The sequence below is a fragment of the Plecotus auritus genome (assembly GCF_963455305.1).
Source record: "Plecotus auritus genome assembly, chromosome: 9".
NCBI lineage: Eukaryota > Metazoa > Chordata > Mammalia > Chiroptera > Vespertilionidae > Plecotus > Plecotus auritus.
Window position 1 is genome coordinate 96,356,648 of NC_137783.1, and position 71,391 is coordinate 96,428,038.

Sequence of the window (71,391 nt, forward strand, 5' to 3'; positions counted from 1 at the left end):
TAGTAAGATGGCTGATTAGGTTTACAACATACAGAAAACAACACTTGGCCTCTTTCATCCTAACAGAATGTAAATGTATTTTTCAGTAAGATGCATCAAACTTTCAAATATAGTATTATTAACTATAGTCACCATCTTATAGATGCTGTAGAAAATTATGTTTAGCCCTGACCGGTTTGGCTCAGTGGATAGAGCGTCGGCCTGCGGACTGAAGGGTCCCAGGTTCGATTCCGGTCAAGGGCATGTACCTGGGTTGCGGGCACATCCCCAGTAGGAGGTGTGCAGGAGGCAGCTGATCGATGTCTCTCTCTCATCGATGTTTCTAACTTTCTATCCCTCTCTCTTCCTCTCTGTAAAAAATCAATAAAAATATATTTAAAAAAAAAAAAAAAAAAAAAAAAAAAAAAAAAAAAAAGAAAATTATGTTTAACAGAGGTGCCATGTTACCTGTATTTTGTTGGCACCTATCACAATTTAACAAATCACTGATTCCCCCGCCATGTAAGTTGTTTTTCTAAATTATAAAATGTTTGGTAATTTAGGTCTGATTTTTGTAAATATATAAAATGAAAATAATTTAACTTTCCTGGAAAGTTGAAACATGAAAATCTAAATAAAACTCACCTTTTAAAATTTATTGAAAAATGAATGCTAAATCCATCAAAGCCCACATTTCCTAGAAAGAGGTGAGTACCTGCCCTCTTACTCAACGAATAGGATTGTGAATTAAGGTAAGGGTCATTGACCAGCAATGATCCCAAAATTCATTCTGGAAAAATTATCTCAGACATTCCTTAACATGTTGCAAGTCATCTATACAAGCATATAGAGGAAGAAGTTTCATTTTTCAGCAAAAATCAAATAATTCTGTGGGCAGGCTGTCCATGGTCACAGTTGGAATCCTGGTCAGGCCACAGACCTGACATGCTGGCTCGGTCCTCAGTAAGGGGCTTGTAGGACACAGCCCATCCATGATTCTCTCTCATTATTGATGTTTCTATCTCTTTCACCCTTTTCCTTCCTATCTCTGAAATCAATAAAAAAATAAATTTATAAAAATTAATAATAAATTAATAAATATAATAACTGAACCATCATAACTAAGTTTTGTTAGATACCAGAGTAACTTCTCAATTCTTCTTCCCCAAACGCAGTTTTCAATGGTAAGACAAATCTCCTAGAATATGGAGATTATAGGTCAGTAGAAAAGATGAATGCATGCAGAGAAATAAAAAAATCTTAACCGCTTAAATAAGGAAGAGGAATCTGCTGTGTACAACTGAAGAAGAAAACAAAGAGCAGATGACTGAACCTGAGATTCCTTTTTTATTTGATATCCTATGATGGCTTACTTACTATATTTATTTTTGTAAATATGTTTTCTTATTGATTTCAGAGAAAGAAAGACAGAGAGAGACACACACATCAATGATGAAAGAGAATCATTGATCAGCTGCTTCTTACAAGCCCTCTACCAGGGATCAAACCTTAATATCAGGCATGTGCCCTGACTAATCAAACCTTGACCTCTTGGTTCATGGGTCAAAGCTCAACCACTGAGTCACCCCAGCCAGGCTAGTTTCTATACTTATTATTTAGGTAGTAATGAGATTGCAGGATTATAGAATTTTAAAATTCTGTGTGACATAATCACAAATCCAGGAAACAGTAGTGCAAGTGATTGTTGGACAAGTCCCTGTAAGAGACAGCACCATGTAACAGCACTACAGCAGTGCAGCCTCTCACAGAATTATTTGATTTTTGCTGAAAAATGAAACTTCTTCCTCTATATGCTTCCATAGATGACATGCAACATATTGAGGAATGTCTGAGATAATTTCCCCAGAATTGATTTTGGGATCATTTGCTGGTCAGTGACCCTTACATTCCTTTACAATCCTATACATTGAGTAAGAGGGCAGGTACTTCACCTCTTAATAGTGTATGTGGCTTTGATGGATTTATCATTTATTTTCAATAATTTTTTAAAAGTGAGATTTATTTTGCCTGGTCAGTGTGGCTCAATGGTTGAACATTGACCTATGAAGCAAGAGGTCAGGGTTCAATTACTGGTCAGCCCCATGATGAGGTTGTAAGCTGGATCCCCATTGTAGGCCTTGCAGGAGGCAGCCTATCAATGACTCTCACATAATTGATGTTTCTCTCTCCCTCTCCTTCTCCCTCTCCATTCCTCTCTGAAGTAAATAAAAGTATATTTTAAAAATAATTTTCTATAGCATCTATAATAGGGTGACTATAGTTAATAATATTGTATTGCATATTTGAAAGTTTCAAGCATATTACTGCAAAACACATTTATATTCTGTTAGAGTGTATGCCCCCAAGTGTTGCCTTCCTTCCTTCCTTCCTTCCTTCCTTCCTTCCTTCCTTCCTTCCTTCCTTCCTTCCTTCCTTCCTTCCTCCTTCCTACATCAATATCAATGATGGGAGAGCATTATTGATCGCCTGTCTCCTGTCTCCTGCATGCCCCCTGCTGGAGACCAAGCTTGAAACCTTGACATGTGCCCTTGGCCAGAATACAAGGGGGACCCTTCAATGCCCAGGTCAACACTCTGTCCACTCAGCCAAACCAGTCAGGGGCCCATATGTTGCTTTCTATACATTGTAAACCTACCCAGCCATCTGTGCAACCTGATTAGCCATGTCACTTCCTTATTTAATTTATTTATTACTTTATTATAGATATCATTTTAAAAATAATTCTTTATTGTTGAAAGTATTACATATGTCTCCTTTTTTCACCATTGACACCTTCTAGCATGTCTCCACTACCCTCCTCAGACTCTCAACATCCTATTGTCCATGTCCATGGGTTATGCAAATATGCAAACAAGTTATTTAATCACTTACCACCCACCCACCCTCCTCTGACATCTTAAAACATAAGCCAATCTCAGTAAGTGGGTGTGTCCTTACCTGGATGGGATCATATAAAAGCCACATCTCTCCAGGGCCCACTTCTCCAGGGTAGACTGACCACATTTGGAGCTGCCAGAACTTACAGAGGTGAGATCACTCCTAGTAGACTCTGTGGCATATGGATTTAGAGTAAATATCTTCATGCCCACAAATGCTTTCAATTTACCTATTGAAGTGCTTCAATCTTTTCTCTGTAGACAAGTTGATTTCCTAGTAAACTGAAATGACATCAATATTTAAATTATCTGTGATTAGAGCAATTGTAATATTTTAGTTATAATAAGATACTTGATAATTTTTTTTTTTATTTTAGTACCACACTGCTACTAGACTTTTTAGGCCTAAAAAGAGATTCCTCTATTTTTTCTTCAGTTAGAGGGGCGGCCTCTCACAGAATTGTTTGATTTTTGCTGAAAAATGAAACTTTTTTTCTATTTGCTTACATTGATATCCTCTAAACCCTGCCCCATTGACTCTTCCTAGCCCACTCCCTCTGCCCTCCTCAGGCATTCAGCACCCTACATTTTGTGTCCATGGGTTATGCATATATGCATACAAGTTCTTTAATATCTTCCCACCCCCACCCACCCACCTTCTGAAGACATGATACCTATCACATGATTTGTTAAGTTGTGATAGGTTTCAACGAAATAGAGGTAGCATGACACCTCTGTTAAAAATGATTTTTGGAGAGGGATCCAAGATGGCGGCATAGGTAAACATCTAAACTGCTGCCTCCCACAACAATTTCAAAACTACAACTAAAAGACAAAACGTCTATCACCCAGAACCATGGGAATGCTGGCTGAGTGGAAGTTCTACAACTAGAAGGAAAGAGCAAACAGCATTGAGGGGTGCACAAGCGCTGAAAAGCTGAGGTACGGAGATGCTCGAATCAGGCTGGCGATGGGCATGTGGGAGCGCTGCTGTTTTCAACCGGAAGGGAGATAAGCTCCCGATTACTCCAAACTCCAGTTTCTGGGGAGACGCGGGGGACCCAAACTCCTACGGGGAGAAGCTGGACTGTCTGCCATAGGGTCGGAAAGTGAGGGAGGCTTGCTTGCAGGGTTGCGCGCAGGAATAATTGTTTATTGTGCTGGGGCGCCAGATGCGGGGACACGGTCGGAGACGCAGAGCCAGCTTACTGGCAGCCATCGCTGTTTGCCACACCCTAGCCTGGTCACGCCCTGAGACCCCGCCCTGCACAATCTACGAACCCACCCAAGCTCCAAGCAGTGGCTTTAGCATATGAATGGCCTGCCCTATCGCAGCTTAACCTAGCAAACTTGCAGCCCCGGTCAGACAGCTCCAAAACCTCCAAACCCCAAGCAAAGAGGAGAAAACTGTAGTTCTCGCTGTAGCTCCTGCTGGGTGGCCTCAGACAGTAGCTAACCTGCACCCCATTGGAGATCCAGAAGCCAGTGTACCTAGTGGTCAGTGTGAGACACCAGATTTCAACTCCTCACATCCATAAGTGACACATTCAAGAGGCAGACTCAGTGAGCACCAAAGCCCCACTGAAACAAGTCCTACACCATAAGCGTGTCTCCAGCGCAGCAGCTCTTCCATTATAGACACAGCGGGTCCTTACAGCCAATTGGCCTGGAGGTCAATTCCTCCCAGTGTACCAACAGCAATCAAGGCTTAACTACACCAAGACTTTGCACTCAGCCCACAAAGGGGTGTACCAAAGGCGTCCACCTCAGGTGATTGGGGAGGCTGAGCTACTGGCCCCTATAGGTCACCTACCACACAAAGCCACTCCATCAACACAAGGAAGCAGCAAAATGCGGAGACAAAGAAACATGTCACGAATGAGAGAAATGGAGGAAAGCAAACTACTGGACGATATAGAGTTCAGAACCACATTTATAAGGTTACTCAAGAATCTTCTAAAAACCGCTGAGGAACTTAGTGAGACCTTCAAGGACCTTAATGAGAATGCCAAAAAAATGGAAAAGGACCAGTCAGAAATTAAGCATACACTGTCTGAAATAAAGAATATATAGAAACTCAACTGTAGATCAAAGGACCCCAAGAATCAAACCAAAGATTTGAAACATGAGGAAACAAAAAACACCCAACCAGAAAAACAAAAAGAAAAAAGAATCCAAAAATATGAAGATAGTGTAAGGAGCCTCTGGGACAACTTTAAGCGTACCAACATCCGAATTTTTGGGGTGCCAGAAGAAGAGAGAGAGCGAAATATTGAAAACCTATTAGAAGAAATAATGACAGAAACCTTTCCCTACCTGGTGAAAGAAATAGACTTACAAGTTCAGGAAGCACACAGAACCCCATACAAGAGGAATCCAAAGAGGACCACACCAAGACACATCATAATTAAAATGCCAAGGGCAAAAGACAAAGAGAGAATCTTGAAAGCAGCAAGAAAAAAACGGTTAGTTACCTACAAGGGAGCACCCATACGACTGTCAGCTGATTTCTCGGCAGAAACTATGCAGGCCAGAAGGGAGTGGCAAGAAATATTCAAAGTGATGAACAGCAAGAACCTACAACCAAGATTACTCTACCCAGCAAAGCTATCATTCAGAGTTGAAGGTCAGATAAAGAGCTTCACAGACAAGAAAAAGCTAAAGGAGTTCACCACCACCAAACCAGGATTACATGAAATGCTGAAGGGTGTTCTTTAAGAAGAGGAAGAAGAAGAAAAAGGTAAAGATAAAAATTATGAACAACAAAATGACATCAAATACATACCTACCAACAAGTGAATCTAAAAATCAAGTGAATAAAAAAATCTGAAAAACAGAATGGACTGGTGAATATAATAGAATCAGGGACATAGAAAGGGAGTGGACTGACAATTCTCTGAGGGGTGCGGGAAGAGATTGGACAAAAAGCTTACACCTATGGATGAAGACAGTGGCGGGGGCTAAGGGCATGGGGTGGAGTGGGGAATCAGGTGGAGGGGAGCTATGGGGGGAAAAAAGAGGAACACCTGTAATAATCTGAACAATAAAGATTTATTAAAACAATGATTTTCTGCAGCATCTATAAGGTGGCAACTGTAATTAATGAAAAGGTATTGCATATTGGAAAGTTTCATGCATCTTACCACAAAACACATTTACATTCTGTTAGGGTGTCAGCCACCGAGTGTTGTTTTCTAGCCTTTGTAAACCTAATTAGCCATCTTAGTCTGATCTGTGTAATCTATTCAGGCTGGTCACTTTCTTTTGAAAACTTAAGCTTATCCCCCCATGTGGGTGTGGCTTTAGGTGAGTGGAATCATATAAAAGGCCCATCTGTTCAGGGGCCATTTCACTTCTCCAGAGTAGACTGACTTAGGTTGGAGCTGCCAGTTGAGCCAGAGAGTTCCTATTGACCCTGATATCTACAGAACCTCCAGAGGTGGAACCACTCTTAGGAGACTCTGATGAGTATGGAATTCAGAGTAAATACCTTCATGCCTACATTCCATTATACAAATACCTACAATTTACCTATTGGAGTGCTTGGATCTTCTCCAAGCAAACAAGTAGATTTCCTAATTAATTGAAATGACATCAATATTTAAAATATCTGTGATTAGAGCACTTGTAATATATTGATATTTGTTATAATAAATTACTTGATTATTTTTTTATTTTACTACCATATTGTTACTGTATTTGTTTTAGGTCTTAAAAGATATTTCTCTATTTTTTGTGCAACTATGAAAATCATAAACTACCTAAAATGTTCAACGTAATGTATGCATGTAAGTATCTTCATACACATTAACCTGAAATACAAATGTGTCAATTAATTAAGAAAATCCTTGTAAAGGTCTTATTTGCTATAAAAATTTCCATTTCCAGGCTACATTTGAAAACTTTGAAATAGATCTGAACAACTCTAAGGCTACCAAGAACTAGCATTGGACACAATGGAGACTATCAGAAATAAAGATGAACCAGAAATACTTCCATTAACTGCATCCCTGGAGAGAGAGAGAGAGAGAGAGAGAGAGAGAGAGAGAGAGAGAGAGAGAGAGATTGGTTTGTTAATTAATAGTCTGTATGTTAATACTCTGTATGGGTACCTCTGGACCAATCAGTTTGTCTAAGTAAGTTAGTTATGATTGAGATCACTGTTCATTTTATTTTTCAAAATTTATTAATTTTAGAGAAAGAGAGGAAGGTAAAGAGAGAAAAAGAGCCAGAGAGAGAGAGAAAAATAGAAATATGTTTCACTTGTGTATGTATTTGTTGGTTAATTCTTGTATGTGCCCTGACTGGGATCAAACCTGCTACCTTGGCAAGTCCCATTAACTCTCTAACCAACTAAGCTACCCAGGCAAGGCCTAGATCATTGTTTGTTTAATTAAATATTTTAATTGACTTTAGAGAAGAAAAAGTGAGGGAGAGAAGGAGGGGAAGAGAAAGAGAGAGAGGGAGAAACATCCATTGGCTGTCACTGGTGCACATCTTGACAAGATATGGAACCCCCAACCTGGGTTTGTCCCCACAGTGTGTATGGAACCCACAAACTTTCAGTGCCCTGGACAAAGCTCAAATTAACTCAGTCACACTTGCAGGCTCATTGTTTACTTTAAACAAAAAGGTTGCTGAGGACCCTCCTGTCTGATTTTCTCATTTGTATCTTACCATATACCCCACCTGTCTAGTTTTGCTATGTCTAGGCTTGTATTGGAGGGAAAATAATGGGTAGGTTAGATAACTATTTAATAGGTAGATCAAACTCAGGCAGACATGCCTTTATCCAAAGGCCTTTCTTTCCTATCTGGAAAGAAGAAGGACTTTCTGTCTCTCCTTCCCTAATTCATTCTTTTATTGTGATTGAAAAAACATGGAGTCACACACCTTGCAAACCTTGTGGAATGAACTGACCTGCTCCATCTGGATGAACTAGATCCTAGACCCGGTCACCTCAGACTGTGGGCACAGCTTTTGCCATCCCTGCCTGTGCCTCAGCTGGGATGCGGCCCAGAATCCAATACACTGCCCTCATTGCAGACAAGTGTCAGAGAAGCCTGTTTTCAAACCCAACATCCCACTCAGGAACCTGGCTTCCCTAGCCAGACAGGCCAGAGCTGACTACATCAACAGCTCTGAGGAGCAGATCTGTGTGGCGCTCAAAGCAGCAAAGGGGCTCTTCTGTGAACTTGAAAAGAACCTGTTCTGTGGGCTCTACTTTGATCCCCTTGACCATGTGGCTCACAGCCACAGCACAACACAATGGGCTGCTGAGAAATAGAGGGTAGGTGATGTCTTCTGAGCAATTTGGTAGCTGTAGGCTCCTACATGAGAGAGAAAGACTAGGATGATGATAAGGGGATTGATGAGAATGGAAATAGTGAGAGTGGTGATGTTCCAATGTAAATTCCCAATTATAAGTGTATCTGGGCAATGCTGTTGACCAGCTTGGACACTATAATCATAGTGGTGTTTCCCCTTTGTTAAGGTAGATTTCCTTACATATTTTGTCCAAATATGTAGAAGTGGTGCTATTGTGGGGCAGGTGGCTAGCACCAGGAACACTGGCTTCTGATGCAAGTTTTTCTTCAGAGTCAGGATAGATGAAAACCTGGTTACCCATTTCTCAAGAAACGGATATTATTAGTAGAGTATCCCCAAACTTGTTATTATATGTTCCTCTGAGATTCCAAATGTTAGAATCAAAGCAGATGAATGTGAAAATATCACACCCCCTCCTTTCTAACTAAAGGTTTTTTTCAACAACTGCCTTTAACCAGAAATAAGGGGTTAAAACATACAATATCATCTTAGGTGGCACTAAAGTTCATGGTTATTTTGCAGGTGAAAATTCAAAAGACCATGGGCTTTTTATGGAGTATGACTGAAGACATGCAAAACAATTTGAAGCAGGAAGCTAGCAAAACCCAGACATTCAAGATAAAAATGAACATGTTCTGTTGATATTTATTTTTAAATACATATTGATAAAAATGTATTTTTGGCTAATGTTTTTAGATAATTTCAAGTAACCAGGCAAATGATAATGGTTTCTGCCCAGGAAAATAAAAAATGGTTTTAAGTAACATATTAGCAATAATATATATATATATATATATATATATATATATATATATATATATACACACACACACACACACACACACAGATTATATATATATATATATATATATATATATATATATATATATGCCAGCCAACAGAAACTAGTGCTCATAATTCTAATAAATTTGATTTTTGGACAGGGATAGAAGTAAGCTAAAGTCCCATTGGCTTGCTGTCAAATATCCACATATAACTGTTGATTCTCCCCAAACTTCCTCATTCTTTCTGTGAGGCAATGTTTCTAGGACCCCATGGATACCAAATTCTAGGTATTTTATAGAAAATGATATAAAAGAATGCATACAGTTAGCCCTCTGAGTTCATGCATTTCCAAACAATTATTAAAATTGTTGTCTTTGATCCACCATAGGTGGATAGGAAACCCATAGATACAGATGGTCAACTGTGTATTTATTGAAAAAAATCAGAGTACTAGTTCCATCACAGTTTAAACCTATGTTGAGCAAGGTCCCACTGTGTGAAGTAATAAGTGCATGATAGGTATTCCCATTTCAATTGTAAAGGCTTCATTTATTTTTCAGAATCAGACAATACCACACTAAGTCGGACTATGAAAGAGAGAAGAGAAATACAGTAATACCTAGAAGAAAATCATAGAGAATGTTTTTTAAAAACCTGTATAATATAGTATATACTTATGTATTTTTAAATATGTAATAAAATTAGCCAAGGAATAAGAGAAAAAGAAGGTAAGAGAAAAGAAATGGATGCAGTAATAACCCTAATAAAACATCATACTGGGACCCTGAAGAGGGCTTGATTTAACAAGAAAAGAGACGATCAACATAGGGTCAGGATGGGCAGAAGGACTAGCAAGTACTCAAGACACTTTGGGGTCTGAGGCAGAGAGTTTGTCAAGTTGACGTTTGAAATTCTGCTTATAGTGAGGATATGTCATCTCTTTGACACTCTATCTGAGCAGGAGTGTGTGGCCCTTAGGAAGTTGATGATCAGAGCTGAATGCCAGAAGATGCATCTATTTCTCCATGAGGAGTAGCACCTCCACCTGCACATGATGGAGAGAGAAGCCAAGGAGATCTTCCAACAACTGCAGGGAAGCAAAGTCTGAATGACCCAACAGACAGAAAGCCTGAGAGAAATGTTCAGAGAGCAGATGGACATGTGTCACAAGCTGGACATGGGACTGCTCCAGATGAGAAGGGAGGGTCCATCAATAGAGACAGAAAGCTTTTTCTGGGCAATGTTGCCATGAGACTGAAATGTTAGCTGCATACACCACTACCCTCAGCTCATCAATAAGTCTCCTTGACTCCCATCATGTCTGTCCAGTCAGTCACTTATTTTATTGTGTCCTCTTAGTCCTAAGAAGTGATATTGGACAAAATGAGTAAAGGGTAATCTGGAGGACTATCTACGGAGACAGATTGTTCAAATTCAGTCAGTATCTGAGCAGGGGAATGTTAACTTTGCTGCAGTAACTCTGGATTTACATTCCCTAAATCCATGGTCACTCTCTGTTATGACCACAAAAGCAACTTGCTAAAGAGTTGGAGATTTTACCCATTACCTAGGCAAGGTTTCTAGAATTTGGTGATCAATGTTAATGCTCTGTATGTCAAATATGGTGCCCTGTTTTGCTTTCATTGTCATAAATGGTCACATCTCTCCTTGGAATAACATGGGCAATGAGTGACATTGGAAACATAGATCTTGTTGCATTGCTTCAGGTCTCTGCCTGATCTTTTTTTTAGTTAAAATGTTATGATTAAGATGACCTCTGATTGTCCCTTAAAGGAGAGTAGGAAAAAGTACACTATTAAAACACACTCTAGCCCTAGCCAGGTTGGCTAAGTGGATAGAGGGTCAGCCTAAGGACTGAAGGGTCCTGGGTTTGATTCCAATCTAGGGCACATGCTAGGATTGCAGTCTCAATCCCCAGTAGGGGGCGTGCAGGAGGCAGTCAATCAATAATTCTCTCTCATCATTGATGTTTCTATCTCTCTCTCCCCCTCCCTTCCTCTGTGAAATCAGTAATAAAAAATTCCCCAAAACCCTTCTCTTGTTTAAAAAAAAAACCAAAACAAAAATAGACCATGTGTAAAAGGATACAAGTTGCATGTTTACCATCTTTTTCTCTTTGCTTTGCAGGATTTTGGAACTGTATTGGAAAAGTGAGTTTACACTAATTCTTTCTGAGAAAGGTGTTGTCTTCTTGATGAGGTTGTTGTTTATGTTTTGAGCTAGGAACCTTGTCCTCTGTAGCTATTTTCCATTTTCTTTCAAAAATGGCCCTAAGGCCTTCTGGTCTCAAAAGTTTTCTTCTCATGTGGCTGAATTCAAACATACCTAAATACATGTGACCTGGGTTTTCTTCCAGCTCCTCTCCCCCATCCTCTCCAGGCTTAGCACAATAAACATTACAGGATGGATTTTTGTAAGGCCATACCCATTTCTTCTAAGGATTACATTTCAGAGGTGTTTACCTAGGATTAATTTCACACCTTAGCTAATCTCCCTAAATATACCTCTATAAGCATAATCTCATCAATAAATTACTGATTTTACAGCAAACCAGCCCTCACAGGCTGTTTTCTATCTAACTTTCTATACATCAGCGCTTTTATTTTATTACTAGAGGCCCAGTGCATGAAATTTGTGCATGGGTAGGGCCCATAGTGGCTGCTGGCTGCCAGCTGCTGACTGGGGCCTCCCTTCCCAGGCTGTCAGCAACTGGCCAGTGGCCTCCGTTCATTCCATGATGCCCCCTGGTGATCAGCACACATCATAGCGAGTGATTGAACTCCTGGTCAGTGAAACTCCAGAGGGAACAGTTTGCATATTAGGCTTTTATATATATAATTTTTTAAATTTAAATATATTTTTATTGATTTCAGAGAGAGGAAGGGAGAGGGAGAGATAGAAACATTGGTGAGAGAGAAACATCAAATGTCTGCCTCCTGAACGCCCCCAGTTAGGTAGTGAGTCTGCAACCTGGACATGTGCCCTGAGCAGCAATGGAACCAGCGACCTCCTTGTTCATGGGAAGAATCTCAACTACTGAGCCACACCAGTTGGGCTCGACTTTTATTTTTAACTTACAAAAATAAAGAAAGGATTATTTTATCCATTATTGATTTTAGCAAATGTCTTTAAAAACTTGATAATATAATCCATGATGTTTGTTTAAATCTAATGTCATGGAGGAGTGCTTTCTTTGACAGATTTGCCTACTTTGGTTGTGAATCCTCACCTGAGGATAATTTTTCCATTGAATTTTAGAGAGATTGGAAGTTGGGGGAGAGGGAGGGAGGAAAGAAGGGAATGAATGAGAGTGAGAGACAGAGAGAGAGAGAGAGAGAGAGAGAGAGAGAGAGAGCGCGCCATGGATTGGTTGTCTCCTGCACCTCCCAGACTGAATGGGCTGGGATTGACACTGCAACCCAGGTTTATGCCCTTGACCAGGAATTGAACCTGAGACCTTTCGAGGGCCTATGTTCTAACAACTGAGACACACAGGCAAGGGCAGCTTTTGTTAATTTGAAGGCAATACTTTAAGACTTATTTGTCCCATCACTCTTGTCACCTGATACAGATTGGTCTTTGAGACTTCTAAACCTTTCAAACTTTGGGGGGCTGTGAAATCTGACCAACAATGCTTGTGCATTCTCTTGTTCTAAAGCAGTATCTTAAATTCATAATTTTTATAGTCAAGAAAATTAGGAAATACCTTTAAGACAAGATATGCAGAAAGTCTAGAGAAAGCTGGAGAAGAAAGACATGTAATTATGATAAGGAACAGAAATCAGTAACAACTGTTTCCTTCAATCCAGTCTTCAGAAAAAATTATTCATTCACTCTGTGTTTCTTTTTTTCCCCTTCTTAATCCTCACCTGAGGATAGTTTTCTATTGATTTTTAGAGAGAGTAGAAGGGAAAGGGAGAGACAGAGAGAGAGACATCTGTGTGAGAGAGACACATTGATTGGTTGTTACCTGCACGCACCCCAACCTTGGCTGGGATCCTTTAGTCTGAGACTGATGCTCTATCCACTGCGCCAAACCAGCTAGGGCCACTCTCTTTATCCCCTACCACTTGGAATTCTGTTTCACCTCACCTCATCTCCAAAGAGGTCTGGGAAACACACACCACTAACACTGAGTGCCTTAGCCTAATCCTCTGAAGAAGATAAATCACATTTAGGAAAAGGAAGCAGCCTTCAAGAATCAAAAAAGGGCGATCATGAAAGTTTTGTAGCCGTGTGGTTGGAATATTAACACAGTTCCTAGAGAGCTACAGTGGAGAAGGAAACATCGCCTCAGCAAAGCACCTGAAGAATCTGACCACCCTTTCTCAACAAATCTGTAAATAACATCATTCTTTAAACACCAGGTGAGAACAAACTGTAGAAGCTATTATTTTTCCTTAATATCCTCTTTAAAAAAAAAAATATATATATATATATATATATATATATATATATATATGCATATATTTTACCTAATAATAGACAAACATGAAAATTGACCATACCTCCTCTATGCCACCAGCCAATCAGGAGTGAAATGCAAATTAACCCAACAAAATGGCGGTTAATTTGTATACACTGGCGCCAAGTGTCCAGGGCAGGATGCTTGCATCGTCACCATGGCGATAAAGCAGGCATTCTGCTCCACCCCAGTTTCTCAGGGCCTCTGGGCAGCGTGGGAAGGTGGGGCCTGAGTGGAAAGGGGCTGGGCCAGAGTGGAAAGGCGGTCCAGCAGCCAGGGAAAGGAAGCCCATTCTATCATGAATCTTCATGCATCAGACTTCTAGTATATATAAACACACACACACACACACACACACACACACACACACACACACACATTTATTTATTTATTTATTTATTCATTTATTTCAGAGAGGAAGGGAGAGGGAGTGGGAGAGAGATAGAAGGATCAATGATGAGAGGGAATCACTGATGGGCTGCCTCCTGCACGCCCTCTCCTGGGGATCCAGCCTACAACCCAGGCTTGTGCCCTGACTGGGAATCAAATCCTGACTTCCTGGTTCATAGGTCAAGGCTCAACCACTGAGCCACACAGGCCATGCTCTAACATTCTCTTTAAACACCTCTCGGAAACTCTGTATATATCAAAATGTGTATTTTTTTCCTAGAAAATGAGTGGCAGGACTAATTTGCCTGTATTTTTAGTTTATATTATTACTTATTCAATATTAGTCTTACATTTTGTTTTTATTTTTTAACTGAATTTATTGGGGTGACGTTGATTAATAAAATTATGTAGGTTTCAGGTACACAATTGTATAATACATTGTATGTACTAATATATTGTACTGTGTGTTCACCACTCAAAGTCAAGTCTCCTTCCATCACTATGTATCCCCCCTTTACCTTCTTCTACCTCCCCCACCACTTTACTCTGGCAATCACCATACTTTTGTCTGTTTCCATTAATCTTTCTTTTTTTTCTTTGCTTAATCCCTTCACCCTTCTCATTCACCCCCCTTCCCTCTGACGGCTGTCAATCTGTTCCCTGTATCCATGAGTCTGTCTCTACTTTGTTTATTTTGTTCATTAGAGTTCATATATAAGTGAAATAACATTGTACTTGTTTTTCTCTGACTGGCTTTATTTCCTGCAGAATAATCTTCAGTTAACATCCATGCTGTCCCAAAAGGTAGGGTTTACTTGTTTTACAAGCTTAGTGGTATTCCATTGTATAAATGTAACACAGCTTTTTTTAAAAAAAAAAAATGGTTTTTAAAGAGAGAGGAAGGGAGAGGGAGAGAGAGAAATATCAAAGTGAGAGTGACCAGAGAATCCTACATTCCCCCTACTGGGGATCCAGCTTGAAACCTATGCATGTGCCCTGACTGGAAATTGAACCTGTAACCCCTTGGTGCCCAGGACAATGCTTAACCAACTGAGTTACACCCACCAGGGCTGTACCACCCCTTTCTTATCCACTCATCTACTGATGGGCATTTGGGCTGGGCTTCTTCCAAATCTTCGCTATTGTAAATAAAGGTACAATGAACATAGGGGTGCATATATTCTTTCCAATTAGTGTTTTAGGCCTCTTCAGATATATTCCCAGTAGTGTAATCGCTGGGTCATAAGGCATTTTCATTTTTAAATTTTGAAGTAACTGCATATTCAAGTTTTCTACTATCTTATTTATTACCTTATATATTCTAGATTATAAGATTTTTAACAACCAGTTAGATATCTAAATTATTTTAAGGATCTTATCCATCTCTCATTTTAACTTTTTTTCATGTAACTAGTGCAGTAGTTTCAACTGGCTGATTATTTCCCCCTTCCCAATGGTATTTATTGAGGTCTGGAAACATTTTAATTGTCACAACTTTAAGTCAGTACTGTACATATTAAGGGGGTGAATTTTATAGTGTGTACATTTTATCTCAGTTAAACTGGAAAAATGATTATGGGACTTCAAAACATTTTTGTTTATGGGGTTATGTCATGCTATGCCACGTTAGAAAATAAACCGACAAATTTTAATACATATATATATATATATATATATATATATATATATTGAAAATAATTTAAAATAACATTTATAAAACCACCTTGAAATCCAAAGTGGGTAAATGTAAAAAGCAATTTTGACTTCACAGACCCACAGTGTTCTCAGAACCACACTGTGAGAGCCCTTGCAGTGAGGATACATTTTCTGATCATCTACTGGCTGTGGGGATGGCACAGGGAAGGGAAGGGTAAAAGGCGGAGCTGCCTGGACCCCCAGACATCAGGCTTGTACCCTGTTGCTTGATGTCCTGAGCTCTGAAATCCAAGGGCGCTGCATAGCAGCCATCCTGCTGCCCTCCCAAGGACATAGCTGGATGGGCCTAAGGGCTGCAAAGCTATACTCCCTTCTCCCCACTACAGACTGCAAGAAGCTACAGCAGCAAGTCCACGGCCTGGACTTCCACCCTTGTGCTATCGAATGTTGTTTTTTCAATTGTCCATTCCCATAGAATCTAAAGTATCATCTTTAATGAACATTGAGTTAAATCTGAGATTTTCAAACTATGGTCCCAGAACCAGCACCAGCAGCAGCAGCTTATAATTTGCTAGCTATGTCAGCTCTCCAGCCCCAGATGCACTGAGTCAAGAATCTCTGTGGTTGAGGCTCAGCCACCTGTGTTCTAACAAGACCTGCAGGTGATTCTGATGTCAGTGTGGATGTTAATCTCTGAAAAGATCCTTTCTCAGAAGGGAAACTCAGCACAGATGGGAAGGGCAGCCTCTTTCTTTCTCCGTCTCCACCCCTTCCTGAATCTGGACCCTCTGGGTAGAGAAACAGAGAATCACTTTTGAGTGCTGAGGGCCAACAGGATTAGGCAATGGAGGTTTCTTGAGAAGAAGCAGCAACTGGATAGATTAACCCTCCAGGTTTAGGTTTACCATGGAGCCTTATGTATGGCCTCATCCACCACCAAATTACTTTATTGTTATTATTCATAAATTCTTTGCTTCTGCATTGAGCTTTTTTCACATTTATGATTATTTCTGATAAAATCCATTGAAACACACATTGTAAATCCAATTACTAAAATTTTTAAAGCAAATATTTTAAAAATCAATTCACTGCAGTTATTAAAAATTGGAAAATCTTGAACTGATATCCACTTTTCTCTGACTCAGTGAACAACTGAAATTTATGTAATGATATTTCTAGGACTCATGAAGCTTTTTTTGTATATATATATATATATATATATATATATATATATATTCTTATTATATAAGTCACTTCCCAAATGTACAAGTATTTGATAAGGCCTGAGTCACATCTATCATTTTTCTACATTATAGTGACCCCATGACTAAGTAGGACCATATATACCATTTATAGGCTATTCTCCTTTGCAAGATCAAACTTAAGAAAGAGGAAAAGGTCACACACAACATATCCTAACTGAAGGACCCTGCCAGGTGGTCCCCCATTGAGGTGACACTCACCTTGGAAGTGGTTGAGCCTGCCCATCAGCCCAGTGATGGGGCGTACAGCGAGTTGTGGCTGCAGAGGCTGAGGCATGTGCAGCTGCACCTGCTCACTCCTGTCAGGAGGAAGAGGCAATTAATCCTGCTGGTGGCATCATCATTCAACTGACCATTCTTCCTCAAAATCCTTTTGTTCTCAATTGTGGCATAGAATTGGGGCCATCTTAAGGAATCTGTCTTTTCTTCTTTGCCTGCTACCAGCCCCATTTCTCAGAGGCACTTGTCTCTATTACCCAATTCTGGGAAAATCTAGTCTTTGCAATTTCAGTTCTTATTGATTGTGAAATATTAAACCAAAAATGACCATCTTCCAGAAAAGTTTGCATTGAGCCTGACAACACATACCCCCTCAGCCACAGAAGGGAAAATACTAACTTCTGGTCAAAAGGAACAGAAAGTCCTATTCTGCCTGGGGGAGGCAACCCATCAATGTTTCTCTCTCACATTGAAGTTATTTCTCTCTCTCTCTTTTCTCTCCCTTCCTCTCTTTCTATAATCAATAAACATATTCTTTGGTGAGGATTAAATTAAAAGTGTACAAGGTGTTCTTATATTAAATTCTTACATTAAAATATACTAACATCCCTAGCTGGTTTAGCTCAGAGTTTCCAGGGGTCCTCAAACTTTTTAAACAGGGGGCCAGTTCACTGTCCCTCAGACAATTGGAGGGCCGGACTATAGTTTAAAAAAAAAAAAACTATGAACAAATTCTTATGCGCACTGCGGGCCCAGGACGAGTCGGCTGCTAAGCAGGACAGGCAGCGGCACCCGGCGGGCCGGATAAATGTCCTCAGCGGGCCGCATGTGGCCCACGGGCCGTAGTTTGAAGATGCCTGGTAGATCATCAACCCTTGGTTCTATTCCCAGTTAAGGTCACACATCCAGCTTGCAGGATTTATCCCTGGCCCTGGTCGCATATGTAAGGGAGGCTACCAATCTATGTGTCTCCCTAAGGTTGATGTTTGTCTCTCTCTCTATGTGTCTCCCTAAGGTTGATGTTTCTCTCTCTCTCTCTCTCTCTCTCTCTCTCTCTCTCTCTCCCCCCCCCCCTTTCTTGGTCTCTCTCCCCCTCCACCCTACTCACCACTCTATCTAAAAATCTATTGAAATAATAATAAAATAATAAATAATAGAATTAAAATAATAATAATAATAAAATTAAACCAACAAATAAAGCACTATCTACATAACAGAACATAGTTAAAATATTTCCAAGTAAACACAGTAAAATATTTCCAAGTGTTTGGACATTTGCTGAAGTCACTAATTAGTAAAATAATCTCTTCTATCTGTTTGTAAGTTAAAAATAAAAGTTCTTGATGTCCATAAATGTAGCTATAAAGACAGTGTGCGAGGGTTGGTTTGTTGGGAAATTGATTAATGGATGAGATTGTGTTAGTAGAGGTATATTTAGGGAGATTAGCAAAGGTGTTGCTAATCTTCCATTTACAAGAGAACAGCTCTACTGAGAGCTCTCAAATCCCATCACCTGGAAAAAATGGGTGTGGTCTTCAGGGACACCATATAAGGAGCCAAACTCACTCTTCCCAGAACACAGGGAGTGTGCTTGGAGCTTACCTGGTCAGGGAGACTTCTGAGAGCTACTGCCACCATGCTTGGAAGGCTCGATCCCTAAGCTGACCTCTTTGTATTAATACTTCTCCAGCAAGCATTGGTGAGTTTATTTATCAGCAAACTGAGGTTGTTTCTATAAAATCACATTGTTTGCTAACTTAGTAAAAATGATCCCATTACTGTTTTGTTTGGTGTTTTGAAATTAATATGATGACTAATTTTAGTTCTCTTATTTTATTAATCTTTAGTAGTTCCTAGGACTCAGAAAATAGTGGCCAGATATCTTGTAGTTTTGTACATGGTTGTAGATTCTAAAAACATTTAGGAGAATTAGATTCTATATGTAGTACACTTTACAACCTACTCGAAACATGATGAATGCCTTTGTACACAAGAGAGATGCTATTCCATAATGTTTAATGAGATAAGCATTCAATGATTTGAAAAAATAGTTACATGTTTCAATATTTCACTTTGAAGTGAAATAAATGTTTCTTAAGAAGCAGAGTTTTCTGACTTAAATTTAAAATTCAGGACAGTCCAGTGGTCTTCCCACATACCCCTTAACCCAGCTATATCATCTTTAGCAATCTTTCCAATAGAATTTCCCACAATCAAGAATATGCACTAAGGATGCATTTTGTAGTATTTTCAGTAGCTCAATAAATAAATAAATAGGAAATGAATGTCCTGAAATATGGGTTGTCATTTAATGATATATACTACATGTTATTAGTCTTATTCAACTATAGTTATTCAACTATTCTATAGTTATTTGTTTAGTCTGTTATCTTGTATGATTTTAACTACTGGGTTTTACTAATCATCTAAAGCAAATGTTTGCTTCCACATGCATTGAAAATCCACAGTACTGTATGATATGAAAGTAAAAAACAAAAACAAACAAAAAAAAAACACCTCATAGTTATCGATCAAGGTCACAGTGAGTGACCTTAGAGGCTAAAATTTCAATTTATTTCTAATGTAATCAGAAATATTTATTCACATTATCAATGAGTTGTTTTAGAAAAGATATATACATCCAAGGCATTTATTCTGTGGATGGTCTAACATGGTAAACCTAGAATCGAACAAGAAGACCTGTTCATATATTTCTTAAATTTAAGGTCATATCAACTTATGATAGTTTTTTGATGTGCCAACTTGGTTAGGCAGAACTACAAGGACAAAAATGAGAGCAGCAACCTTTATTTTTTTTAACACACATACCTCTTGCCTAGTTATTCAATCAAAGGCTAAACTACTTGATGCTGTGAGGAGATAGCAGGTGTAACTAAAGTTCCTTTTTTCCATTGTGAGCTACAAAATTCTCAAGTCCTGACTTCATCAGTGAAAGTCCTTTAAGGAAAGGCATAGACAATCCTTGAATAACACTCCAAACATCAAATGGGCCTGTATTGCTCCAGAAACACCTCACTGACAGTGACAAATGCTTTGTTACATGACCATTGGGTTCCAGCCTGCTGGTGATTTCTCTTCCCGACTTACTCTACCACAGATCTCACACTTGCTTACCTAGCCCCTATGATCCTGTAAGCCATTTCTTTGTAATAGATCTGTACATGGATATCTTCATATGTGTGTACATATTACTGGTTCTGCTTCTGTGGTTGAGTCTTGATTAACAGCACTGATAGATCCTTCTTCACTGCTATGACAGTCTTGAACATAAATCTTGTGGTCCATTGGCAAAGAACTCTTGTCTGGGAAATATTAGGCCCTGCCCAGTGTGGTTCAGTTGATTGGGCATCATTTCATGCACCAAAAGGTTTCTGATTTGATTCATAGATGTGCCTGGGTTTCTCGCTCAATACCAAGTAAGGGGTGTGCAGGAGCCAGCTAAGAAATGTTTCTCTCTCACCCTCTCAGCCTTTCTCTCTTTCTGAAAATCAATAAAAAACGTACTTTTAAAAAAGAAAATATTAGATAGCCCCTCCCCAAATTTCCTTCCTTTATTTCATTTTCATATGAAAACACATAGATATATCATACCAAGCAAAATACAGTCAGTCCTTCCTCTTTATTTGCATGTTCTGTAGTTGCAAATTTGCTTATTCACTCAATTTATTTGTAATCCTATAACTAGTACTCATGGTATTTTCCTAGCCATTCTTGGACTTGCACTGAAAAGGAGAAATTTGAGTCCTGCCAGCTGAATATTCGAAGCAGAGTCTGAATAAGGAGAAGCTCATACAGTAAGTGTCTTTTCCATGGAATATTATGCCAGTTTTTTGGCATTTTGGTGCTGTTTGTTGGTGACATCACTTTTTAAAATGGCCCCCAGCCTTAGTACCAAAGCACTGGGATATGCCTTATGGAGATAATGTATCTGTTAGATAAGTGTTCTTAAGGAATGAGCTCTAGTGCTATTGGCCATGAATTCAATGTTAATATATATTAACTAAGGTGTCTTTAAATAGAAACACAGATAAACTGAGGTTATGTATTAACTGATGGATGGGTGTGCTATGACCAGAGGCCAGAAGGAGACTAACTCTGCATTTCCACAGGGAATAATGCTTCAGTACTTGCTAGTAAAGTGTTTGTGCCACTTTGTAGAACATGAATGGGATTTACTATGTGTGTAATATCTGTCACTTTAAAAAGGAAGTAGTTTGTTTTTAGAATGCAATGAAGAATCTATACTTATCTACACTAATAAAAGAGAAACATGCAAATTGACCATCACTCCGCTACACCCACCAGCCAATCAGGAGCAAGTATGCAAATTAGCCCAACAAAGATGGCAGTGGCCACAGAGCTGGAGTGAGCAGGAGGTTTGGGTTGCCCCAGGCGATGGAGGAAGCCAAGCTTCCCACCTGCCCTGGTCAGCCCTGTCCTCTGCTAATGGTTACAAAGTTTCAATTATATAAGATAAATGAATCCCAGATACCTCCTTCCAGCCCTCCCTGGCCTCAGTTCAAGGAGGTGCTGAAAAAAAAAAAAAAGAAAAAAAAAGGAGGGGCTGGGAACCTGGATCGCAGGGGTGGGGGACAGCCTGAAAACAACCCTCAGCTCCTCAACCAGACTGGCCACACTCACATGGGGTGAGGGTCCCCGCTGGGGGCTTTGGCCAGCCTGAAAACAGCCCTCAGCCCCTCACCCAGCCTGGCCATGCCCCCCCAGCAGGGACCCTCACCCCATGGGGGCGTGGCCAGCCTGCAAATCACCACAGGCCCCTCACCCAGGCTACCCCATGCCCCAAGGGAACCCCCACCCTGATCTGGGACACCCTTCAGGGCAAACCAGCCGGCCCCCACCCATGCACCAGGCCTCTATCTATACTAATAAAACGGTAATATGCTAATTAGACTGGGATACCTTCCAGGAGACTTTCTGGATGTTCTTCTGGACAAAGCCATGGTGGTGGGGCCGAGGCAGAGGTGGTTACAGGCCAAGAGGGGAGGGCAGTTGTGGGTGATCAGGCCAGGATGGGATGGCAGTTGTGGGTGATCAGTCTGGTGGGGGAGGGGGGGCGGAGCCGATGGGGGTAAGCAGACCAGCAGGGGAACCAGTTGGGGGTGAGCAGGCCGTCAGTGGGGGTCAGTTGGAGGTGATCAGGACAGTGGGGGGGCAGTTTGGAGTGAGCAGGCCAGCAGGGGGTCAGTTGGGGGTGAGCAGGCCAGTGGGGAGGGAAGATGGGGGCGAGCAGGCCAGCAGGGGGGGCAGTTGGGGGTGAGCAGGCTGGCAGGGGAGGCAGTTGGGGGCGAGCACACTGGCACGGGGGGCAGTTGGAGGTGATCAGGCCCGCAAAAGAGTGGTTAGGGGCAATCAGGCAGGCACGCAGGCAGGTGAGCAGTTAGGAGCCCGCAGTCCTGGATTGCAAGAGGGATGTCCAAGTGCTGGTTTAGGCCTGATCCCTGTAAACTGGCAGTAGGACAATCCTTCAAGGGCTCTCAGAATGGAGAGGGTGCAGGCCAGGCTGAGGGAAACCCCCCCCTCCCATGCACAAATTTTTTGCACCAGACCTATAGATAATAAAAGTAATAGATTATCCAATAGAAAAATGAACAATTTTATAAAGAGGTTATTTATAGAGAAGAAAAAGAACAAATAAACAAGAAAAGGTGCTAACTCTAATTACCAATGGGAAGAAAGAAATTTAAATCAAAAGAATTATTTTTTATGCATGAGATTGACAAAACTTTTGTAAATTTGATAATAGTTCCCAAGTATTGGATAATTTGTGATTTCTTTTAGGTGTTGGAAAGGGAAAGTATTGGGATTTTTTAGGGAGTGTTCCCTGGTGGTCTACTCCAGGGCGTATCCTATGATGCAGATAGATTAGACTGCAGGGGGAAGGGGACCTTTTTTCTGCCAAGGGCCATACAAAATTATCAACTTAAAAATTATCCTGCTGTACTTGGCCAAATATTTAAATTACTCACCCCTAGTACCTTGGCAGGATCAGACAATGCTTTGGGGGCCTTATATGGACCTCCGGCAGGATGTTCCCCACCTGTGGATTAGAGGATTGCTTTAAGAAATGCCTGCCACTCACACAACAAATCAATAAATATTATTTGAATCTTAGGTAATTGTTGAGCATCTGTCTACTATGATAGCATTTATGTTTTAGATGCATCATTCAGAGAGTTGTTTTTAGAAACAAAGCTGGATATTAATTTAATAAATGGGCCAAAATTGAGTTGTTAAGAGATCATAAACTCCTATTGTCATCTTGCTAAATACCTGAGAGTTACAATCTAAAGAGGTGGGTGTGGACCTAGCAGGCTTTCTCAGTGGTTAGAGCAATGGCCCTGGGACTGAAGGGTCTTGTGTTCTATTATGGTTGAGGAGCTTACCTCAGTTGCAGTCTGGCCCTAGTTCAGGTGCATGCAGGAGGCAACCAATTAGTGTGTCTCTTCTCACATCAGTGTATCTCTCTCTGTGTCTCTCCCATCTCTTCTACTCTCTCTAAAAGTCAATGGAAAAAAATATCCTTGAGAGAGGATTAACAAAATAAAAGATGCTTCCAGAGGAAAAAAACAAAGAAATGAAAAGTTAACTCCTAGTACTGTGAAAGTAAAGTTTGTAACCGCGAATGATTAAGTATATTTTAGTTTAAAATTAATCTACTTTTTCATATTAAAAAAACACAAGAAAAATATTTACTTAAACTTTTAGCCTATATTTTTATACCAGAAATATGGATTATAGAACATTATAGAGAATAATACTTATAGAACATTCACTTTACTGTTGTAGTGATAATTTATGTATATTTTAAAAATGTCAGTTCAGAGTTTGTATAAACAGAAGTTAATGTAATCCTCAAGAATTCAAAATGGCCCAATTTCTTTCATAATTTATTTTCTAATGAATCTCCATTGGTTCAATTTATGTTTGTTTGTTTCCTTATTTGTTTGTTTTAAAGGAGAGAGCTAGGTTTTCTTGACCTTCTCTCTGAAGTCATTTCATAGAACCATTGTGGCCATCTTCTTCTCAGATTCATTGGCCAAATCAATTTGTGGGGTAAATCTTACACTTCTGTCTGTACTCACTAACAAGTTATTGAAAAGAAGAATGGGGACAATTCTGATTGATTTTGAACAATTAAGACCAGTAATAAAATGCTATATCCACATCCTAGAAATGGATACTTGCACACATTTGTATTTGGATAAGCACTAGGAACTGAATGTGTAGGATTATGTGAGCCATCTAGTGAGAATCATGTCTGTGGTAAAGCCTAAGGACACTTACTGGGCTCCAGATTTTCATCTGTGTGATCGCATAAATAGTTTGTCTTGCTTTAGTGAGTATTGCAAAGAGAAAAACATATGGACATCACTACCCTCATATAACTGTTCAGAAGCCTCTCACCAACCCAGGCCCAGAAATGACCTGTTGCGAATTCTTCCCAGAAACATGGATCCCTGCACCTTGCAAATCTTCCAGAATGAACTCATCTGCTCCATCTGCAGGAACTGCTTCATAGACCCCATCACCATAGACTGTGGGCACAGCTTTTGCAGGCCCTGTTTCTACCTCAGCTGGCAGAACAGATCAGTTCTTCCTCACTGCTCTGAATGCCAGAAAGCAATCCAGCAGAGAGACTTTCACACAAATGTCTGTCTCAAGCAAATGGTTCTCATTGTCAGACAAGCCCGTCTGGGGCATTTCCTGCGCTCTAAGGACAATAGGTGTAGGATACACATGGAGGCAAAGCAGATCTTCTGTGAGGACCAGAGGAGCCTGCTCTGTTTGCACTGCTCTACCTCCCAGGAGCATGAGACTCACAGTCACTGTTCAGTAGAAGAAGCAGCTGAGCAACACAGGGTAAGTGATGCCCCTGAGGACCCACTTATGTAAAGTGGTTATGAAATTCCTGTTTCCTTGGGGATGGAATTATTCCATCCGTATGTTCTTCTCAGAATCTCTGCCCTGGAATTCCTTAGTGTGAGGTCTCCCAGATTTGACAAATATGTGATATAAACAAGTGAACTCTATGATTCCCTTGTTTTCAGTGACTATGATTTATCACTCATTCTGGGGACCCTCCCTCTATGAGGTCTAAATGTTACATTCTTCTCTTCATCGGATCTAATTGACCTTTGTGGTTCTTTTGCAGGAGAAACTCCTCAAGACAATGTGCTCTTTATGGGAGAAATACTGTGAAAATGACAGAAACTTAAATGTGGAAACTGTCACAACCAGATCTTGGGAGGTTGGTATTTGCATTTCTCCAACCTGCAGCATGAACTTGGGGTGGTTGGATGAGTGATTTTAAAATAGGAACTTCCTTTGACACTATAATGTTCTTTGGGATTCAATATGGGAAGGGTGATCAACAGGAAAAGGGCGTTTTCTCTCCACAGATAGATAGTTGGGCTCTTAGTCAGGGTTTCTAACAAAATGACAGCTGTCACACAAAGCATGCTGGTTTGTTCCCAGGTTTAACATTACTTACCACTTCTGTACCAACAACCACAACAGACTGGGCCATTTCACAGAGTGCCATAAGTGGAGGAAGGGGGTAAATACTGGGCATAGGAGACATTTGCCAGTCATTGAAAATTCAGGTGAAGCATCTGAGGCAGTATAAACATTCATGTGGATGTTGTTGGAATAGTAGTATTTGAAAATAGATGGAATATTTCAGGTAGAAAGAACAGTGTCTCTAATCCATAGAAACCCTGAATTTATACCAAGTAATTAATTTTGAATCTATATATATAAAAGCCTAAGAAACCAAATGACCAAATGACTGAACGACCAGTGAACCCGTCACTATGATGTGCACTGACCACCAGGGAGCAGGCGCTCAACACAGGAGCTGCTGCTAGTGTTCAGTGCACTCCCACAGGCAACTTCCCCCAGCTGGCCAACCTCCTGCGGTCTCTCCTCCCTGGCTGGGCAGCCAACCTCCCGAGGTCCCTACCCCACCTGGCCAACCCTTTGCGACTCCTCGCCCCAGGTGGGCAGCCCCCATAATCTAACCTGATGGGCAGGTGGTTGCCAACCTCCAGCAGTTCCTCCCACCTGCCGACCAGCTCCCCCATTGGCCCTGATCTCCAGCCACTCCTAGGGACCTGACCTATGCACAAATTCGTGCACCAGACCTCTAGTAATATATAATGTCTGAGGAGAAATGTGATGAGAAATGAGGGATACATATAAAAATACCAAATATGGACCCTGGTATCTAAATTGAAGGGGAGAATTTTGAACACTTTAGGGGAATTTAAGAATAACTGATTTCTTAATTCTGGATGGTTATTTTGAAGGTGAGATATCTAACATGAATTTACTCAACACATATTTCATGGGCACCTTGTCTGTATCAAATAATGATCTAGAAAATGGAGCAGTAAGCAAAGTATAAATTATCCTTGCCCTGATAAAGCTTACACTCTAAATCAAAGGGCGAATGGTCAACATGTATAAAGGTATAATACATGATGAGTAATAAGTTCTTTGTAGAATAATAAAGCAGTAAGGAGAAAGAGGAGTACAGGAGGGTAGGGACTGCAGATGAGGGTTTGGGTTCTAAATAGGATCGATCATCAGAGAAGACCTCACTTAAAAATTCACCTTATAAAAAAAGATATCTGAAGAGGAAGGCAACCACAAGGGTATGTGGAGAGAGCATTCTAGATGGAGAAAATGGCACATGCAAAGGTATTGCAGGCAGGCATATTGAAGGCAGTTGAAAAGCCACAAAGATCTGAGGGGGCATCAGAGTGAATTAGGAAGAGAATGAAAGGAAATAAAATCAAAGCGATAATGGGAGTCAGATTGTAAATGAAACCTCCTCAGGATAGGGTTTAGCTGGATTAAATGAAAGGGGATGAGCATATCAGTCTGAGGTCACAGCATGTAAAATGGGTTGAAGTAATCTGTTCCAAATTTTAGAAACCAAGCTAAATAATGGATCCTAATCCAATTAATATAAATTGAAACTGAATGTTTTATGGAGGAACTGTGTTGCCTTCTCACATTTCACATTCATACTAGTGGCCCGGTGCATGAAATTTGTGAACGAAAAGGGGGATCCCTCAGCCCAGCCTGTACCCTCTCCAATCAGGGATCCCTTGGGGGATGTCCGACTGCCGGTTTAGGCACGATCCCAGGGTTTGGGCCTAATCCAACAGTCAGACATCCCTCTCTCAATCTGGGACCACTGGCTCCTAACCGCACACCTGCCTGCCTACCTGATTGCTCCTAACCCCTCTGCCTGCCTGCCTGCCTGATTACCCCTAACCTCTCTGCCTGACTGCCTGCCTGATTGCCCCTAACTGCCTCTGCCTACCTTCCTGATTGCCCCTAACTGCCCTCCCCTGCCAGCCTGATATCATCCCCAACTGCCCTTTCCTGCCAGCCTGATCGCCCCTTAGTACCCTCCTCTGCAGTCCTGATCTCGCCCCCAATTGCACTCCTCTCCTGGCCAATTTGGTTGTGATTGGTTAGTTTCTATGCCAGTCAGAGTCCCTGTGCCTATCAATGGGGCCTGATCAGCAGCCTGGGTGGAGGCCTGGAGAGAAATGGAGGTCCAAATGCTGGCCTGGCCTGGAGAAAAGAGAGGCAAGTGCTCACCAACAGCTGACAACACAGGCTATGGATCAGACCCTGCTTCTTGCTTCAGGCCTCTATCTGGGCCTGATTTACAGCCTTCTCAGCAGTCAGTGCTGGGTCACCATGCAACCCAGCGCTGACTGCAGGACTGACATCCAGTTGATCAAGCCTCCAGTCATGATGGACCCAGGGTTTTTATATATTAGGATTGGCTGGGAAATAAAAATCACACTTTTTTTGTGGTTATCTTATCTAAGGCTTCAATATGAATGAAGTAGATATAATTGGCTGTTTAAAAATATATGGAAAAGAAGAATGAGAAAATGTGGATTTTGAGACTAGGCAAGACTGAGGGTTAAAGGTTAAATATAATTGATCTTTATAAGGCAAAGAAGTATGAATGAGATTCAGTAGGAGATGAATGAAAGGGTTCATGTTTTGACTAACTCCATGTCATTGCAGATTTATGTGAGCTCAAAGAGCGAAGCGATCAGGGCTGAATACGTTAATTTGTCTCCATTGCTCTTTCGGGAAGAGGATAATCATTTAGAGAGACTGAAAAGGGAAGGCACAGAGATTTTTGAACAACTCAAGGCCAGTGAAGCCAAGATGACACACAAGAGGGACCTTTTAAGAGGAATGTATGTGGAGCTGAAGGAAATGTGCCATAAACCAGATGTAGAGCTGCTCCTGGTAAGAACTCAGAAGTGAGGTGTTGAACATTCACGTGCACTGGCATTCCTTCAGCGGAAATCCATCTCCTCTTTATGGCATTTGTTTCCAAAAACCTATTTTCATAATCTCAGTTACTTTGTTGGGAGGGTATTGCTCCTCCACAGAACTCCACAAACCAAAGATCCCTCCTACATTATCCATACAAAACAAAACTCGGTGGGATGGGAAAAGAATCCTTAGATTCCCCCTCTAAAAGTCAATAATATATTTTGGCTTCATCAAAGGGCACAAAATGGTATGTATTGGTATTGAGGCTAATTATAGACATGGCAATATGGGGAGATTTGGGAATCTACACTTGCATTGCTGTTATTTTGGGGTGTACCCACATTGGAAATAGAAAAGACGCTGAATACTTAATCATGTTTATAGCAGCGCACAGGGACTCCCCAGCCCTCTTCCCTTCACTGGCCCTTGGAAAATTTCCAGGAATCAGTCTCCAGCAGAACATGAGTTTATGACAATACTAGAGGCCCGGTGCACGAAATTCGTGCACAGGGTGTGTGTCCCTCAGCCCAGCCTGCACCCTCTCCAATCTGGGAACGCTTGAGGAATGTCTGACTGCCCGTTTGGGATCGGGCCTAAACGGGCAGTCGGACATCCCTCTCACAATCCAGGACTGCTGGCTCCCAACTGCTTGCTTGCTTGCCTTCCTGATTGCCCCTAACTGCTTCTGCCTGCCAGCCTGATCACCCCCTAACCACTCCCCTGCCAGCCTGATTGCCCCTAGCTGCCTTCCCCTGCAGGCCTGGTCACCCCAACTGCCCTCTCCTGCAGGCTTGGTCACCCCTAACTGCCCTCCCCTGCAGGCCTGGTACCCCCCAACTGCTCTCCCATGCAGGCCTGGGTCCCTCCCAACTGCCTTTCCCTGCAGGCCTGATCGCCCCCAACTTCCCTCCTCTGCCGGCTTGGTCACCCCTAACTTCCCTCCCCTGCAGGCTTGATCGACCCCAACTGCCCTCCCTTGCAGGCCTGGTCCCTCCCAACTGCCCTCCCCTGCTGGCCATCTTGTGGTGGCCATCTTGTGTCCACATGTGGGCAGCCATATTGTGTGTTGGAGTGATGGTCAATCTGCATATTATTCTTTTATTAGATAGGATAGAAGCCTGGTGCACAGGTGGGGGCCGGCTGGTTTGCCCTGAAGGGTGTCCTGGGTCAGGGTGGGGGTTCCCTTGGGGTGTTGGGCGGCCTGGGCGAGGGGCCTGTGGTGGTTTGCAGGCTGGCCACACCCCCTGGTGACTCAAGCAGAGGCCCTGGTATCTGGGGTTTATTTATCTTCTACAATTGAAACTTTGTAGCCTGGAACGGAGCCAAGCCTTCTGCTTGCTCCATGGTGGCAGTCATTTCTCATGGGATTTATGTATCTTCTATAATTGAAACTTTGTAGCCTTAAGCGAGGCCTGGGCCAGCCAGGGTGTGTGGAAAGCTTGGCTTCCTCCATCTCCAGGGGCAACCCTAGCCTCCTGCTCTTTCCAGCTCCGTGGCTGCCACCATTTCTGTTTGGATTTATGTATCTTTTATCATTAAAACTTTGTAGCCTTGAGTGGAGGCCTAGGCCTTGAGTGGAGGCCTAGGCCAGCAAGGGCAGGCGGAAAGCTTGGCTTCCTCCATTGCCGGGGAAACCCAAGCCTCCCTCCTGCTCTCTGTGGCTGTAGCCATCTTGGTTGGGTTTATTTGCATATTCGCTCATGATTGGCTTGTGGGCGCGGCTTGTGGGCGCAGCTTGTGGGTGTGGCTTGTGGGCGTAGCGGAGTGATGGTTAATTTGTGTATTACTCTTTTATTAGATAGGATGGTAAATAGGAGGGAGGAAATAGATACGTTTCCCAGGAAGAAACAGAGTAGGGAAATAATTTCTTTTTTTTTTTTAATATATTTTATTGATATTTTACAGAGAGGAAGGGAGAGGGAATAGAGAGCTAGAAACATCGATGAGAGAGAAACATCGATCAGCTGCCTCCTGCACACCTCCCACTGGGGATGTGCCCACAACCAAGGTACATGCCCTTGACCGGAATCGAACCCGGGACCCTTCAGTCCGCAGGCCGACGCTCTATCCACTGAGCCAAACCGGTTTCAGCATAATGACTTTTGGAACTATCTCAAAATTGCCCACCAGGGAGCTGGAGGGATTGAGCAGAAAATAAATAAGGCAAAGAGCAAAAAATAAGAGAAAATACTAAATGAAAAAAAAAAAAAAAATCTCCCATGGACCTAGTAGAAGAGTCATTGGTAAAAAGCACTAAACCTTTCTATTTTTCTCCACAGGATTTTGGAGACATATTGCACAGGTGAGTCTGTACCTTGATACCAGCTGATGCTCTTACAGAGTTTTCACAGACATCAGACAGTATATGCTACAGTGAAGGCAGAACTTACTGGGATCTTGATTGAATTTTTTTTCCTGTATCTATTTTCCCCACCCCAACTCCATGTAGATGTCTCTTTTCATGGCCATGTTGAGTGATTTCATTAATCAGTTTCAATGGATAAATTGCAAACAAAAACACCCAAAACACTAAATAAAGAAAACCCTTTAATTCCCAATTTCCTTTTTAATTTTCAAAATTCTACATATATGATGGAGAAGGTGCTAAGTATTGTAGCATCCATCTTACATAAAAACTGCTGTTTGAAATTTTAACCCTGCTATTTTGGCTTCTGTAAATGCTTTCTTGCTTAAATAATTAGGAAAATAAGACTACTCCCATTCCAGAGAGACCATAACTATGCCCCAGACAGAGTTTTCAGTGCTGGCACCAGGCCAGGCCTTGAGATATGGTCTCATGGCCCCTTCCCAGCACACAGGCCTTCTTTCTCAGGAGGCCCAGAAGTCTCATTCCAAATTTGGGAGACAAAGGACTGGAAAAAGTACAAATAGAAAAGGTTTCCTCCATGTGTGGGGGGGCCCAGAATTTGAAAGACACATTTTTCTCTGGGCCTGCCCCTAATTATAATAAAATGTGACTCCCATTTCTCTAAGCATTGCTTGGTTTTTCTCCAGTCTTCTGTAACACTAAGAGAACAATGTAAGACCCCTAGAACCACTTGCCTCTAGGAAACAGATTGCCCTGCCTTGGAAGTTTTACAGCCTCTACGCTGAGAGTGTGCAATAGGCCTACTACTCTTCAGAGAACCCCATCATTTCCAGATGGGGAGCATTTCAGTGGAATCCAGAATTTCCCTCTTGAATATCCTCAAGGACATAAGAGACTGAGGATCTTTACAAATTCCTGGACAAGATGAGAAAGGGTTAGACAGAATTAAGGTCCAAGTGGACTTTCCATTAGACTTGAAAATTAAGGAAATATGAAGAAGAAATATTTGGCAAAGTGATACTTTTGGATTTTCAAATTAATGGATTTAAATAATTCAATTGAAGTATTTTATACATAAAAAACAGTGGTTTTGTTCATTGCCTATAAACATGGTAACTACCTCTTCCTTCTTGCAGGAGTGAGGCAGTGTGTGTGCACATGCCCCAGCCTCTGAAACCAGAGCTCACTGTAGGGACCATGACAGGGCTGATTAAAAGGTTCAATCGCTTCAAAGGTAAGTGCCGGCCCATGGGCCATATTTCCTTTATCTATCATGTGTTGTTAGGACAATGCAGGTAATCTGCCCTCTTTTATTAAGTGTGTTACTATTTTCAGACATAAGTGGATCATTTGACTATATAATCCTTTGTAAGGAACATGTCTTTACAGTCACATTTATAATACTAAGAGTGAAAGATAGTGAAAAACAGAAATATGATTTAGACTCATAAATAGTGAGTTTCCTATAGGTAAAGGAATTATGTAAGAAATGAGCAGTTTAATAACTGTAAAAATGTTCAGATTTAATGTTAATTATCTAATTTATCTACAAAACTGTACATTTATTCAGTATATATAATTTTCAAATGTTAACAGCAATTTTTTGTGTAATATATAATATACTGGATCTTATTAATTTCCTTGTATTTTTTACAATGATCATATAATGTAAAAATTTGAATTAATATGTAAGGGTTAATAGAAGAAATATTTTAATAAACAACAACATAAAAGCACACCAAAATTCAGTTTACTCATAATCTAAAGAGGTACATGTTAAATGTCAAAATGCTGACAGCCCAGAGCCAGGACAGAGGACAGAGGGACTGGTGAAGGGTTTTGCAAACACCATTTTAAGAAACTACTAAAATGGACATAAATTGGATTTTCATTAATTTATCTAGAGAAATGCTTGAATCATGGCAAATCTTCATATCCCTTCCAAAATGATGATGTGATTATTTAGAAGAAATGTTCTTCTGATTCTAATTTTTTACAATGGAAGACAATTCAGAGAATATTATTCATTGGCTATTTTGCTATGAAAAGTGAACTTGGAGACATGAGTCTTTTTGTTCTTAATCCTCACCCAAGGAGACATACACAAATTTTTATTTATTTATTATTGAATGAAGAGAGGCAGGGCGAGGAAGAGTGAAATAGAAACATCAATGATGAGAGAGAATCATTGATCAGCTGCCTTCTATATGCCCCCTACTGGAGATCAAACTCACAATCCATGTGGCCTGACCAGCAATGGAACCTTGACTTCCTGGTTCATATGTCTACACTCAAACACTGAGCCACAAGGGCTGAGCTAAGGATATTTTTTTTACATTGATTTTTAGAGATAGTGGAAGGGAGGGAGGGGAGTGAGAGAGAATGAGAGAGAGGGACACCATGTACCCAGACAGATGTAGGTGCAGGGAATGGAACCTGCAACCCAGGCTGTGCCCTGGACTGGAATCAAACCCATTACCCTAAGTTAGTGAGCCAACACTCTGACCACTGAGTCACAGTGGCCAGGGTGAGATGAGTCTTATATTTGACCCTAAACATTTGAATTTCAAGAAATGTCCAAATGTCTGTCGTTAGGGATTTGTTTGTTCTGCACATGTATTGGTCATCTCTGTGCTTCATTAGATGTGACAACCAACATTGCTCTTGCTGTTGTGACCTCACAATAAAGTAACATCTTGAAAGAGCAATATTTCCATCAGGACTTCTATTTGCAATGTGTCCACATGATTTACTTTTTTTTTTTTGCAGAGGCTACCACTCTGTATTATGGAAGATCTCGCGGTCATGTCTTCCTACAGGGAGATTTGATAAGCCTGCGTGTTGGATGTGGTATTAAAGGAGCACCATTTTCCTCTCCACAATCTGAATGTTTTCTTTACTGGGATGCTCAGACTTTTACCTCTGGGAAACATTACTGGGAGATAGAAGTGGGAGACACTTGGAATTGGGCTTTAGGAGTCGCTTGTGAAGATTGGATAGAGAGGAATATAAATCTCCATAAGGGACTCTATCTTCTTGGCTGTGCTAAAACAGACATGCACCACAATGTCTTCACCACCTCCCCACCTTTACTGCAATATGTGCCCAAACCTATTGGCCGAGTAGGGGTATTCCTGGATTATGAAGGTGGAAGTGTGACCTTCGTAAATGTAGCACAAAGTTCCCTTATATGTAAAATTGCCTTTTGCTCTTTCTCTCCCCGTCTCAGGCTTATCTTTTGCTGTAGTCACTTCTGACTGAAAATAGACTGGGAATCTTTCTATATGCAGGGAACTCCAATATCTAATGTAGCTCCTGGTTCACTATTAAGAAAGACAAATATGTTACACGTTTTTGTTTTAAATTCCCTTTTATGTCCTGAATATCTATTTACTGTATTATTAAATAACAGAGGCACAGTGCATGAAATTCGTGCACTTGGGGGCGGGGGGAGTGGGCGTCCACTCAGCCCAGCTTGTACCCTCTCCAATCTGGGACATCCCTCTCACAATCTGGGGCTGCTGGCTCCCAACTGCTCACCTGCCTGCCAGCCTGATCACCCCCTAAACACTCCCCTGCCAGCATGATCAATGCCTAACTGCTCCCCTGCCAGCCCAATTGCCTCCAACTGCCCTCCCCTGCTGGCCCAATTGCCCCCAACTGCCCTCCCCTGCTGGCCTGATCGCCCCAAACTACCCTCCCATGCTGGCCCAGTAACCCCCAACTGCCCTCCTCTGCCAGCCCGTTCCCCTCAAATCACCTCCCCTGCAGGTCTGTTTGCCTCTAACTGCCCTCCCATGCTGGCCTGATCATCCACAACTACCTTTCCCTGCCAGCCATCTTGTGGTGGCCATCTTTGATCACATGGTGGTGGCCAACTTGTGTGAGGGCATGAGGGTCAATTTACATATTACCTCTTTATTATATAAAAACGTATGTATTGGCTTGTGCTTTACTCAGTTTAGCAAAATCATCACCCATGGTGCATGGCATAGAATAAGTTTTCTCTTTTTTGCTTTATTTGTGAACTGTCATGAGGAAGTATAATTAGAGATGACAGGGTTGTGTGCAAACTTAAAATCCAATGCAAGAGAGCAGGCATCATTCATTCTCTTCCCAAAGAGACATGGTTGTAGAGACACAATGGCAAAAATTTAACACACACACACACACACACCAATGGCAATTTAGAAATTATTTTCTAATTTATCTTCTGCTAACTATATTCTACATGTTCTTAATTTAATAATCCATAGTTTGAAGTAACATTACTTAATACCCTGTGCTGTGCATTCCTTTGTAATTCTCACCACAGTGATACACGCTTCAGTGTTATTCGTATTCTCTACTAGATGGAAATTCACAGGATGATCAGACCAGTACTCTCCTCATCTTTCTTGGTATATCCATCTAGAGCTACATTTATTCATACACTATACTGTCTATATGTTATGTACCTAATGCTATATCATCATCTTCATATCTCAATATCATTCCCTGGCTTTTGCTCTATTAATCTAGCTGTGAATCCCTGTGTCATTTCCTCACACCTATCATACAATTCACCCTGTCTACAGCTGTGATTAACCTATTGATTAAACACTTCAACAAATATTTAGTCTTAATTATTTTTAAAATTTATATAAATTCTATTTTTTCTTCAATATGATGGGAACCATCTGCTGAATTTTCAGTTGTATGAGGACTCAAATCCAAAATAAGATTGCATTTATATAATTAGAACATCGAGACGTCTGTCATAATGTTAGAGAGCCCACTTTAATTAATTATATGTAATGTATTTTTAATTATGTGCTAATGTAACTAGGATTTTTTACATTCTTACCTAAACATCATTATTCATCACATATTTTATTGATTGTATGCTGTGGCTCTTCCCTTATGTTTGAAATAATAGCAGGTGAAAGAATAGGTATTTATAAATAAAAAGCTTTTACCATATTTTAATTTTAATAGCTAATTGTGGTTTTTATAGGGTTCTATTATTACTGGAAATTTTGTTTTTCTTTAAGATTTTATTTTGCTTAATTTGTAATGTACAAACTGTGCTTCTATAAAAACACACACTAATAAACAGTATAAACTCAAAGCTTTCAACTTTCTCGTCACTGGTGGTGTTTAATTCATGTTTTGGTCAAGTGTTTATGCCAAAGTCATTAATCTATAAAAAGTACTGTGGTACTTTGTCTTATTAGATTTCTAAAAAGAGTAATTTTATTGTGCAAAAACAAAATAATTTAAAATAATTCAAAGTGTGCCGATCAGTATCAGGTTTTAACTGAAAGTTGATTTTTATACTATCTGTAAACACCAAACACAGCCATCATAGATGTCCCCATCCACAGACAGCCTCTCAGTAACTTGAGGCCTTTTTCAGTAATCTGGTCCACCTCTGACTAGGGCAATGAGACCCTTAGGTACCACCCAGTAGCAGGTGACAGTGCTGAGAAGAAAGGGACACAAACCCGGGTTGACCCCTGGAGAATTCACTGTGGTGGTTTTGCAGCCAGGAGCCATAGCCCCATGCCACCCAGAGACAGGAGTTGGAGGTGCCCTGTTGTTTGATGCTGGCTCCTCCCACTGCAGAACCCAGCAAAGGAACCTGAACTTCATTTCTCTGTGGAGGTGCTGGTAGAGCTGGTGTAGAGTGTAGGGTTACCCTGAGGACAATCTGGTTGCAATTCCACCCCGTCCTCTGAACCCAACCACCACCACCAAGAGTTTTGGTCCTTTTTCTCCTCCTGGTGCCTGCCTCTCCCATGCTGCTGGGGATCCATTCCCTCCACCATCGCTGGCTGTGGCCAAGCTGACCTGTCCGATGAGCTCTTCTGGTCACTATGACTACAACACCGATGGTCCTTAAGGGTCCTTTCTGTTCCCTTAGGAATGACAGATGCCTATAGAAGGAGCTGCCCTGGCTGCTGACCCGAGGGAGCTACAGGAACCCTGTAAGCCCTCTCTCTCCTTCCTTGGGACTGAGCTGTGTCCACCTCACCACACTTCTCACTCAGTGGGTGGGTTAGGAAACCTGCTCAGAGGCCCCAGTCAGCCAGCCAGAGCAGGACTATCTCTGTATCAGAACAGCCCAGTGGCAACTTCAAAACCTTATGTCCACATATTATCTAACCCAGTGGTCGGCAAACTCATTAGTCAACAGAGCCAAATATCAACAGTACAATGATTGAAATTTCTTTTGAGAGCCAAATTTTTTAAACTTAAACTTCTTCTAACGCCACTTATTTAAAATAGACTCGCCCAGGCCTTGGTATTTGTGGAAGAGCCACACTCAAGGGGCCAAAGAGCCACATGTGGCTCGTGAGCTGCGGTTTGCCGACCATTGATCTAACCCAACAGCATCGTCTCCTGCAATCTTTCCAATAGAATTTTTCACAAACAAGGATATTCACAAAAGGATGCATTCCGTAGCATTTTTTCAGTAGCTGAATAAATAAATAGGAAATAACTTAATGTTCTGAAATCTGGGGTATGATTTCATAAAATATACCACATATTATTAACCCAAGATATGAATACTAGTACATTCTGTAATTACTGGTTTAGTCCATGATATTTTGTATGTTTTTAATTAATACGTTTTATTAATATTCTAAAACAAATGATTCCACATGACAAGCCAAAGCAGTGCCACGTAACTCACACTGAATGATATTAAATTAAAAATAAAAACTCACTGATGTCAGTCAGGTTCACAGTGTGTGAGTGTTCTTAGAGGTTGAAATCACAACTTATTACCAATACAATCAGAGGAGTTTATTACTATAATAAACAATTCACTGATTTGAGAAAGTCTATGCAGGACATTCACTGCGTAGATGATACTGCATGGTAACTCTGTACCTGAATTTGTTTTTCTTAAATATCATGGCATTTAACCTAAGGATGGTTTCTGACTGCCAAGGTGGCCCAGCAGAAGGAGCATGATAGGACTGAGGGGCAGCCATCTTGAAGCTTATCCACACCTTCTCTTGGTCATTTAATCTAATTAAGAGCCATGATGTAGGGATTTTGCAGATAAGTGCAAAATCCCTTATGTTGATTTTAAAAAATATTTTTATTGATTTCAGAGAGGAAGGGAATGGAAGAGAGATAGAAATATCAGTGATTATAGATAATCATTGATCAGCTGCCTCCTGCATGCCCCACACTGGGGATCAAACCTACAACCAGGGCATGTGCCCTGACCAGGAATTGAACTGTGACCACTGAGCCCTAAGGTTGATTTTAAACTGAAAAACCCAAACCTGTTTATCTTCATGACTGCTGCCTGAGGGGCAGGCTTTTAATTAAACCAAGACCTAAGGGCCCTCTGTAACCTGAGACCCTGAAGTGGATCAGTGGTAGGCCATCCAAAGCTCCAGTAGATCCCTTACACATCTTAGCATATGCATCTGAGGCCTGGTTTATTTGTGTGTGACAGCTGCCATTTTGTAAAATACAGAAAATTTTTAAAGTATAAAATGAAATCACTTTATATAAACCCTTGATTTTGTGGACCTTGATTTAATAGACTTGGAATTTAACAGATGAGGTTTCTGGGCTCTTTGTCATATGTGAAAGTTAATACCCTGTTACTGTTTTAATATTTTTATTGGTTTTCAGAGAGGTAGAGAGAGTAATAGAAACATCAAAGATGAGAATCATGGATTGGCTGTCTTCTGCATACCCCAAACTGGACCAGCCACCCAGAAATATACCCTTGACCAGAATCAATCCTGAGACCCTTTAGTCCACAGGCCTGCACTTCATCTTCAGAACTAAACCATCTAGGGCTGCAGCCTGTTAATTTTTAAATGCTTTTAACAAATAATCTTACCTACTAATAGAGAAACATGTAAATTGACCGTACCGCTGCTATGACCACAGCCAATCAGAGTGAGTATGCAAATTAACCCAACAAAGATGGTGGTTAATTTGCATACATCCTTGTTCCCGGGAACCTCCTCAGCACCCAGGTCACTCCCAGCCAGCCATCTGAAGGGGAGGGGGGGGCGGGGCTTCCCAAGCCTAAAGCCTCAGGCAGAGGCTTTAGGCAGAGGCTTTAGGCTTGGGAAGGGGCCAATCCTGCGGATCTGAGGGGCGTGGGGCTCCCTTCCCAAGCCTCCTAAAGCCTCTTCCCCAGGCTTTAGGCTTGGTCAGGGGCTGAGCCTGGGATCGGAGGGAAGGGGGCAAAATCAATGGAAACATATCCTCAGGTGAGAATAAAAAGAAAAATAAAGAAAGAAATGTCATATCCTATGAAAGACACATCTTGAAAATGCCTAAAGAATGTTGTCATTTTTTCATGGTGAAGGGATTGGAGTCCGTGTTGATGAAAACACCTTGGTGGCTGCGGTGACTGGCAGTGGCTGCAGAAGTGAGGTAATGGGGCTGGTGCCTTCCCCTGATCAGCCCGGTCACCTCCCGAAAAGGGAGGCCAGACTGCAGCTTAGGTCCACTCCGAAAGGTGAGTGGGCCTAAGCCATCAGTAGGACATCCGCTGAGGGCTCCCAGTATGTGAGAGGGGGCAGGCTGGGCTGAGGGACCCTAGCCAGTGCACGAATTTCATGCACTGGGCCCCTAGTTTCTTACAATTAAATTGACTGCTTGCTGTTTTTTAACTAATTCACTGTTATTTTTAACAAATTTTAGGGAATAGGCAATATGTTGGAAAAAACACTAGACGTTTTGCTGACATAAATAAATATTACATGTCTACAACTATAGTCAACACACTGAAATCCAGGGGTCACTGCTTCTAAACAATGTTCAGCGACTGATTAGCACATGATCACACCACTTCCTGAGCTGTAATTGGTTGTGCTGGCTGATGTTCCCACAGGTGCTAAGCCACATCCCTGCTGTGTGCATTTGTTTATTTGTGCTGACTGTTATTACACACATTTTCTAGACCTCTTCACTATAAATTTAAAATTATAGTAATACACATAGAAAACTTTTCTGTGAAATCAAACTTTCATACATAGTTAATTTTTATTTATTTTCCTTTTTTTTAATTTTCACCTGAGGACATTATTCTATTGAATTTTAGAGAAAGTGGAAGAGAGAGGAAAAGAAAGAGAGACACATCGATGTCAGAGAAGCACATTGGTTGGTTGCCCCCTGAAAGCCCCAGGACCTGGGCCCTGGCCTGGCAAGAGCCTGCAACCAAGGTAAATGCCCTTGACCAGAATGGAAAGCAGAACCTTTTGGTCCTTAGGCCGACACTCTATTCACTGCACCAAAATGGCTAGGGCTGTATACTTAATTTTAATTACACAAACTTTCTACATTGGTGAAAACAGGTAAGCTAAAAGAACTTTTATTTTTAATTTACAAACAGACAGGATGGATTATTTCATTAATTAGTGACTATAGAAAACGTCCAAAACCTTGGCAATATTTTACTGTGCTTACTTGGAAATATTTTAACTATGTTCTGTTATGTAGGAAGTGCTTTGTTTGTTGCTATAATTTTATTATTATTATTTTAATTCTCACCTGAGGATATTTTTCCATTGATTTTTGAAAGAGTAGTGGGTAGGGCATAGGCAGAGAGAGACCAAGAGAGAAAGAGAGAGATGGAGAGAAACATACAATTGAGAGAGACACATAGATTGCTCTTTGATCCTCTGCCCTGCTCTTTACATGCCCAGAGCAGGGCAGGGGATCAAACATTTTATCAACATGCTTGACCTTTACTTGGACTCAAATCCTGGGCTGAGGCTCCAACCACTGTGCCCAAAAAGCCAGGGCTGTTTTCATATTTTAATGTCAGAATACCTTGGCCACTACTCTTTATTTTTAAATCCTCACTCAATAGTATGTTTATTAATTCTAGATGATAGGTACAGAGAGAGAGAGAGAGAGAGAGAGAGATTGATTTATGAGAGAAAGATTGCATCCTGCATTCACTCTAACCAGGGATAGAAACTGAAACCTGGGTATGTGTCCTGACCAGGAATCAAACTCTTGCCCTGAGATCACAAATAGTATACCCTTGCTCTAAAATCGCTGCTCTGGCGCTTCAAGCATCGCTCAGTGGTTGACCCTCAACCTATGAACCAGGAGGTCATGGTTCCATTCTGGGAGGAGGCACATGCCTGGGTTTTAGGTTTGATCCCCAGTGGGAGGCATGCAGGAGTCAGCCAATCAATCATTCTCTCTCATCATTAATGTTTCTATCTTTCTCTTCCCCTCCATGCCTTTCTGAAAAAAAATAAATTAAAAAATTGCTGCTGTGTCCTGCCGTGGCAGTGGCCGTGGCCTTGACATCACAGATATTGTTAAAATGTTGTTAAAATTACCAGTCAAATTAGCCATCTGGGTGCTCCCTGCACCAGTCCTTAAGTGAAGCTTTCCCTTGACACCACCTCTATCCAGCCTGCTGCCTTTTCCCAAGGCAGCTACTTTGAAAATCACTTTGGTTTCCTTTAACTGCTTGGTTTATGACTCACTGTAACAAGATGGAAACCCACATCAATGGGGGAAATTGACAAAGAAAGAAAATTTTTAAATGAATAATTCCTATCTGGACTCTGTCAAAACTTGCTATTTAAACCTGGATGGATCCTACCCCTGACATATTTCTCACTAAATAAGCCAGCTGTTGGAACACAGAGATTTTCTAAGAAATGGGAATTGTTACCTTGATTCTAAACCTTTTGCAACAAATGCGAATATATACTAAAGTAGATGATGTTAGTAAGTTTGTACAGTTATGATTTTAAAAATAGTCTTTAACTTCAAAAGCACCATTACTGTCTCCTGGGGGCCCATAATTGTTCATAATAAAGCCAAAGGCCATTTTACCTCCTATGTGTTAACGAATTTTTCTAGTACCAACTTTTCCTCAATGAAGTACAAGAATTTTACTTATTAAGGAAATATAAATGACTCCATCACAGCCAGTGTAGTTCAGTGGTTGGGCATCAACCCATGCTCCAGAGCTCACTGCTTGGATTCCTGGTGAGGGCACTTGCCCAGGGTCTGGGCTCCATCCCCAGTGGGGGATGTGCAGGAGGCAGCCAATCAAGGTTTGTCTCTCATAGATGTTTCTTTCTTTGTCTCTCTCCCTTCTTCTGGAATAAATTAAAACAAACACACACGTAACAGAAAAAAAAAGGATTAGTTGAACTCCATAAAAAATAAAAGATTAAAAAATAGTTCTGGCATATAATGAAAGTTAAGTTGCGTGAAATTACATGACATAATGAAAATCAAAGTCAAATATCTTGAGCCAAGTGAGTGACTGGCATTGAGTGTTAGCTGGGATATTAGAGCCTTCAGGACCCAGCACCTGGAGCTATAGATTTGGGAGAAACACCTGAAACTCAAGCTATTTGGAAAAGGAAGGGTGTCAGCAGAAGAGGGATTGTTCTTTATGCAGATAAAAAGGGGCAGGAGGGGGAAGGAGTTACTTAAACAGTTAAGAATGGTTTCTCCAGGTTGTGGGAGCTTTCTTGTGTCTGCTTTCCATGCGTGTTACATGCCTACCAAGCCTGTTCTGCTCTAGACGCAGTCATTGAGTCACAACCTGAGTCACATTTTGCTTAGACCTTTGTGTCCCCAGGGCAGAGGAGTAAACTCCTGATTTTTTTTCTCTCAGAAAAATGGGCTCAGACTTCCCACAAAACTTCCAGAAAGAGCTCACCTGTGCCATCTGCCCGAATCACTGTATAGACCCAGTTACCATGGTCTGTGGGCACAGCTTCTGTTGTTCGTGTCTCTATGCATCCTGGGAGAAAGCAGAAAGCCCTACTTGTTGTCCTGTGTTCAGGGAACCATGAGAGCAGAAAATCTTCAAAACCAATATTATCCTGAAAAATCTGGTGTTCATGGCCAGAAAAGCCAGTCTGCGGCAATTCCTGAGCTCTGAGGACAATAGGTGTGGGCTGCACAAGGAGACCAAGCAGATCTTCTGTGAAGACCACAGGAGCCTGCTCTTTGCACTGCTCTAGCTCTCAGGAGCATGAGGCCCACAGACACTGCTCCGTGGAAGAGGCTGCTGAGGAAGACAGGGTGAGTGGTGCCCCTCAGAGCACGTTGAATGCTGAAGGAGAGTACAGCAAAGAGATGAGGATTCAATCTTCTCCTTACTGACTGTGTTGATACCTATTTCACAATCAATAATGAAGCTCTGAGGAAATGCACTGCTTAATCTGTCTTCATGGACATTGCAATTAAATATGGAAATGCCATTTGACCCAGTGATCCGACTTCAAGGAATATATCCTAAGAAACCAGAAACCAGAAAGAATGCATGCACCTATGTTCATAGCAGCACAATTTACAATAAGTAAGATTCTGAAAATGCCCAAGTTCCGGTCAGTAGATGAGTGGATAAAAAAGCTCTGGCACATTTATACCATGGAATATGAGGCAGCAGTAAAAAAAGAAGGATCTCTTACCCTGTGAGACAGCCTGGAGGGTACTGGAGAAGAATATACTAAGAAAAATAAGCCATTCGGGAAAGACAAGTATCACATGATCTCACTCATATGTGGAATCTAATTTATCAAAATAAACTGATGGACAGAGTGGTTCCAGAGACATAGAAGCATGAAAAGGAGTGTAGAATCTTAGAGGGAAGGCTGGGGAGGGTCCTAGGTGGGTGGGAGATGATCAACCAAAGACCTAGAAGGCATATATGCATAATCCATGGGCACAGACAATAGGGTGATGAAGGCCTGGGGCAGGGGCGGGGTTGGGCTGGAGGGGTTCAATGGGGAATAAAAAGGGACATATTTAATACTTTCAACAATAAAGATGACAAAAGAAAACAGTGGTGGCAATGACAGGCACTCATATCCTGGGCTTGCCTTTCCCCTTTGTGACCTCTCACCAGGGCTCTGCTTGCTGGGAGTAGGGTTTTCCTGAGCTCCCCTGTTTCTGAGGACTGGTTTCCTGATTTGTAACTGGCAAGCTCCAAGTAGAGTGCCTGGGGAGGAGAGAACTTTCCAGGCACCTGCTGTTTCCTGCTCTTCACCTCAGTCAGGCTCAGTGGCCTCCTGGACATTTCTCCCACTCATGCCCTGGTGTCCTGGCAGCTGCATTTTTCTGTGCTGTGGGGGCTGAGGGGAGCTAACCTGTGCCCCAGGCTGTGTGGGGAACACAGACCTCTGCTCAGAGGCCTCTGCAGGCACTGGTGCCTGCCCCTCTTCTACTCTGCTCTGCTGTTTCCTGTCCAATTCAGGCCATAATCACCATCAGCCTCCCAAGGCTTCCTGGCCATCATTACTGGGTTCTTCATATCAGTGCTTTGCCATTGGCTGAGGAATCTCCAGTGTTGGAATAGAGGAGGAACCCTGAGCCCTTTTGCAGCCCATACCTCCACTCACTGCTCCCTGGTACTTCTGAGTTTCTGCCCTGACCCCACTCACCTCCAGGGAAGTGTTTGCATCCTACAGTTGCCCTCAGACAACAAGGCTGTGCCACCATATCTCCCTTTGCTAGGCCAGCTAGTTAATGCTCCTTCATCTACTTTCCATTTACAACAGTCTCCTACTGACTTCTTAAATCTCCCAGTCTCTTACCCACTCCTCTCCAGTCATACCACCCAGTGTGTTTACAGGGTTTTCCTCTGCTTTACCTTCATATAAATAGGATTTCTGGGAGTCATGACTAAACAGGAGTCCTCTAATAGCAAACATTTAGAGAACTAAACAAACTCATTCTTTAACTTTACCTGGAAGAAAAGAATATGGAAGAATCATCATGAACATTTTGTAGAGAAAGGACTTGATATATTACTGTAGAGCTATAGCACATAAATCACCATAGTATTGGCATAAAAAAAAAAAAAAAGATTCTCTCTTAGCCTTTACCCTTTGGCATTATAATGAGTGCAGTCTCCTGAAGAGTCTCCAGCATTCCTTGGCTCCTCCAGTCCCTTCTACACCTGTTGTATCCTAAGCTCCTGGACAACCTCTCATTTTACTCCCTAAAGTCCCTCCTTGTCCCTGGGCCATGGCTGCTCCTGAAACTTTCCAGGGCTAGTGGAGCCTAAGGATTTCCTCAGCCCCTCTTGAGAGCCAGTCCCTGGGCAATGGGAGCTATTTCCTCTCACAAGTCCCAGGAGCTAGTGTCTGAGGTGTTGCCCCTGCAAGAACTGGGTTCTCTGTTCCTCTGGCCCTACCTAGAGGTAACTCCCCTGCAGGACAGCCTCAGGGAAATGGGGATTTCTCTGGTTTGCTCCAAGGACATCCAAGGGCCCTCTTGCCTCTCTAGGCCTTGAACTGTATTTCTTGCAGCCAGGACCCCACTTGTAGGTAGATGCTGGAATCAGGGACAGTACCAAACCTCTTAAATTTGGAAGTTACCTACCCTGGACCACAGGTTCATTGCCCCTGAGCTAGATTTCAGAGATGCACATTCCCTTCCATGGCTCCTCTGGGATCCAGGGACTAACTTCAGCTTGATATACTCAATGTTTTTCCAGTAGATGAACTTGGACATATAATAAAATATTTTTCAAAAAACAAAACCAAGCACCTTAGCTAGTTTGGCTAAGTAGATAGAGCATTGGATTGTGGACTGAGTTAGTCTGGGATGTGTTTCAGGTCAAGGGCACTTCCCTGGGATGCTGGCTCCTCCCAGGCCAGGGTCCTGGTTAGGGCCCAGGTAGGAGGCAACCAATTGATGTGTTCTCTCACATAGATATTTCTCTCTGTCTTTTTCTTTCTCTTCCGCTCTCTCTAAAAATCAATGGAAAAATATCCTTGGGACTCTCTAAAAAATAAATGCAAAAATATTGTCAGGTGAGGATTAAAAAGAACAAAATAACTTGAGTTATTACTAGTCTCATTAGATATCAAGAATAAAAGATAACTGTAATCCACAAGAACTAACTAATATTAGAATGACAGATTAGCCTTTTTAAACTGAAAGATTATTTACATCCTATATGCAAATACCACCACCAACCTTCATAACTCTCCAGGCACAGATAGTCTCAGTCCCCTAACTTCCTTTCAGTAACCTCCAGGTGGTCTGGCCATCCTCAAGTGGGGGTGGCTGAACTCTATAGATGAGATGAGTGGTAGTTGATAATGCTGAAATTCTGGACCACAAATCAGGTCACAGCAACCCAAGACCCTGACAGGTTGCTTCTGCCCTGATTCCTCCATTTTGTAGCAACCAGGAAAGGACTATGGAATCTCAGCCACAGGAGAGCTGCTGTGTGTACATGCATATATTTCGGTGTGTGGAGGGGACATACTCAGATAGACAAGCTGAAATCTATTCCCTGCTCATCATCCTCACACTCCCTAGGGCTTTGGTTCACTTTCTAAATGTTTTAATAAAACAAAAGGTAACCCATAGACAGAAAGAAAAATATTTTTAATACATATATCTCATAAAGGACTTGTATCCAAAAAACTCTTACAATTTAAAATAAGACCAAAAATCCAATGATCATTGTGCAATTTAGATGACTTGATTAGGCACTTCACTAAAGAAGGTATATGGATGGCTACTAAGGACATTGTCCTAGCCTTTTTGAACTTCTATATCAAAAAGACTGTAGACTGGGTGGTTTATAAACAACATCAATGTATTTCTCACAGTTCTGGGGGATGAAAAGTTCAAGGTCAATATGGTTGCTGATTCAGTTTCTGGGCAAGGCCTATTTCCTGTTTTATACACAGCTGTCTTCTCCTTCAGTTTTACGAATTAGGAGAGGGGAGGGAGCTTTCTGGAATCTCCTTCCTAAGGGCACTAATCCTATTCCTGAGGGCTCCAGCCTCATAAGCTAATCACCTCCAAAGGCCTTGTAAGTCTATCAATAGTTTTAGGTAAGTAGGTACAGAGTAAAGAATGAAATTGTGATTTACTGAGATTCTAAATCCACTGCAGCTGCCTGGGTTACCATATCTTACATAAAGTCAAGGTCAGCGCTTGAAGGAAAGAAAAACTGAGATATATCTTCTTAGACCTTTATATCCTGTTCCTACAACAGTTTATCTCTTCTTTTACACAAATATTCAGACCCACAATATGGAAGCATTTACATGTGTGCTATGTAGTTATGAAAGTAATTGAGGTGATAATGCCTACAATACTAGTACTAACTCATTATTAGTGTGTGGTCTGTCTCTCCTTTATTGACTAAAACATCTTCTAAGAGTCCTTGTCACACAAACATTTAAAAATCAACTTCTCAATTATATACACATGTATATGCACACACATTTTTTAAGTTATTGAATCATATTTATGGTATTGGTCTGTTTGGTGACATTGGACATAGTTACCATATTATGTATTTCAATCCATGAATATGGGATATTCCTATTTATAAGACTGGTAGATGTTTTTTTGTTTCTTTCAATAGTGTTTAATAGTTTATATACACAGAATTAGATTTATTAGATTTATTTTCAGGAATTTCAGTTTCTGTTCATATAAGATGCATTGTAAATTTCCTTTCCCATTTTTTATTGTTTAGAGGAAATTCACTTCTTCCTAAATTCATTAATTGTAGATTTCAGGAAAATTTCTAATTATGCAATCATGTTGAGCTAATAATATAAATTATGATAGCTTTCTTTCCTCTTTCCTCTTAGAAGATATATTTCTTTCACCTGTCTAATTTCATTGAATAGGAATCAATCATAGTGTTGAATATTTGTGGTAACAGCCAAAATTCTGTTGTTTTTTAATATATTTTTATTGATTTCAGAGAAGAAGGGAGAGCGAGATAGAAACATCAATGATGAGAGGGAATCATTGGTTTTCTGGCACTTGCACACTGCCCACTAGGAATGGAGCCCACAACTCAAGCATGTGTCCTGACACAGAATGAATCTGTGACCTCTTGTTTCCCAGGTCAATGCTAAATGGATGAGCAACATCAAAAGGGTCAGTGCAATGTTTTAGAACTTGCCCATGGCAGAGAAGTATCTGTTTCCTGCTTATTGCCCAGCTAAGGCTCATTGTTAGCTAAAGCAGGGATTCCAGCCTCTTTAATCCTCTTTAGTCATTGTTTTCCCCGGGCCTTTTTCTGGGGAAAGATGAGGGGGAAGGATTTTCAGGAGCAGTCATCTGCTATTCCTTTTCTTCTTAATTGTACACCCCAGATCCCTCTTCCTTATTGGAGCCCTTATGAATTTTTATTTCTCTGTGCATGCATTTATCTTTTTCACTATCCTATAATCTGCAATTCTAGGGGTTTTGCCTTACCTTTGAAGATTGGGATTGGTGGAGGGGAATTGAGAAGTTACTATGGTACCTAGCAAAACTTAGTTATAATAACTTAGTTATTATATTTATTTATTTTTATAAATATGTTTTTTATTGATTTCAGAGAGAGGAAGGGCAGACAGACAGGCAGACAGACAAACAGAGAGAGAGATCAATGTTGACAGATAATGATTGATTGGCTGCCTCCTACAAGCCCCCTAAGGGAATCTAGCCTGAAACTCTGGCATGTGCCCTGACCAAGATTCAAACCAAGTCCATCTGGTTCATGGGTAGAGACTCAACCACTCAACCTCACCAGCCAGGCTAGTTGCTATATTTATTATTTGAAGTAGGAATGAGATTGGAGGGCCTGGCTTATAAAATGTTAAAATGCTGTGTGACAGAATCAGAAATCTAGGAAATAATAGTGCAAGTGAGTGTTGGGACAAGTTCCTGTAAGGGACAGCACTAGGTAACAGCATGACAGGAGGGCACACTGCCCACAGAATTAGTTGATTTTTGCGGGAAAATGAAACTTCTTCTGCTACATGCTTACGTGGGTGACTTGCAACATGTTGAGAAATGTTTGAGATAATTTTCTGAGAATTAATTAATTTGGGGATCTTGCTGGTAATGACCTTTCCGTTGGCTTACAATCCTATACACTGATTTAGAGGGCAGAAGCTTCACCTCTTTCTAGGATATGTGGTCTTTGATGGCTTTTACATTTCTTTTTCCATAATTTTTAAAAGTTGAGTTACTTAGATTTTTACTTTAGAAACTTCCAACTTCCAGCAACATTAATTATTTTCATAGATTTTTTAAAAAAGGACTTATATTTCCAAACATTTGATAATGTGGGAAATAATTCATATGGCGCTGGCATCAATAACTTGTTAACATGTGATGAGTTTCAGCAAAATGCAGGTAGCATGGCACCTCTGTTAATAATAATTCTCTACAGCATCTGTAAGATAGTGAATATAGTTAGTACTGTATTGCATATTGAAAAGTTTCACGTATCTTTCCACAAAACACATTTACAGGTACTAGCCCCCATGTGTTGTTTTCTATGTGTGGTAACCCTAATTAGATATCAGAGTATTATCTGTATAATCCACTTAAGGTGGGCACTTCCTTTTGTAGATTTCAGCCAATGCCAGCAGTGGGTGTGGCCTTAGGTAAGGGGAGTCATATAAAAGGCCCATCTGTGCAGATGCCACTTCACTTCTCCAGGGTAAACTGACTGAAGTTAGAGCTGCCAGTTGAGTGAAGAGGATTCATACTGACCCTGATATTGACAGAACTTACATAGGTGGGAGCCCTCATAGTAGCCTCTGGTGAGTATGGAATTTAGAATAAATATGTTTTTATTTTTTTGAGTAAATATCTCAAAAATGCCTACTTTATCTTATTACAAATATTTTCAATTTACCTCTCTAATTGCTGGGATCTTCTCTAAGTAGAGAAGTAGATTTCTTAGTTAATTGAAATGACATCAATATTTCAAATATCTGGAATTGGAGCACGTGTAATATATTGATATTTGGTATTATAAGTTATTTCATTATTTTTTATTTTAGTACCATATTGCCAATAGGTGGTTTTTAGGTCATAAAAGAGATTTCTCTAATTATGGAAATCATAAACCACCTAAAATGTTTCACATAATGTATGCATGTAAGAATCTTCCTATTCATTAACCTAAAGTACAAATGTTTCAATTAATGAGAAAAAACTCATAAAGGTCCTCTTCGCTATTCCTTTAAAACCTTCAGTTCCAGGCTATATTTGAAAACTTTGAAATAGATCCCAGCACCTGTAAGGCTTCCCAAGAAGTGGCATTGGACACAATGGGAGATTATCAGACATAAAGATGAACCAGTCATGCTTCTGGCTTCTCTCTCTAAAAGTTAATAAAAACATTTTTATTTAAAATAACCTATTAGGATATCCCCTCCCCAAATTTCTTTTCTTTTGTTATTTTCCTATAAAATCATGAAGATATAGCATACCAGAAAAATACAGTCAGGCCTTCCCCTTACTTATAGAGTCTGTATTAAAAATTTTTTATTCACTAAATTTATTTGTAATCCTAAAACAAATGTTCATGGTGTTTTCCCAGCCATTCTTGGACTTGCACTGAGAAGGAGAAATTTGCATCCTGCCAGTTGAATATTCCAAGCAGAGTTTGAATAAAGAGAAGCTCAAACAGCAAGTAAGTGTCTTTTCCATGGTCTATTATGCCAGGTTTTTGGCATTTGGATGCCAAAGCACTGGGATATGCCTTATGGAGATAATGTATCTGTTAGATAAGCTTCCTTAAGGAATGAGCTCTAGGGCTATTGGTCATGAATTTAATGTTCATAAATAAACATATATATTAATATATGTCTTTAAATAGAAATACACATAAAGTAAAATTATGTGCTAACTGATGGATGGGAATGCTATGACCACAGGCTAGAAGGAGACAAATTCTGCCTTTGGCCAAGAATAATGTTTTAGTATGTGCTAGTACGTAGGGTGTTTCTGCTACACTATAGAACGGGAAGGGAATTTACTATAAGCTTGTAATATCTGTCATTTTAGTCAGAAAGTAATTTGTTTTTAGAATGCAATGATAAATCTATACTTATGATAAAAAAGTAATAAAATAGGGAATAGAAGTATGAACAATTCTATGAAGATCTTATTTATAGCAAAGAAAATTAAAGAGCAAAAAACAGGAACAGATGATAATTCTAATTACCAATGGGGAGAAAGCAATTGTGTTCACAAGAATTATTTTTTACAGATGAGATTGACAAAATTTTTGTAAATTTGATAAGAGTCCCCAAGTATTGAATAATTCTCAATTTCTTTTAAGTGTTGGAAAGGAAAAATAATTTGATTTTCAGGGAGTGTTTCTGTGGGTCTCCTCCCTGGATTATACTGTCGTATAAATACATTAGATTACAGGGGTGAAGAACCTTTTTCTATCAAGGGCCATTTAGATATTTATAACATCATTTGAGGGCATACAAAATGAAGTGAAATTAATAACAATTAGCCTGCTACATTTGGTCCAACATTTATTTAAATTACCCCTAATGCCTTGGGAAGGCCAGATCAAATGATTTTGGGGGCTATATATGGAGCTCAGGCAGGACTTCCCCACCGTGGTTAGAGGATTACTTTAAAAAATTCCTGGCACTCACAAAAACTCAATAAATATTATTAAATGCATCTTAGATATTGTTGGGCATCTGTCTACTATGATAGCATTTATGTTTTATTTATTTTCTTTTTATTTCAGAGAAAAAGGGAGAGGCAGAGAGACATTGAAACATCAATGAAGACAGAGAATCACTGAATTGCTGCCTCCTGCAAGCCCCACAGTGGGGTTCGAGCCTGCAATGTGGTCATATGCCCTGACCTGAAATGGAACCGAGACCTCCTGCTTCATAGGTGGACACTCAACCACTGAGCAACGCCAGCCAAGCAGCATTTATGTTTTAGATGCATCTTTCAGACAGTTGTTAATAGAAACAACGCCTGGATGTTGCAGAGAGAATGCAGCGAATGCAGAAGGACAGTTACCAGCAGCTGTAGGTCCTGCTCTGAGGGATTTCCTGTTAGACAAGACAACTTCATCTTCCCACTACTGACTTAATGTGGCTGAAAAGAGAACAGAAATCTTTTCCTCTGACTTCGGAAATCTTGTTTAACTTTCAAACTTGCAATGTTAAGGGTTCCAAGTCCTCCACCTCTGGCAGAAATGTCCAGTGGCCCTGTAGCTGAGAGCTGGTGCCACACACAGATCCAGGTAGTGAAATTCTCCCACATGTGGACCATCAGTAACTTTAGCTTTTGCAGGCAGGAAATGGGTGAAGTCATTCAAAGTTCAACCTTTTCATCAAAAGCCAATGATCAACTGAAATGGTGTTTGAGAATATACCCAAAAGGGCAAGATGAAGAAAGCAAAGATTACCTGTCACTTTACCTGTTTCTGGTTAGTTCTCCAAAGAGTATATTTTTGGCAAAATTCAAATTCTCCATCCTGAATGACAAGGGAGAAGAAATCAAGTCTTTGGAGAGTTGCCAGGCATATAGGTTTGTACAAGGCAAAGACTGGGGATTCAAGAAATACATCTGTAGAGATCTTCTCTTGGATGAAGACTACAGGTTTCTCCCTGATGACAAGCTGACCCTCTTCTGTGAGGTGAGTGTGATTCAAGATTCTGTCACCATTTCTGGCCAGAATCCCAGGAAGATGGTGAAGGTTCCCGAGTGCCAGCTGGCCAATGAGCTAGGAGGACTTTGGGAGAATTCCTGGTTCACAGACTGTTGTTTTTGTGTGGCTGGCCAGGAAGTCCAGGCTCACAAAGCTATCTTAGCAGCTCGTTCTCTAGTGTTTAGGGCCATGTTTGGACATGCAATGGAGGAGAGCAAAAAGAATCAGGTGGAAATCATTGACATGGGAGCCTGGAGTTTTTAAGGAAATGATGTGCTTCATTTACACGGGGAAGGCTCCAAACCTGGACACAATGGCTGATGGTTTGCTGGCAGCTGCTGACAAGTATGCCCTGGAGCGTCTGAAGGTCATGCGTGAGGAAGCCCTCAGCAGTCACCTGTCTGAGGAGAATGCTGCAGAAATGCTCACCTTGGCTGACCTCCACAGCGCAGATCAATTGAAAACTCAGGCAGTGGATTTCATCAACTCTCATGCTGAGGCTGTCCTGGAGACCTCGGGGTGGCAGGCACTGGTGACATCCCATCCCCACTTGGTGGCTGAGATGTACCACTCTCTGGCTTCAGCACAGGGCCCATGTCTGGGACCCCCGCGCAAGCGCCTGAAGCAGTCCTGAGATCCTGCCTGTTGTAAGACTCTCTTAACTTTCCAGAAGCAGCAGCCACTTTTGCTGTCATTGAGCACCAGGCAGACAGTGCAATCTGTGGAGTTTTTCGTCTGCTGTGGGGGGAAGTCTGCATCTCAGCCCCAGATGTTTAGTTTTATTATTTTTTTAAAGGAATCATATGTTTTAATGCATCTTCATTGATTTCAAAGAGGAAGGGAGAGGGAGAGAGAAACATAAATGATGAGAATGAGTCACTAGTATGCTGATTCCTGCATTTACCCTACTGGAAATCAAGCCTACAGCAGAGGCATGTGCCCTGACCACCATTGGATCCTTGACTTCCTGGTTCATAGATTGACACTCACCAACTGTGCAACACTGGTTGGGCTAAGGATATTTTCTTCCATTGATTTTTAGAGCGAGTGCAATGGAGGGAGGGAGAGACAGAGACTCAGAGAAAAAGAAAAAGATGCAATGCCCAGACAGATGCATTGCAAGGGATGGAAACTGCAACCCAGATATGCACCTGTGAGTGGAATCACACCCCTGCACCTTCATGTCTGAGCCAAAGCTCTAAACACTGAGACAATGGCCAGGGTGAGATAAGTCTTATATTAGACCATAAACATTTAAATTTAGAAAAATGTTCAAATGTGTGTCTTTAGGAATTTGCTTGTTCTGCAGATGTTGTGGTCATCTCTTTATTAGATGTGACAACCAAAACTGCTCTTGCTATTGTAACCTCATAATAAAGTCACATCTTGAAAGACCAACTTTTGCCTCATGACTTTATTTGCAATGTATCCACATGATTTCTTTTTATTTTTGCAGTGACTCTCACTTTACAGCCAGGAGGAGCTAATATTCTTGTCTTCCTCCTACCTGGAGGTTTGATAAGCCTCTGTGTGGGATGTGTCCTCAAGGTGCACATGTGTCTTTCTTGGATCTGAGTGTTTTCATGACTGGGATGCTCAGACTTTTACCTCTGGGTGACATTACTGGGAGATAGAAGTGGGAGACACTTGGAATTGGGCTTCTGGAGTCTGTAGTGATGATTGGAAAGAGAGGAATATGAATGTCCAGAACGGACTTATTCTGGGCTGTGCTAAAACCCACATCCACTACAATGCCTTCACCACCTCCCCACTTTTACTTCAGTATGTGCCCAAACCTATTGGCTAAGTTGGGGTATTCCTGGATTGTGAAGGTGGAAGTGTGACCTTTATGAATGTAGCTCAAAGTTCCCTTATATGTAGAATCTCTTCTTGCTCTTTCTCTTCCCATCTCAGTCCTATCTTTTGCTTTAGCTACTTTTGATTAGAAATAGATTATAAAGAAATTAAAAATAAATAAATAAATAAAAAATAAAAACACTTGACCACATTAAGAAAGAAAGAAAGAAAGAAAGAAAGAAAGAAAGAAAGAAAGAAAGAAAGAAAGAAAGGGATTAGGAATCTTTCTACATGCTGAGCAACTCCAATATCTAAGGAATGCATTTTCCTAATACATTATCAATTAAGACAAATATGTTACCCTTTTTTGTTTTTAGTTTCCTATGTCATAAAAATCCTTTTACTGTACTATTAAATACTAGAGGCCTGATGCACAAAATTCGTGCACGTGGTGGTGGGGGGGCGGGTGTCCCTCAGCCCAGCCTGGACCCTCTCCAATTTGTGACCCCTGGAGGGATGTCCCACTGAAATGGGGCCTAAAAGGGCAGTTGGACATCCCTCTCACAATCCAGGACTGCTGACTCCCACCCACTCGCCTGTCTGCTCCTCTAATTGCCCCTAACTGCTTCTGCCTGCCAGCCTGATCACCACCTAACCACTCCCCTGCCAGCCTGATCAATGCCTAACTGCTCCCCCTGTCAGCCTGATTGCCCCTAATTGCCCTCCCCTGCAGGCCTGGTTGCCCCCAACTGCCCTTTCCTGCTGGCCTGTTAACCCCTAACTGCCCTCCCCTGCTGGCCTGGTTGCCCCCAACTGCCTCCCCAGCAGGCCTTGTCTCCCCCAACTGCCCTTGCCTGCAGGCCTGGTGACCCCCAACTGCCCTTGCCTGCAGGCCTGGTGGCCCCCACTGCATCGCCTGCAGGCCTGGTTGCCCTTAACTTCTCTCCCCTCCTGGCCTGTTCTCTCCCAACTATCCTCCCCTGCAGGCCTGATTGTCCCCAACTGCCCTAACTTGCAGGCCTGGTCCCTCCCAACTTCCCTCCCCTGCAGGCCTGATCGCCCACAACTGCTCTCCCCTGCCAGCCATCTGTGGTGACCATCTTGTGTCCACATGGGGGCTGCAATCTTTGACCACATGGGGGTGGCCATTTTGTATGTTGGAGTGATGATCAATTTGCATATTACTCTTTTATTAGATAGGATATATATATATATATATATATATATATATATATATATATATATGGAGCTTCATGAGTCCTAGAAATATCACTACATAAAATTTTAGTTGTTCACTGAGTCAGAGAAAACTGGATATCAGTTCAAGATTTTCCAATTACTAATAACTGCAGTAAATTGTTTTTAAAAATATTTGCTTTAAAATTTTTAGTAATTGGATTTACAACGTGTTTCAATTGATGTAATCAGAAATAATCATAAATGTGAAAAAAAGCTAAATGCAGAAACAAAGAATTTATGAATAATAACAATAAAGTAATTTGGTGGTGGATGAGGCCATACATAAGGCCCCATGGTAAACCTAAACCTGGAGGGTTAATCTATCCAGTTGGTGCTTCTCCCCAAGGAACCTCAATTGCCTAATCCTGTTGGCCCTCAGCACTCAAAAGTGATTCTCTGTTTCTCTACCCAGATGATCCAGATTCAGGAAGGGGTGGAGACAGAGAAAGAAAGAGGCTGCCCTTCCCATCTGTGCTGAGTTTCCCTTCTGAGAAGGGATCCTTTCAGAGATTAACAGCCACACTGACTTCGCCTAGCAGGTGCATCAGAATCACCTGCAGGTCTTGTTAGAACACAGGTGGCTGAGCCTCAACCACAGAGATTCTTGACTCAGTGCATCTGGGGCTGGAGAGCTGGCATAGCTAGCAAATTATAAGCTGCTGCTGCTGGTGCTGGTTCTGGGACCATACTTTGAAAATCTCAAATTTAACTCAATGTTCATTAAAGATGATACTTTAGGTTGTACAGGAATGGACAATTGAAAAAACAACATTCGATAGCACAAGGATGGAAGTCCAGGCCGTGGACTTGCTGCTGTAGCTTCTTGCAGTCTGTAGTGGGGAGAAGGGAGTATAGCTTTGCAGCCCTTAGGCCCATCCAGTTATGTCCTGGGGAGGGCAGCAGATGGCTGCTATGCAGCGCCCTTGGATTTCAGAGCTCAGGACATCAAGCAACAGGGTACAGGCCTGATGTCTGGGGGTCCAGGCAGCCCCGCCTTTGTACCCTCCCCTTCCCTGTGCCATCCCCACAGCCAGTAGATGATGAGAAAATGTATCCTCACTGCAAGGGTTCTCACAGTGTGGTTCTGAGAACCCTGTGGGTCTGTGAAGTCAAAATTATTTTTATATTAATTGCCCTTTGGATTTCGAGGTGGTTTTTTAAATGTTATTTTAAATTATTTTTAATATATATATATTTTTAAATTTGTCAGTTTATTCTCTTACGTGGCACAGCCTGACATAACAAAAATGTTTTGGGGTCCCATAATATTTTTCCAGCTTAACTGAGGTAAAATGTACACACTATAAAATTCACCCCCTTAATATGTCCAGTACTGACTTCCAGTTGTGACAACTAAAATGTTTCCAGATCTCAATAAATACCGTTGGGAAGGGGGACATAATCACCCAGCTGAAACTACTGCACTAGTTACAGGAAAAAAAAAAAAAATGAGTGGTGGATAAGATCCTTAAAATAATTTAGATATCTAACTGGTTTTTAAAAATCTTATAATCTAGACTCTATAAGGTAATAAATAAGATAGTAGAAAACTTGATAATGCAGTTACTTCAAAAAATTAAAAATGAAAATGCCTTATGACCCAGCAATTACACTTCTGGGAATATATCTGAAGAGGCCTAAAACACTAATTGGAAAGATTATATGCACCCCTATGTTCATTGTAGCATTATTTACAATAGCGAAGATTTGGAAGAAGCCCAGCCCAAGTGCCCATCAGTAGATGAGTGGATAAAAAAAGGGTGGCACAGCCCTGGTGGGTGTGACTCAGTTGGTTAAGCATTGTCCTGGGAACCAAGGGGATATAGGTTCAATTCCCAGTCAGGGCACATCCATAGGTTTCTAGCTGGATCCCCAGTAGGGGGAATGTAGGATTCATGTGTCACTCTCACTTTTTTTATTTTATTTTATTTTATTTATTAAGGTATTATATGTGTACATATCTTACCATTGCCCACCCCCACCCCACTCCCATACATGCCCTCACCCCCCAATGTTTTGCATCCGTTGGTTACTCTTATATACATGCATATGTCCTTCAGTTGATCTCTTATTTCCCCACCTCTCCCTAACCTTCCCACTGTAATTTGACAGTCTATTTGATGCTTTACTGCCTCTGTATCTATCTTTTTGTTCATCAGTTTACACTGTTTTTCATTATTCCCCAAATGAATGAGATCATGTGGTATTTTTCTTTCATTGACTGGCTTATTTCACTTAGCATAATGTTCTCTAATTCCATCCAGGTGCCTACAAATGGTAATAATTCCTTCTTTTTTATGGCAGCATAGTATTCCATTGTGTAGATGTACCATAGTTTTCTGATCCAGTCATCTGCTGACAGGCACCTAGGCTGTTTCCAAATCTTAGCTATTGCAAATTGTGCTGCTATGAACATAGGGGTGCATATATCCTTTCTGATTGGTGTTTCTAGTTTCTTAGGATATATTCCTAGGAGTGGGATTACTGGGTCAAATGGGAGTTCCATTTTCAGTTTTTTGAGGAAACTCCATACTGTTCTCCACAGTGGCTGCACCAGTCTGCATTCCCACCAGCAGTGCACAAGGGTTCCTTTTTCTCCGCATCCTCGACAACACTTGTCGTTTGTTGATTTGTTGATGATTGCCATTCTGACAGGTGTGAGATGGTATCGCATTGTCGTTTTGATTTGCATCTCTTGGATGATTAGTGACTTTGAGCATGTTTTCATGTGTCTCTTGGCCTTCCTTCTGTCTTCTTTAGAAAAGATTCTATTTAGGTCCGTTGCCCATTTTTTTATTGGATCATTTATCTTCCTTTTATTAAGTTGTATAAGCTGCCTGTAGATGTTGGAGATTAAACCTTTATCAGTGATAACATTTGCAAATACGTTCTCCCATACAGTGGGATTTCTTATTGTTTTGTTGATGGTTTCTTTTGCTGTGAAAAAGCTTTCTATTTTGATGTAGTCCCATTTGTTTATTTTCTCTTTGGCTTCTGTTGCCCTAGGGGCAGTATCAGTGAAGAAGTTTTTTCAGCATATGTCTGAGATTTTGCTGCCTGTGGATTCCTCTAGTATTTTTATGGTTTCCCATCTTATATTTAAGTCCTGTATCCATTTTGAGGTTTTTTTTGTGTATGGTGTAAGTTGGTGATCTAGTTTCATTTTTTTGCATGTATCTGTCCAATTTTCCCAACACCATTTATTGAAGAGACTGTCTTGACTCCATTGTATGTTCATGCCTCCTTTATCAAATATTAATTGCGCATAGTGGTTTGGGTCGATATCTGGATTCTCTGTTCTATTCCATTGATCTATATGTCTGTTCCTGTGCCAGTACCAGGCTGTTTTGAGGACAGTGGCTTTGTAATACAGATTGAAATCTGGTATTGAGATCCCTCCTATTTTATTCTTCTTTCTCAGGATTGCTGTGGCTATTCGGGGTCTTTATTTATGCCAGATGAATTTTTGGAGAGTTCTTTCTAGGTCTGTGAAATATACCGTTGGTATTTTAATGGGGAGTGCATTGAATCTATAGATTGCTTTGGGTAGTATGGACATTTTAATGATGTTGATTCTACCAATCCATGAACATGGTATGTTCTTCCATCTGTTTACATCTTCCTATATCTCTTTTTTCAGTGTCCTGTAGTTTTCCGCATATAGGTCTTTTACCTCCTTGGTTAGGTTTATTCCTAAGTATCTTAATTTTTTTGGTGCAATGGTAAATGGGATTGCTTTTTTAGTCTCTCTTTCTGTAAGTTCACTGTTGGTGTATAGAAATGCCATAGATTTCTTGGCGTTAATTTTGTATCCTGCTACATTGCCAAATTAATTTATTAAGTCTGTTAGTTTTTTGATGGAGTCTTTTGGGTTTTTTATGTACAATATCATGTCATCTGCAAATAGGGACAGCTTTACTTCTTCTTTTCCAATTTGGATGCCTTTTATTTCTTCTTCTTGTCTAATTGCAATGGCTAATACTTCCAGTACTATGTCAAACAGGAGTGGTGAGAGTGAGCATCCCTGTCTTGTTCCTGTTCTTAGGGGAAATGGTTTTAGTTTTTGCCCATTGAGTATGATGTTAGCTGTGGGTTTATCATATATAGCTTTTATTATGTTGAAGTATGATCCTTCTATTCCCACCTAGGATAGGTTTTAGTTCTTCCTTGAATGTTTGTTAAAACTCTCCTGTGAAGCCGTCTGGCCCCGGGCGTTTGTTTGCTGGAAGCTCTTTGATGACTTCTTCAATTTCTTCCATAGTTACTGGCATATTGAGCTGTATAGATTCTTCCTGATTGAGTTTTGGAAGGTTATATTTTGCTAGGAATATGTCCATTTCCTCCAGGTTGTCCAGTTTGATGGAATAGAGTTGTTCGTAGTATTTTTTTAACAATCCTTTGTATTTTGGCAGGATCTGTTGTTATTTCACCTCTTTCATTTCTGATTTTGTTTATTTGGGTCCTCTCTTTTTGCTTCTTGGTGAGCCTGGCTAGAGGTTTATCAATCTTGTTTATCCTTTCAAAGAACCAGCTCTTGGTTTTGTTGCTCTTTTGTATTGTTTCTTTGGTCTCTATGTCGTTTATCTCTGCTCTGATCTTTATTATTTCCTTCCTTCTGCTTACACTGAGCTTTTCTTGTTGCTCTTTTTCTAACTCTTTGAGTTGTAGGGTTAGGTAATTTATTACCATTGTTTCTTGTTTTTTGCAGTAGGCTTGTAGAGCTATGAACTTCCCTCTTAAGACTGCTTTCGCTGTGTCCCATATATTTTGGATTGTAGTGTTTTCATTGTCATTTGTTGCCATGATGTTTTTTATTTCTTCCTTGATCCCTCTGGTAACCCAGTCATTGTTTAATAGCATGCTATTTAGTCTCCATGTGTTTGATTTTTTTGGATTGTTTTTATTGTAGTTGATTTCCAGTTTTATGCCACTGTGGTCTGAGAAGATGCTTGATATGATTTCTATCTTCTTGAATTTGAAGAGACTTTGCTTATGTCCCAACATATGGTCTATCTTTGAAAATGACCCATGTGCACTTGAGAAGAATGTATATTCTGTGGCTTTGGGGTGAAATGTTCTGAAGATGTCAATTAATTCCATCTGGTCTAGTGAGTCATTTAGGATTGATGTTTCTTTGCTGATTTTTTGTTTAGAGGATTTGTCCAATGGTGATAGTGGGGTATTAAAGTCTCCTACTATGATTGTATTGCTGTCAATCTCTCCCCTGATATCTTCCAGGAGTTTTTTTTTATGTATTTGGGTGCTCCTGTATTGGGTGCGTATATGTTTACCAGAGTTATTTCTTCTTGTTGGATTGCTCCCTTTAGTATTATGAAGTGGCCTTCCTTATCTCTTGTTATGTCCTTCACTTGGAGATCTAATTTGTCAGATATAAGTATTGCTACCCCAGCTTCTTTTTCAGTTCCATTTGCCTGGAAAACCTTTTTCCATCCCTTCACCCTCAGTCTGTGTGCATCTTTTTTTATGAGGTGGGTTTCTTGTAGACAGCAGATATATGGGTCTTGTTTTCTTATCCAATCCATTACCCTATGTCTTTTGATTGGGGCATTTAATCCATTTACATTTAAAGTTATTATTGATAGGTACTTATTTGTCGCCATTTTTATTCTTTACCCCTGTGTTCCTTCTTCGCTTCCTATTTCTTTTTTTTTTTTTTTACAGCAGACCCTTTAGCATTTCTTGCATTGCTGGTTTGGTGGTAATAAATTCCCTTAGTCCTTTTTTGTCTGTGAAGCTCCTGATTTCACCTTCAATTTTGATTGATAGCCTTGCTGGGTATAGTATTCTTGGATTCAGACCCTTCCTTTGCATGACTTTGTATATTTCATTCCATTCCCTTCTAGCCTGATGAGTTTCTGTTGAGAAATCAGTTGCTAGTCTGATGGGGGTTCCTTTGTATGTAACTTTCTGTCTCTCTCTTGCCACTTTTAAGATTCTTACTTTGTCGTTGGTGTTTGCCAATTTAATTATAATGTGCCTTGGCGTTGGTCTTTTGGGGTTCATTTTGCTTGGGACTCTGTGAGCTTCTTGGATTTGTGTGGGTTTTTTCTTCCCTATATCAGGGAAATTTTCTGTCATTAATTCTTCAAACAGGTTTTCTATTCCTTGCTCAGCTTCCTTTCCTTCTGGAACCCCTATTATGCAGATGTTGTTTTGTTTCGTGTTGTCCCAAATTTCCCTTAGGCTCTCCTCCTGCCTTTTAATTTTTTTTTCTAGAAGTTGCTCTACTTGGGTATTTTTCCCCATCTTGTCTTCTAGCTCACTGATGCAGTCCTCTGCTTCTTCTAGTCTACTCTTGATGCTTTCTATTGAGTTCTTTACAGCAACAATGTCATATTTCAGTTCTTATTGGTTCTTCTTCATTTCCTCTTGGTTCTTGCTCATATTGTCGAATTTGTCTTCCATTCTTTTCAGCCACCTTATGACCATTTCTCTGAATTCTTTTTCTGGAAGGTTGCTTGCTTCCATTTTGTTTACTTCCTTTTCTGGTGATGCCTGCTTTTCTTTCATATGCGGGCTGTTTCTTTGTCTCCCCATGGTCTCCCTTCTCTGGATGTCTGGTTATGTAGTTCTCTCTCTCCTGCGTTGATTTAAAGGCACAAAATACAGCACTACCTGGTACAACACACAAGGCACTGAACAGAAATGTATTCATGATATTAATAACCTCCAATAAAGGTGACCACCAGAGAAAGGCAAAGTAGGGGATAGGAGAGAAAGGAAGAAAAAAAGGAGTGTCAAAATGAAATTGGGAAAAGGAAAAAAAAAAGTAATAGAGACAAGAAAGAGACTAAGAGAGAAAGGGGAACAAACTATATATATGGGGATAAAACTTCAATAGAACAATCACTAATTCCAGCAAATGCCAGCAACAAGTACCTGGGCATTAATACAAACTACAACACCAACTAATATTGAGTGAGGCAAGGGAAAACTGAAGCATAAAACAAACAAAAAAATAAACAAACAAAAGAAGAATAAACAAAACGATTTCACAAAAAAGCATAAAAATTCGATATAATCAACAATCAAGCAAACAACAAGAAATGGACAGAGAGAAAAACAACTTTTTGGATAGTTAAGACAGTGAAGAGAGAGGTGTGTATGGACTTGGAGCAGGGGATTGGAGATTAGATATGTAAGTAGGGTGAAATTTTAACAGGGGGTAAACAGAAAGAATAGGGAAAATCTAAAGCAGGAAAGGGGTAAGATAAACAGGACACCGAAAAGGGGAAGGTTAGGAAGAGGGTGATGGCATAAAAGTAGAGTTGAGATACAGTAAAATGATGCTAAAGGAAAGATGAAAATAGAATGTAGAACACTAATCCCAAAGTAAAATGAAGAGAAAATAAAATGACACTTTAAAAAAAAAAAAGCTAAAATAGCAGTAGTAATAATACAGATTGAAAATTAAAATGTAATAATTAAAATGGTAAAATCAAGTGAGGAAAAAAGAAAAAAAATTAGTTTCTTGAGTAAAAGATGCAAAAAATGAAAATAAAATAATAAAAAAATAAAAATAAAATGTGGAGTAGTGAAGGTCATTCACTTCCTCTGGTGTTCTGTTTGGCACGCCTGTTTCTCAGTCTGGACAGTATTGCAGTTCCCTGCGTTCCACTGCTCTTCAGTGTTGTAAGCCAGTCCTGATTTTAAGCAGGCGGTGTGTCTTAATTTCTCATATTCCTTTATTTTTGATTACACAAGAGTCAATTTGTGATTCAGCCCCTGGGTGGCAGTGTTTCTGGATTGACTTCCGGGTCTATATATGGCCTCTCTAGGCAGTGTTAGAGCCTTCTTTCCCTGTGGCACTCACTATCGGTTTGTGGGAGTGGGCTGCCTCAGAGCTGGCTCTCCGATGGTCACTCCCCGCTCCGATCCCCAGGTTCCAGAAAAACAACTTTCCCCTGCAGTCTCCCAGGGTGTCCCCAACTTGGTGATCCTATGTATTGGGCTTAGTAATCAAAAGGAAGGATTTGAAGAGGAAAAAGCCCAAGTGTGTGAACAATGGGTCTGCGCGCAAGTCTAAGCAGCCGGCACACCTTTGAAATTCTTAGGGTGTCCCTGCACGTCAGATCAAAATGGGTTGCTTTTTAGAGATCCTTTCTGTTAGCAGCTCTGAGGACCCCCTTCCACATTCATGGATCATGCCAGCCCCAACAGCCACGGATTTTTCTAGGCCCAGACTTCCCTGGTCCTCCAGTTCCCACAAATCGTGCATTCCTCTCTCCCGCCGGGACCAGAGACCTCACCTTATCCTAGGTGAAATCTGACCTTTCCGTGGTGGAGTGTAGAGCTCCTCTGAATCCGCGTGTTTGCGCCAACTGGGGACTGGTGTTCTGGGGCTTGCAGCTGTTCCGGGGGTGCCGCAATTGTGGATTCTCAGGCTTCTGATAAGCTCCACTTTCCCTTTCAAGATGGCGCAAACTCCTCGTCGGAGCCCGTAGCTCCGGGAGGGGACCCAGCCGCAGTGGGGGCTGCCAGGTCAGGGGAACCCCATCTAGTAGTCCCCCACCTTCTTCTGGAGTTTAGCTGTCCCTTAACTTGCCAACAAACACTCCTCGTGTGACCCTCAGCTGTTCTTTCTTTCTGCTCTGGGACAGGGCTCGGAACACGTCTGTTTATTCCGCCGCCATTTTTCCTCCCCCTTTGATGTCACTCTCACTTTGATGTTTCTCTCTCTCCCTCTCCCTTCCTCTCTCTTTAAAAAAACAATTAAAAAAAAAGAGCTGTGTTACATTTACACAATGGAATACCACTAAGCTTGTAAAACAAGTAAACCCTACCTTTTGGGACAGCATGGATGTTACCTGAAGATTATTCTGCAGGAAATAAAGCCAGTCAGAGAAAAACAAGTACCATGTGATTTCACTTATATATGGACTCTAATGAACAAAATAAACTAACAAAATAGAGACAGAGAACATATTGACAGCTGTCAGAGGGGAGAGGGGTGAATGAGAAGGGTGAATGGATTAAGACAGTGGTCGGCAAACCGCGGCTCACGAGCCACATGCGGCTCTTTGGCCCCTTGAGTTTTTAGAAAAGGCCAGCTTAAGAGTACCCTAATCCTATCTAATAAAGAGGGAATATGCTAATTAACCATCACTCCATCACAAAGATGGCTTCACCCACAGCTGAGACCAAGTTCCCATAAGGAGCCTTAACAAGCAATCAGCAGGGACCTGAGGCTACGCCCTCCCCCGCCCCCGTGGGGCTTGACAGGGCACCTCAGGCCGGCAGGGCTTGACAGGAGATCTCAGGCCACGCCCCCCAACTGGTGGGGCTTGACAGGGGACCTCAAGGTGTGCTTCCTATCCTGGTTCTGGGCTAAGGGACATCAGGCTGCTCCCCTCGCCCCAGCACCAGGCCAGGGGACCTCAGGCCATGCTCCCCACCAGGTGGGGCTTGACAGGGGACTTCAGGCCGTGCCCCCAACCCCGGCACCAGGCCAGAGGACCTCAGGCCACACCCCCCCGCCCCAGCACTGAGCCAGGGGACCTGAGGCTGCGCCACCCTGCCTGGCGGGGCTTGACAGGGGACCTCAAGGTGCACCCCCAGTGCTGGGTCGGGGGGACTCAGGCCATGCCCCCCGCCCAGGGGGGACCTGAGGCTGCACCCCCCTGCCTATGGGGCTTGACAGGTGACCTGAGGCTGTTCCCCCCTCCCGGTGCTGGGCCGGGGGACCTGAGGCTGCACGCCCCCACCCCCCCGCCTGGCAGGGCTTGACAGGGTACCTCAGGCCATGCCCCCCACCCAGTGGGGCTTGACAGGGGATCTCAGGCCATGACCTACACCTGGTGGGGCTTGATGGGGGACCTCAAGGCACGCTCCCCCACCTCGGTCTGGGCTGGGGGACCTCAGGCCATGCCCCCTGTCCTGGCGCCAGGCCAGGGGACCTGAAGCTATGTTCCCTGCCTAGCGGGGCTTGACAAGGGTGGGACTAGCCAGGTCTGGATCTAACCCAATGAGGCGGGGGAGGGGGGGGCGGGTGGCCGGGTCTGGGTCTCACAAGATTTTGAGGCACATGTGGGTGCGCGGTGACTTGACTCTGGGTCCCGTGGTGTGCCCCAGACTCTGACAGGAGGAAGGTTTTTATATATATTTTACTAATTTTCTTTCATCTCTGACACTTCTATTATAAAGAAAGGGCAAATAGCAACATTAAATTGTTTCCTCTAATCCCCTTTTAATGTGCACGAATTTGGTGCACTGGGCCACTAGTTAAGTTAATAACAATATATCTACCTATATAGTTTAAGTTTAAAAATTTGGCTCTCAAAAGAAATTTCAATTGTTGTACTGTTGATATTTGGCTCTGTTGACTAATGAGTTTGCGGACCACTGGATTAAGCAAAGAAAAAAAAGAAAGATTCAGGGTCACAGACAAAAGTATGGTGATTGCCAGAGTAAAGTGGTGGGGGAGGTAGAAGAAGGTAAAGGGGGGATACATAGTGATGGAAGGAGACTTGACTTTGAGTGGTGAACAAACAGTACAATATACTAGTACATACAATGTATTATAGAATTGTGTACCTAAAACCTACATGATTTTATTAATCAACGTCACCCCAATAAATTCAGTTAAAAAATAAAACAAAATGTAAGGCTAACATTGAATAAGTAATAATATAAACTAAAAATACAGGCAAATTAGTCCTGCCATTCATTTTCTAGGAAAAAAATACACATTTTGATATATACAGAATTACAGAGAGGTGTTTAAAGAGAATGTTAGAGCATGGCCTGTGTGGCTCAGTGGTTGAGCCTTGACCTATGAACCAGGAAGTCAGGATTTGATTCCCAGTCAGGGCACAAGCCTAGGTTGCAGGCTGGATCCCCAGGAGGGGCCGTGCAGGAGACAGCCCATCAATGATTCCCTCTCATCATTGATTCTTGTGTCTCTCTCCCACTCCCTCTCTCTTCCTCTCTGAAATATATATATATATATATATATATATATATATATATATATATATATATATATATAATTTTTTTAAAAGAGGATGTTAGGGAAAAATAATAGTTTCTACAGTTTGTTCTCACCTGGTGTTTGAAGAATGATGTTATTACAGATTTATTGAGAAAGGGTGGTCAGATTCTTCAGGTGCTTTGCTGAGGGATGTTTCCTTCTCCACTGCAGCTCTCTAGGAAATGTGTTAATAATCCAACCACATGGCTACAAAATTTTCATGATCACCCTTTTTTGATTCTTGAAGGCTGCTTCCTTTTCCTAAATGTGATTTCTCTTCTTCAGAGGATTAGGCTAAGGCACTCAGTGTTAGTGGTGGGTGTTTCCCAGACCTCTTTGGAGATGAGGTGAGGTGAAACAGAATTCCAAGTGGTAGGGGATAAAGAGAGTGGCTCTAGCTGGTTTGGCTCAGTGGATAGAGCATCAGCCCTCTGACTAAAGCAGTGGTTCTGAACCTTTCTAATGCCTCCACCCTTTAATACAGTTCCTCATGTTGTGTTGACCCCCAACCGTAAAATTATTTTTGTTGCTACTTCATAACTGTAATTTTGCTACTGTTAATGAATCGTAATGTAAATATCTGTGTTTTCCCATGGTCTTAGGCAACCCTGCTAGCAGTTCTCAACCTGTGGGTCGCGACTGCTGTAGAGCCTAAGACCATCGGAAAACACAGATATTTACATTACGATTCATTAACAGTAGCAAAATTACAGTTATGAAGTAGCAACGAAAATAATTTTACGGTTGGGGGTCAACACAACATGAGGAACTGTATTAAAGGGTCGAGGCATTAGAAAGGTTCAGAACCACTGGACTAAAGGATCCCAGCCAAGGTTGGGGTGTGTGCAGGTAACAACCAATCAATGTGTCTCTCACACAAATGTCTCTCTCTCTCTGACTCTCCCTCACCCTTCTACTCTCTCTAAAAATCAATAGAAAACTATCCTCAGGTGAGGATTAACAAGGGGGAAAAAAGAAACACAGAGTGAATGAATAATTTTTTCTGAAGACTGGATTGAAGAAAACAGTTGCTACTGATTTCCGTTCCTCATCATAATCACATGTCTTTCCTCTCCAGCTTTCTCTAGACTTTCTGCATATCTTGTCTTAAAGATATTTCCTGATTTTCTTGACTATAAAAATGATGACTTTAAAATACTGTTTTAGAACAAGGGAATGCACAAGCATTGCTGGTCAGATTTCAGAGCGCCCCAAAGTTTGCAAGGTTTAGAAGTCTCAAAGACCAATCTGTATCAGGTGACTGGAGTGATGAGCCAAAGCAGTTCTTAAAGTATTGCCTTAAAAATAACAAAAGCTGCCCTTGCCTGTGTGTCTTAGTGGTTAGAACATGAGCTCCAGAAGGGTCTCAGGTTCAATTCCTGGTCAAGGGCACATACCTGGGTTGCAGGATCAATCCCAGCCCTTTCAGTCTGGGAAGGTGCAGGAGACAACCAATCCATGACTCTCTCTCTCTCTCTCTCTCTCTCTCTCTCTCTCTCTCTCATTCCCTCTCTTCCTTCTTCCCTTCCTCTCCCCCACCTTCCACTCTCTCTAAAAGTCAATGGAAAAAATATCCTCAGGTGAGGATTCACAACAAAAAAAGACACATCTGTCAAAGAAAGCACTCCTCCATGACATTAGATTTAAACAAACCTCATGGAACATATTTCCAAGTTTTTAAAGACTTTTGTTAAAATCAATAATGGATAAAAAAAATCCTTTCTTTAGTTTTGTAAGTTAAAAATAAAAGTCGTGCTTAGCCACTGTGGCTCATTAGTTAAGCATCTTCCAGTACACAAGGAGGTCGCTGATTCCATTGCTGGTCAGGGCACATGTCCAGGTTGCAGACTCGCTACCCAGCTGGGGGCGTTCAGGAGGCAGATATTTGATGTTTCTCTCTCATCAATGTTTCTATCTCTCCCTCTCCCTTCTTCTCTCTGAAATCATTAAAATATGTTTAAATTAAATATATATATATATGTGTGTGTGTGTGTGTGTGTGTGTGTATATATATGCCTAATATGCAAACTGTCCCCTCTGGAGTTCCACTGACCAGGAGTTCAAACACTCACTATGATGTGTGCTGACCACCAGGGGGCATCATGGAATGAACGGAGGCCACTGGCCAGTGGCTGACAGCCTGGGAATGGAGGCCCCAGGTAGCAGCTGGTAGCCAGCTGCCATTAGAGGCCCTACCCATGCACAAATTTCATGCACTGGGCCTCTAGTAATAAAATAAAAGCCCTGATGTATAGAAAGTTAGATAGAAGGCAGCCTGTGAGGACTGGTTTGCTGTAAAATCAGAAATTTATTGATGAGATTATGCTTATAGAGGTATATTTCGGGGGATTAGCTAAAGTGTGAAATTAATCCTATGTAAACACCTCTGAAATGTAATCCTTAGAAGAAATGGGTGTGGTCTTTAGAAACTCAATATGAGGACATCAGGGAGCCCAACTCAATCTTTTCCAGGAGAGAGAGTGTCCTGGGAAGTCACCCAGCTGAGGAGACTTCTGGAAGAGGCTATGACCACACTTAGAGGCTTGATTCCTGCACTGACCTCTTCTTATTTTTCCTGCTACTGGAGATGCTAAGAATATGCTCCTTGGGAGAGTGCTCAATTGCCCCCACTGGGATTTCTGCAACTTTCTGTCTTCTCAGCTTGATAAGAGTTTAATGTCAGGTAAAGCATGAAAAAAGAATAATTATCCAAGATTATTTTCTAAAAACCTAGTGAAGTTTGGCAGGCCCTATGACACTCCTCAAGGAGCTCACATTTTCAGTTGTTTGGTGAGAGGAGAGATCAGGTTCACTTTCGAGGAGGAGGTAAGGGAGAGTGCTACTGAATGGAGAATGGAAAGGATTCAGTGTGGTCATTGCTAAGAAGAAGTGTGCTTAATTAAGGAGCAGGTTCTGAAAGTGAAATGAATTATACATATTTTAACAATTTTAGATTGGTATTCAGCAGGAAGTTGTGATGGTATGTAACATTCACCTTAAAACAACTATTAATAAACAAAAGCAAAAGCCATTGATTGTTTCTAGGAAGTACGTGAACCATTATAAACATTTATTAAAAGATAATTTATAAACACATGTATACATTTAATGTGACTATGCCATTTATAAAGATACAAAAATCATCTTCCCTTACATTACAATGTCCTCAAAGACAGTCAGGTATCATCCTGCTGCCATTCAGGATGTTTCATAAATTCCAGAGACCTGGAAGCTCATCAAGTAATTGGCCCAAACAACTTTCATGAAGCTTCAAAGCAAAGGAAGGGCTTCAGAGGAGAAGAAAAGCAGGAAGAAACTAAACTGCATATGAGGGAACCATTGGCAGCATCATGGAAGCTCACAAAGTTCCTTTGTCATAATCCAGAAACAGTCCAATGATACCCGGCCCAGAGGCCTTTTCACATAAAGAATTAAGGATGGGCAGAGAGTGGAGAGATAATCCTGGTCATTCATCATCAATGAAAATAGTAGAAATGCCTCTTCAAAATCCATAATGATATCAGTATCACTTGTGAGGGAATCTTTACAGACTCCCAGAATATAAATCCAGGAGCGTGGCACATCCACCTTCCAGTAATGTCTACCAGAGGTGAAGGTCTGAGTTCCCCATGTTACAAAACTCCGCACTCTCTGGGGCTCCCTGGACATGTTGTGATGGCCAGCTTTAAACAGCACACTCCTCACATCCTCAGAAAGGCTCATGCAGGGAATGATTGCTTCCTCCACTGCAGAGAGAGGTCAATGAATGGAATTTCCATGGCCTGAGGGGCAGAGTCTCTTCATTTGCTCCTCATCCAAGGAAATACAAAATCAAGACAGCAAAGACAGTTCAGACTGGCCCCCCTAGGAAAAGGAAAAGTTATCACTACCTCTATAGCAGTGGTCGGCTAACTCATTAGTCAACAGAGCCAAATATCAACAGTACAACGATTGAAATTTCTTTTGAGAGCCAAATTTTTTAAACTTAAACTATATAGGTAGGTACATTGTTATTAACTTAATTAGGGTACTCCTAAGTTGGCCTTTGCTAAAAACTTAAGGGGCCAAAGAGCCACATGTGGCTCGCGAGCCGCAGTTTGCCGACCACTGCTCTATAGCAAACAGAAGTCCTTCAAATAATACAGAAAAAGAAAACAAAACATTTACATATACCATGAACAGTGTGACTGTGTGAAGGGGAGATTTAATGTCAACCTCTAGGTAATTTGTTGCAGGTCACACCTAAAACTTTCCTTGCCTTTAGAAATCTCTTCTTGTGTTGATTGTCCTTGGTACTATTTAACAAATAGACATCACTTTGCTATTATGTGGGTATTTATTGGAATATAAGCTGCACCTGTTATGTTTCTAGGAATCAAAATATTTGATGGGAATATACATTAAACATAAGAAGTTTCTGAAGTTAATGCTTTGGCTTTACATTATCTGATCAGACCCTGCACTCAATCTAAAATCATCCATATCAACCCTCTGGACCTAGCCCTGATGCCTAGGATGAGCCTAATATGTTTGGACTATGGTTACAGATCCTTCTCTTGTCAGTGATTTTAACATTGATCCAACAGCATTAAAATAATTCTGTTGATTACATTTTCAGTCCTTTGTTGCACTTCCTGATTTTATAAATAATGAATATTGTTAGTGCAACGCATGATAAATGCACTTGCAATATACAACAGATTTAAAGCCATTGATGTCAGAGTTAAACATTCAAGAGTGGGGTAACTGAATAAACATACAATATTGATGGCTATGCTGAGAACTAAATATTCTATCTCCTTGTGACCACATGTTCAACCTCATTGCTCTTCTCTTCCTCTATGTATATCAAATGAGATTAAAAATAGGTATCTTGCTTGGTATTTTCAATAATAAGTTGCACAGTTCAGTCTTGATCATTGTGATATGAGTACACAGGGTAAGAAGATACTAAATTTGGGAAGTCAGAAAAAAATAAAATAAAATAGAAGAAGAACCTAAAAACCACCATAGAAATTGAGGCCTGATGCCAAAGGGCTGGCTCTCACCTCTGAACCTGTTCAGCACGTCTAGGAGTTCAGTGAAGCACCATGAGGTGTGCTCTGGATTCACTGGCTGAGGCTTTTGCATCTGCATCAATTCAGTCCTGTAAGCAATGACTTCAGTGGCATTTGAGGCAAGAGGTTAGTCACAGAACCATTATAAAAATTGGAGCTTTTAATCCAAGATATTTCACCATAATACTCCCATTCAG

At 41.2% G+C, this 71,391-nt stretch overlaps 1 protein-coding gene and 1 pseudogene across 2 annotated transcripts; both read left to right on the forward strand.

Annotated features, from left to right (window-relative positions):
• The first annotated feature begins 24,782 nt into the window (after positions 1–24,782).
• Positions 24,783–54,053, forward strand: LOC308233606 (putative tripartite motif-containing protein 49B; annotated as a pseudogene). Its single transcript has 6 exons — positions 24,783–24,905; positions 25,198–25,293; positions 28,104–28,334; positions 30,644–30,666; positions 42,557–42,633; positions 53,731–54,053. The product of its transcript is annotated as a putative tripartite motif-containing protein 49B (transcript).
• Positions 51,620–52,745, forward strand: LOC308258129 (speckle-type POZ protein-like; the record flags this gene model as incomplete). The annotated part of the gene is given in 2 exon segments (XM_080688391.1): positions 51,620–52,357; positions 52,359–52,745. Coding segments are annotated over 2 exon segments (1,125 nt in total).
• Positions 54,054–71,391: the final 17,338 nt, after the last annotated feature.